Below are 72089 nucleotides of genomic sequence, written 5' to 3'. Positions count from 1 at the left end.
CCCTGTTTTAGATGCTACTACTACTTTTGAATTAAAATCTGGACTAATACATCTCTTGCCCACTTTTCGTGGCCTTACAGGTGAAGACCCTCACAAGCATTTAAAGGAGCTTCATGTGGTTTGCACGAGTATGAAACCTACGGGGGTGACTGAAGAGCAAATTAAATTAAGAGCCTTCCCGTTTTCTTTGAAGGAGTCAGCTAAGGATTGACTCTATTATCTACCCTCCGAGAGTATTACCACATAGAACGAGATGAAGAGGTTGTTTTTGGAGAAATATTTTCCAGCTTCGAGGGTGGGCAACATTCGAAAAGAAATTTGTGATATAAGGCATCAAAACGGAGAGTCCCTACATGAATATTGGGAACATTTTAAGAAATTATGTGTAAGCTACCCCCGTCATCAAATTAGTGAGCAACTACTTATCCAGTACTTCTATGAGGGCCTTCTATACACTGATAGGAGCATGATTGATGTTGCTAGTGGAGGAGCTTTAGTAGATAAAACTCCCAAGGCTGCGAGAAACTTGATTACAAATATGGCGGCCAATTCTCAACAATTTGGCACTAGGCTTGACCTTCCATCTAGGCGTGATAATGAGGTAAATATTTCCTCCCTTGAACAATAAATCTCGAGTCTAACTTCTCTTGTTTGTCAAATGGCTGTAGGTAATATGCAAACGGTGAAGGCTTGTGGGATTTGTTCGGTAGTAGGGCATCCAACTGATATGTGACCAACTCTTCAAGAGGAGCCCATTGAGCAAGTGAATGCAGTAGGTGGTTTTCCTGGACAACCGCAAAGGAAGTATGATCCCTATTCGAGCACATATAACTCGGGATGGAAGGATCACCCAACCTTAGCTATGGGAATCCACAAGTGAATCATCCCGTGACTCAAAACCACCCAAGTTACCAGCAATATAAGCAGCCATACCCTAGACAACAACCGGGCCAAACTTTTAATTCTGGTATGTCTTTAGAAGATATTGTTAAGTCTCTTGCCACTAATACTTTTCAATTTCAATAGGAGACGTGGGCCAGTGTTCAAAGTTTGGAGAATCAGATGGGCCAGATGGCAACCGCAATAAGTTGGAGGCACAAAGTTCGGGGAAATTACCCTCTCAAACGGTGGTGAATCCAAGAGAAAATGTAAGTGCGATCGTCTTAAGGAGTGGTAAAGAGGTTGAGATTCCAATAAAGGCAGCCCCTGTATCGTCGAAGGAAGAAAATGAGAAAAATGTCATTGTAGACAAGAATGTTCCTAATGACGATGATGTTCCTAAGCGTAAGTTTCCACCTTTGTCCGATTATAAACCAATACCTCATTTTCCTCAAGCTTTAGCAGAATCTAGAAAAGATGAGCAAAACAGAGATTTATATGAGACTTTTCGTAGATGCGAGGTAAATATTCCACTTTTAGATGCTATTAAACAAATACATCGTTACACTAAATTCTTGAAAGAACTGTGCACAATTAAGAGGAAACATAAATTTAAAGGGTGTGAAAAGGTGAGAGTAGGAGAGAATGTTTCTGCAATTATTCAGAGAAAACTCCCAGTGAAGTGCAAAGATCCAGGTATGTTTACTATCCCTTGTACGATAGGTAACACTATGTTTGAGAAAGCCATGATAGATTTAGGAGCTTCTATTAATGTCATGCCATATTCTATATATGCTTCTTTGAAACTTGGACCTTTGAATAAAACTGGTGTTGTGATTCAATTAGCTGATAAATCTAATGCCTATCCTAAGGGTGTAGTTGAGGATATTCTGGTACAAGTTAATGACCTAGTTTTCCCTACTGATTTCTATGTGCTTGATATGGAAAATGGAGATCGATCTGCTTTTATTTTGTTAGGAAGACCTTTTTTAAAGTTATCCAAGACTAAGATAGATGTTCATAGTGGCATACTTACCATGGAATTTGATGGTGAAATTGTCAAGTTTAATATTTATGATGCCATTAATTATCCTGATGATGATGATGATAATCCTGTTTATTCTATTGATGTGATTGATTCTTTAGCACAGGAAGTTTTTGAACTTGATAGAAAAGATGGATTGGAAGTTGCCATTAGTAAGCATCTTAAGCAAGAGAATGGGGAGTTAGCCTTGAGTACTGATTTGCAAGAAACTGTTGCAGCATTGAATGATTCTCCAAAGTTACAGAAGTCAGGTAACATTCCTTATATTGAATTACCAATTTCTAACGAGAGGCCTTTACCCTCCGTTTTGCAGTCCCCCATTCCATATTTGAAGCCTCTCCCTAGTTACCTCAAGTACATGTTCCTTGGAGACAGAGGAACGTTACCAGTGATCATCTCCAGTAAACTCAATGCATCGCAAGAAGAAAAGCCTTGAGTCGAGCCAACAACAATAAACAAAGGCGCTACTTGGGAGGCAACCCAAGGGGAGTTTGTTTTCTTATTCTCGCATTTTAAATTTTGGTTATTTTTTCCTTTTCTTTGCATTTCATCTTACATTGGGGACAATGCAGTTTTAAGTGTGGGGGAGGAGATTTAGGTTGTGTTTTTATCTATTTAAAAAAAAAAATAGTTTTTTGTTTTTAGGAAGGTTTATGCTTTAAATCATGTCTTTGAACGTCTAGTGATGCATGAAATAGTAACTTGACTTTGTTATTGAGCATATTCCTTGACTTAGGATGTTAGCAATATTTCATAAAATAGAGTTAATCAGATTTGAATCTTTGTAATTTGAAACAATATGTCTTGATAAGTTGTGTGAACTTGGTGACGAAGCACGATTGAGGAGTGTATAACAACCCTTAAAAGAAGAAAAAAAAGAAAAAAACAAGAAAAATTGTTTCTCTTAAGCTAGTCCTAAATTTGGGTTTAAGCAAATAGGAAAAAAAAGAAAAACAAAAGGGTATGTGATGGGTCGAGATGGAGCATAAAACACACTCACTCATAAACACAACCATGAAATGAGATGGAGCATAAAATGCACTCATTCTTTTTCAAAACAGAAAAAAAAAAAAAAATATCCCTAGTTTGCTACCCAGTTTGTAGTAGTAAAGAGAAACATTGAGAGGTGAGTTGTACATGAATGGTTGTGATTAGTTTCCTTGTTTGCATTGACTGATTGAGAGTAATTGTGGAAAATGATGAAGAGAGATGAATGTCATTAACTCAACTTTATTTATTTTGTTGCTTCATGAGTTAGGTATGAATATGCATGGATCAAAATTGTGGCTTATGCATCATGATGGTGTTCTTGATATGACTTGATTGTAGTGTTTTGTTTGAATTAGTTTGCCCGAGGACAAGCAAAGTTAAGTGTGGGGGAATTTGATGAGAATGCAAAATGACATATTACCCCCCTTAATGTCTAGTATTTTATACTTATTTGTTGCCTAATGTACTCATTATTATTCTATTTTGATTTAGGATGCAAATGAGGTGTAAATGCAAAACGAAACTAATTAGGTGAATTCGGACAGTTTCGACATCGCTTCGTAATCTAGGCATAACTCTCTCATCCGAGCTCCGATTGAGATGATTCAAAATTTGTGGAACTCTAAGAAATACATCTAATTTTCAGGTTTTGAGTTTGGAGAATATGGCTTCATCAAGGTAGTACTCGGGCTTGAAATTGACGCACCTACACGCTGACGTTCTAGAACATTCCGCCTTGTCATGCAAGTCAATTGGCAGTTTATTATTGGAGTTTTAAAGACCTTTTGCACGCAAGTTACAACTGGAAACACCACTTTCTTATTTTATATTAGGACTTTATTTTATTTTCAATTAATCAAATTAGGATAAATGTTTTTTTAGGATATTAAAATTTTTAGGAGATTGAGTAAATTCAAAGACTTGAATTGGATATTTTAAAAGGGAGAGAGAGTCAGATTAGGGAGATTACACATGACTCTCCTTCTCTCTTCTGGAATTTTCTTTTTGAGTTTTGATTATGGCCATGAGCGGCTAAAATTTTTATAACTTGTCGAAGGAAACGGAGGCCGTAGAATCAATAAACTGTGAGATCTAATCTGTTTTTGTGTTCAATATATGCTTTAAGTATTAGATGTTCTTTTGTGCCTATTTTCATGATTGTTTCTTTAATTACTAGGAGACCTACTAGTTTATTATTTGTTGCAATCTATTGCTTAATTAGATATCAAATATGTAATTGTTTGATCCCTCTAATTTGTGAGTAAATAAGATTAAGAATTGTTGCGTCAGGAATTGTTAAATCTTAAGGGAACATTTGACTGAATTAAATACAACCGCTTGTGTTTGTGTTGTTCATCTTCATTGATCTCTCTAGTTCTTAAGGCTGCCACTAGATTAAACCTTTGGCGCTTTCTTGGGTTGTTGGTAGTAAGATTAATTAGATCACTTGTTTCCTATTAAGTACAACAAGGAGAGACAGGGAAATAGTTCCAACGGTGAATATTCAAAGTATGATTGATTTATTTTTGCATCGATATCATTGTAAAATTCGTGGATGTTGACTTAGACCAAGGTTTGTTATTCTGATTGATAATTTAATTTGAATTGTTTTTTTTTTTCCTGAAATGTTTCTATTTTACTCAACACCCCCCCCCCCCCCCCGGCCCAGCCTTGTTCACGTAACATAAAACTCGGTTAGACACTCTCCGTGGGAATGATCCCTACTCACACTACTATGTGTATTTTTAGGTTTTAATTCTGGGTGCGTACGACGGCACACCAAAGATCCTCCTCCAAAGGATGATCAGCCAGAGGCATACGTCCCTAAGGACCCAGCAGCTGATCAGATGGTCAGCAAGCATCCAGGGGATACAGAGGTCACGTCGGCAGAGCTTGGAGACGAGGACCAGTGATCGCTCTTTCTGCTTTTACACAACTTTTTATTTTAACTCTTTCTCTTTCTTTTTATTTATTTTTTCTGCTGTCCACTGTACTTATTCGGATCACATATATGTAAAAGAAGTATTTTCAGCCATTTGTGATAGCACTTCTATAGTTCGAGCACTTCACAAGACTAATGTTACATATCTGACTAGGAAACTTGTAAAATATCGTAACGAACAAGATCATACAAGACACAAATATTTGTTCAAGATAAAGTAGGACGATCTTAAAGGTTACAAGGAAAACTTTACAAGTAAAAGAAATGGAAAATTAAGAGCGAGTTTGGAATTACTAGTAATAAGGGCGAAGATGCTCAACATTCCAAGCTCGCGGTACTTCAGAACCGTTAAGCCTGTTGAGGTGATACATTCTAGGTCGTATTACCCTGGCGATGCGATATGGACCTTCCCAGTTAGATCCCGTACCCTCACTCTCGGTTCCCTTGTACCGAGAAAGACTTCTTTCAGATACAGGTCGCCCACCTGAAAGTCTCTCCTCCTGACCTTAGAGTCGAAGAACCTTTTCACATGCTGCTGGTAGGATGCTATTCTTAAATGAGCGTTGTCGTACTGTTCTTCAACTAGGTCCAAACTTGTACGTAGAAGTGCTTCATTGTCTGTTTCATTGAATAGATCTCTCCGGAGTGAACTAGTCCATACTTCCACTAGGATCATAGCCTCATAGTCATATGCTACTGAGAAGGGCGTTTCTGAAGTAGAGGTTCTCAGAATTGTTCTATATGCCCATAGAACTTCTAGGAGGTCATCGACCCAATTGCCCTTAGCAGCGCCAAGCTTGACTTTCATTGTGTGCTTGATGGTTTTGTTGACAGCTTCAACCTAACCATTGGCTTACGGTCTTGTGATTGAGGAAAACTTTTTATGGATCCCCAGCTCATTGCAAAATTGCTTGAATTCCTCATTGTCGAACTGCTTCCCGTTATTGGAGATGAGTGTACGAAGTCTTTGAGCTTTTTGGTAGTGATCGCGGCCAAAAGCCCAACCTTAGCCCATTTGGTGAAGTAATATACCAAGACCACAACATACTTGACGCCCCCCTTTCTGGTTGGCATGGGCCCAATAAGGTCAATTCCCCACATGGAGAATGGCTAAGGGCTCGTCATTGTCATCAACTGGTGGGAAAGAGCTCGCGGGATGTTCGTGAACCGCTGGCACTTGTCACACCTTTTCACAAAATTGAAAGTGTCTTCCTAAAGTAAAGGCTAATAGCACCCTTGGCGGACAATTTTATTGGCGAGGGATCGTGTGGTTGTGTGATTACCATAGATCCCTTCATGTATCACCCTCATAATACAGTATGTTTCTTCGTCAGTTACACATCGGAGGAGAGAGGCGCTAAACCCTCACTTGTATAACTGATCCCCGATGAGCGTATTACGAGCAGCTCTAGTGCGTAGGATTTTTTCCTTAGTCTTGTCATTGGACAGAGTTCCATCTCGGAGATACTGAATGATTGGAGTCATCCAGGAGATTAATCATGTTGCAACTACGGTCTGCTCGGATGAGTTGATATTAGGAATCTCTATGTGCCGAACTGGAATACCTTTTGGCATATCTGAGTCTAATGATGAAGCTATTCTTGCCAAGGCGTCTGCGATAGAGTTACTATCTCTCAAGATTTGCTTGATCGTGAAGTGCTTGAAAGGCTTGAGTGCGGCCTTAGGTTTTTTTAGATAGCTGATCATGTTTTCTTCCTTGGCTTGATATTCTCCCAAAATCTGATTAACAACCAACTGGCAATCGTTATGAATGCTGATCGCATCTGATCCTATTTCTCTCGCTAATCATAGACCAGTGAGCACCGCTTCATATTCGGCCTCATTGCTTGTAGCATGTAACCCAAGTCGAAGAATTCCATGGATGCGAGTCCCTTTGAGACTGAGGAGGAGGAGACCTGCCTCGGCTCTTTTCCTGTTCGAGGAACCATAGACATAGAGGCTCTAGGTCGATAAGTTCTAAACGATTTCCTAGATGACTTCGCTGGCTTACTGCTCGAATTCTCAATTTGGCTTATACGAGAATTCTGAAATGAAATCGGCAACATTTTGCCCTTTGATGGCTGCTTTCGCTCTGTAATACAGATCAAACTGACTCAATTCCATTGCCCATTTGAGTAACTTACCCTAAGCTTCCGATTTCTAAAGAACTTGCATGAGCGGGTAGTTGGTTAGAACATATATTGTGTGGGCATGGAAATAGGGTCGTAGCTTCAGCAGGGCATAAGCTAATCACTCCATTTCTGAATATCGCATCTTGGCGTCCAGCAATCGTTTGCTTGCGTAATACACTGGCCATTAAACTCTGCCCTCTTTTTGAATAAGAGATGCGCTGATCGCATATTGAGAGACAGACAGGTACAGGAGTAGAATTTCCTTGGGAAGAGGCTTGGACAAGAGAGGTGGCTTTCCAAGGTGTTCTTCTATACTTTGAAAAGCTTGCTTGCACTCTGGAGTCCACTCAAACTTCTTGTTTGTAATAGCCACTTTCTACTCAAATACTCATATGAAATACATATAACATAATATAAAGAAATTGGGCCCAAATTTTTCTTTTTATTAAATATATATATACATTCTTTACAAACATATATATTTTTACACAAAATTACACTATGTACAAAAGTCATCAAAAACATGGTAGACAGTGTAACTGCTTCCCCTCGAGCGCTGACGTCCATTTGACCGTGTCCTCACCTAGATCCTGCAAAACATAGGAAAAACAACGGGGTGAGCACTAAAATAATGCTCAGTAAGTAAATCCTCTACTCATCTATCCCCGTAGCTCTCTTTCTTTAATTCTTTCCTTACAACTCCTCATTCAATTTCTCTCTTTGGTACTTCTCTCTCTATTTCTCTTTCTTAGAACTCTTTTCTATTAACTCTCTTTAGTAAGTCACGGCCCCATCTTACCGGGGCATGGCCGGGACTCGCTCCCATGCTACGTGACCTCTACTCGTTCTAGCCGATCGGACTCGGTTATGCATGGATTCGGAACCCTTGGCCATGTGAGTGTATAATCTCTCTCTCGGGTACTCGGGTATAGCCCTCATCCGCATGTACTCTCACGGGCTACACCACTTCTCTTTCTTATACTCATGCCGCTCTCTCATGCGGCGTACATGCGGGAATACTCTACCCATTACTCACGGGTTCCCCATCGCACAACCTACTCTATTCTCTCTTTCTCTTAGCTCTTAAAGTAGCTTATACTCAAATTCTCTACTATGTCTCAAGCTACTTCTTAAGTGTATAAACAAATGTGTGTGGTTAGCTCATGCTCACTAATGCACTAATGAAATGCCAAATACAAGATTGCATCAAAACAGCCATTCTGCACAGGTCACACTAAAAAGGCCATAACTTGCGTTATACAACTTGGATTGCTACAGTTTTGGTCTCGCTTTAAAGCTTAGAAACAGGGCTATAACTTCTATGTTTTGGTCTCAGCCCAGTTCAATCCTTATGATGCTCAAAAATCACTTAGACAGTCACAGCAATGACAGGGCAGATTTCACCTAGGCATTTCATCAAGCAACTCATGTGCATATAAACACTCTACTAAAATTACTACTATACTTCATTCTCTAGCCATCCAAAATGGGAGAAAACTCCCTCATACAACCATAATCCCTGTCAAGAAAAGCACTTCCAAAATCTGTTTACACGACATCTCTCAAACTTCATCTCAAGTTTCATTTCTCAACACACATTAAAACACTTCTCATATCCAATATATTCAACAATCATACATAACTACAAATCTCATATCATCTCATCTCAACAAATATAGAACATACATATACATACTCAAACTCTACTCAACTAAATTCTCAAATCTCAATTTAGTTAGGATTTACTTACTTCGTGAAAAAGTGACTTCTCTAGCACTTTTCCTTTCCTTTGTTGTCTTGTCTCCTCTCTACAACTCAAAACAACAACAAGAACAATAACAACCAAATAAGACTTCACTATAACTATAAGCAAACTCACATCTAAAGCATGAATCCTTACCTTAGGATGCTTTAGATGAAATCTCTACCAAAAATTTCCCAAAAGCGCTCTAAACTCCTTAGAAATCTTGGAAGATTGGATGAAGAAATTGAGAGACATTAGGCAATGGAAGAGGCGGTGGAAATGGATGGAATAAAGGGTTTCTCTACACTTAACCCTTTTTAGCTCATATTATAAGCATCATTTCCCATTTTGCCCTTGCCCTTCCTTGGAAATTCCATCTATATCCTTTGATTCTTTACAAATACACCCCTATCCAAACACAATCTCTACTAAATTTTCTTACATTTTACTCCCCACTTTTCCTGCTAATTAGGGGTAAAAAGGTCATTGTGCCCCAAAAGAAGAATTCTCTAGAAAACTCAAGAAACTTTTTGTTAGGCTCTTCGCCGCGGCGAAGAACAATACGTCGCCCCGGCGAAACACGGCAGAGCCTACCCGTGGGTGCAGCTCCTCATCGCCGCGGCGAAGCTTCTTCTTTGCCCCGGTGAAGCTGGAATTTCAAAACTTCACCAAATTTCAACCAAAACCAAGGCAAACACCTAACCAATACAACATACCATTTTAAATTAAAGACTCACCAACCAACCAAGACAACAAACAACTCAATTGAAGCTACCTTTAAGTAATACAGACAATCTTAAGTACGTACCTCAAGTGGGGTGTTACATTGTTGGCCCTGATTATATTAAAAAATGGCAAGCAATGATCTATTGCTCTCGATATGAAGCGACTAAGAGCCGCTATTCTCACATTTAAGCTCTGAACCTGTTTTTGGTTGCTTGGGCTTTTCATATCAAGGAGAGCCTAAATCTTCTTGGGATTGATTTCGATTCCCCTCTGATTAACCATATACCCCAGAAACTTTCCTGAGGATACTTTGAATGAGCATTTAAGAGGATTGAGCTTCATCTTGTACCTTCCAAGTACGTCGAACACCTCAGCAAGATGAGCTATATGATCTGAAGTGACATGCGACTTGGCCAGCATGTCATCAACATAAACTTCCATTGACTTTTCGATCTGCTCGAAAAACATACGGTTAACTAGCCGCTGGTAAGTTGCCCTAGTGTTTTTTAGGTCGAAGGGCATGACCTTGTAACAATACAGTCCCCAATCTGTAACGAACGAGGTATGCTCTTCGTCTAGCACGTATATCGGGATCTGATTATATCCCAAGTAGGCGTCTATAAAACTCTGCAGCTCATGCCCGAAAGTTATATCAATGAGCTGGTTGATCCCTTGCAAGGGAAAATTGTCCTTTGGACAAGCTTTGTTGAGGTCGGTGAAGTCGACACAGGTTTGCCACTTGCCATTGGGCTTCTTTACCAAGACCGGATTAGTAACCTAGCTCAGGTAAAGCGTTTCTCAAATGGACTCATTCAAAAAGAGCTTATCTACCTAAGTTTTCAAGGCAGTATAGTGCTCAAGGTCTATGGCTCTTCTCTTCTAGCAAACCAGATTGACTACACTGTCAATGTTGAGCGCATGACATATGACATTTGGGCTGATCCCAATCATGTCAGCATGAGTCCATGCAAAAACATCAACATTCTCTCTAAGAAAGCTTGTCAAGTTTTTGGCGAGCAGGGGGTTGAGATTACTCCCGATTCTCAACACCTAGGTCAGTTCATTTTGATCGACTGACACCTTAGATAGGTCCTCAACTTGCCCACTGTGAGGGCACTCTTGGATGTGAGGATCCATGTTGTCCTCTACTAGGCTGGGTTGTGCCTCGATCCTACTAATTGCCATAGCCTGCTCGGGGATGCCTATTGGCCTTCCTTTTCCTTTGCAAGCCATCTGCACTGTTCTTATGTAGCAGTCATGAGATTCATGTTGAGATCTTTTTACTTCCCTAATCCCTGTCGGGGTGGGTGTAACGCCCCACATGAGGTACGTTGTTATTGTTTCCTCTTTCGCTCTTATTTGAGTTGGTTTTTGGTAATATTGTTTGATTGAATGTTGTGTTGAATGTTTGCCCTGAAATTGGTTGAAAATAGAAGAAGTTTAGTGTACCAAGCTTCGCCGCGGTGAATGATAATCTTCGCCGCGGTGAAGATGTGTTGAAACCATGGGGAAACTCTCTGGACAGTTTCGCCGCGGCGACAGAAGTTTCTTCGCTGCGGCGACAGGCCAATTAAAATGTTGGTTAAGTTTTAGATATTTTCTTCCCTAAGGGCAATTTGACCATTCTACCCCTAATTTGCAGGAAAAGTGGGGAGTTNTAGGGGTAAAAAGGTCATTGTGCCCCAAAAGAAGAATTCTCTAGAAACTCAAGAAACTTTTTGTTAGGCTCTTCGCCGCGGCGAAGAACAATACGTCGCCGCGGCGAAACATGGCAGAGCCTACCCATGGGTGCAGCTCTTCATCGCCGCGGCGAAGCTTCTTCTTCGCCCCGGCGAAGCTCGAATTTCCAAACTTCGTGAAGCTCGAATTTCCAAACTTCACCAAATTTCAACCAAAACCAAGGCAAACACTTAACCAATACAACATACCATTTTAAATTAAAGACTCACCAACCAACCAAGACAACAAACAACTCAATTGAAGTTGAACAGTGAATCCTTTAAGTAATACAGACAATCTTAAGTACGTACCTCAAGTGGCGTTTTACATTGTTGGCCCTGATTATATTAAAAAATGGCAAGCAATGATCTATTGCTCTTGATATGAAGCGACTAAGAGCCGCTATTCTCCCATTTAAGCTCTGAACCTGTTTTTGGTTGCTTGAGCTTTTCATATCAAGGAGAGCCTAAATCTTCTTGGGATTGATTTTGATTCCCCTCTGATTAACCATATACCCCAGAAACTTTCCTGAGGATACTTTGAATGAGCATTTAAGAGGATTAAGCTTCATCTTGTACCTTCAAAGTACGTCGAACATCTCAGCAAGATGAGCTATATGATCTGAAGTGACATGCGACTTGACCAGCATGTCATCAACATAAACTTCCATTGACTTTTCGATCTTCTTGGAAAACATACGGTTAACTAGCCGCTGGTAAGTTGCCCTAGTGTTTTTTAGGTCGAAGGGCATGACCTTGTAACAATATAGTCCCCAATCTGTAATGAACGAGGTATGCTCTTTGTCTAGCACGTATATCGGGATCTGATTATATCCCAAGTAGGCGTCTATAAAACTCTGTAGCTCATGCCCGGAAGTTATATCAACGAGCTAGTTGATCCCTTGCAAGGGAAAATTGTCCTTTGGACAAGCTTTGTTGAGGTCGGTGAAGTCAACACAGGTTTGCCACTTGCCATTGGGCTTCTTTACCAAGACCGGATTAGCAACCTAGCTCAGGTAAAGCGTTTCTCAAATGGACTCATTCAAAAATAGCTTATCTACCTAAGTTTTCAAGGCAGCATAGTGCTCAGGGTCTATGGCTCTTCTCTTCTAGCAAACTAGCTTGACTACACTGTCAATGTTGAGCGCATGACATATGACATTTGGGCTGATCCCGATCATGTCAGCATGAGTCCATGCAAAAACATCAACATTCTCTCTAAGAAAGCTCGTCAAGTTTTTGGCGAGCAGGGGGTTGAGATTACTCCCGATTCTCAACGCTTAGGTCAGTTCATTTTGATCGACTGACACCTTAGATAGGTCCTTAACTTGCCCACTGTGAAGGCACTCTTGGATGTCAGGATCCATATTGTCCTCTACTAGGCTGGGTTGTGCCTCGATCCTACTAATTGCCATAGCCTGCTTGGGGATGCCTATTGGCCTTCCTTTTCCTTTGCAAGTCATCTACACTGTTCTTATGTAGTAGTCATGAGATTCATGTTGAGATCTTTTTACTTCCCTAATCCCCGTCGGGGTGGGGAACTTCATTTTCAGATGGTAGATGGAGGTGACTACCTTGAAATTTCGCAATAGAGGTCGTCCCAGAATGCCTTTGAAGGCGGATAAACAGTCTACCACAAAAAACTCTGTCATTTTAGTCATTTTGTTGGTTTCACCCGATGTGACCGGGAGTGAGATCATTCCCCTAGGAATCAGATGATCCCTAGTAAAACCATAGAGAGAGATGGAGGCAGGCTTCAGATCTGTCTCGTCCAATTGCCTTTTTTCAAAAGTTCGTTGAAACAGGATGTTCATAGTGCTTCCATTGTCCACCAACATTCTGTAGACTTCGTACCAACCTATTTCAGACGTGATTACGAGTGTATCCTAATAGGGATGATGTAGTTGTATCGTGTCTTTCCTAGAAAGGGTGATCTCCTTTTCCCTACGAACCTTAGCGGGTCACGGTGCCCTGCTCATCACACTCACAGGGTCATGACAAGTTTCTCAAGCATACCTCTCCTGGGCATCTCGAGAGTTCCCTGCAATGTGTGGTCCTTAAAAAATGATCCCTACATAGCAGAGACCCTTGTGACCACGGCGCTTCTTCCCTAGTTTCTCTTGATCCTTTTCCCGAACGGGAGTCGACCATCTACATACTCTTTGAAATGCCCCTACTTAATGAGGTCTTTGATTACTTGCTTGAGAGCCCGACACTCATCAGTGTGATACCTATTATCTCGATGATAGCAACAACACTTTTTGCTGTTTTTGGCTAAGGGTGGATTCTTCAAGAGCTTTGGCTCTTCGAGTAGGCTGGCCTCTACTAACTTATCTAGAATAGTTGACAATGAGGCATTCAAAGAAGTGTATTGACTTTTGTCGCAATCGCGATGAGGAACAGGGGCATAAGATTTTTAAGGCTCAAATTGCTGCTTTTTCATTTCCGCTGATCGTCATTAGCCCATATGCGATTAGCCTTTCTACTATTCTCCCCCCGGTGGGGAGCACTAGTCGAGGGACCGGGGTCATGGCGATTAAGAGCGACCACATAATTTTTTATTCGAAGATATTTCTTAGTAAGGTTATAGAAGCAAATAAGGGAAACATCATCCTCGGATTGCAGTTCCTTCCACAAGTTGGTCTGCGAGCGAAACCCGTGATAATGAGAGTCCAAATGGACTCTTCGGGAGTATTAGCCACTTTGTGGAGTTCCCTGTAGAATCTGTCTATATAAGACTAGAAGGATTCATTCCTCTGCTGCCGTACGTTACTCAGATAGCTCAATAGTATTGAGAACTTCTTGTTCGCCTAGAAGTGTCTTAAGAATGATGAGCTCATTTGTTGCCATGAGCTGATTGATCCCGCGGGAAGCGATTTGAACTAGTGCTCGGCATAGGCAGTTAGGGTTACTGTTAAGCAGCGACATTTAGCCTCTGAATTCCCATCGAATGCCCGTATGTCAGGCATTCTGAATCTTGATGAGAGAGGAGCAGCTAAAACTACTAGTGAAAAGGGAGACGTCTTTGCGACCTTCCCACGCTTATTCTGTTGAGTCTTAAGCTAATCTAAAGCTTATTGTAGCTCCTCAATCTGAGGTAGTGGAGCTTCCTAGGGATCACTTTCCGTAATGTGGGTTGACCCTTATGGTCACGGTTGAGGAAAGATCGTAAATTGGGCTCTTCCTCAACTCGGCCAGAAGCTCCACGACTTGCTTCAGGCAGGAAACCAAAGGTTGTGATCCTGTTTGGGTCCGTGACTAGCTTTAAACTGGTCGTTTTGTTAACTGCCAGAAAAATAAGTAGCTCGTTAGCAAAAGACTAATAAATTCAATAAATTCGAAAGGAAAAGCACCTACTTTGCCACCGAAAGCGGCAAAGGCCATCGTGACGAAAGAAAAAGAACTTCGTCTCATACGGTCCTGCATTGCTTGGGTAACTATGTATCCCCGCTTCTATGGTAGGTTGTCTGGTCAAGTAATAAGAATCCTTGTCCTTACTCTTTTTTAGAATATATGAGCAACCGAGCTCTATCACGGTTAGCTCGCCCAGCCTGTTCTCACTTCACGCGATGTACATGGCAATGGCAATCATGTAAGTGTTCGGCGTGAGTTGCATTGGCGCGATCTTGAAATAATCCAAGACCGACCTGATAAAAGGGTGGAAAGGGATTAAACCCCCACCCTTGAAAATGTCCTCGAAGATCGCAGCCAACCCTCGTGGCGGATACCGAGCTGTTCGTGTCCTATCGCGAAAGACCTCTACGCAAATAGCATATTGGTCTATCACCCTTTCAAGCTCTTCCTCAGTAAGTACCGAGAAGATCTCTCTAGCGGGACCTGCAGGAGCATCATGCATGGGTGAACTGGTCCCTTCCTCAACCCTGGTCATTGAGGGGTCCATTCTCTTACAGTCTACAAAAGCGACAAGCAAGGAACCATTTAGTCCTCGTACACTATCTCGTACGATGATGTGGAGGAGAAAGTATTTCTTCCTTTAAACCCTAAACCCTAACAGGATACTTGAAGGGCCACCATCTGTTGACTTGACCCAACGGAGGATATTTCATCTCTGATGATATACCAACAGACAGTCGTTGCATGGCGACTGTCGAAAGTGAAATCAAACCAAAAATAGAAGGGAATCGTTTTTACCTCTTGAAATGAGAAAGACTGGCTCTTCTGCTCCGAATATCAAACGAACACCTATCTGGAAGGAAAAGAATCAAGGCTCACGAAAGTTTCTTGCTCTCTTTGAGAATGAAAGTATTATGACTTTGCCTGAAAAGAGTTTGGGGTTTTATAGTGAAGGAAGTGGCGCTTTGGTTTCCCAAGATCAAACGACGTTTGGGCGAAAAACGCATCCGATTGTTGATCGTGACCACATGTCACGAATCAACGAAAAAGAGTGACCGTCATGTCTCGAGAAATCATATCGTCATCCCCTTCCGTTGAAACACTCAAGCGATGACACGTTTTCCCTCCTCCACATTTAATGTGCCCACGTCCGCATTTAATGTGCTAATAGGGAATGTCATTTCAGCATGGCTAGCATTTAATGCGCATGACTGACACTTATTACGCTTAAGACATAAAGGTGATTCATTTAATGTATCTGCTACAAAAGTGCAACGGATAACATCTGAAAAGGTCGTTATGAAAAGTAATCTTTGTTTTGTAAGTCGCGAGGCGATGTAACCCTTCAATCTCATCTCACGTCAATTGCGAAGCGATGTGATTCTTCGACCTCGACAGATATCAGTCGCGAAACAGCGACCGCTTAGCCTCTTGAAGGCTGCTAAGTGTAAACAAGTCAAGGATTCCACCCAGGTCGGAATCATCATTATAGCACTGGATACCCAAATCCAGGTCACTGACTATAAGGACAAAGATCACCTTAGATCGCATGCAAGAAGATGTCCTCTCGACCTCCTTCACAATCAAGTCGCTTCGAACAGCAACTCTTCAAGCACATCAAATCAAGGCATTTGTAATTTCCAAGGTTCAATTCTCAAACCTTAAAAATTAGGGGACTTCTGTTATGCCTGGAAAAGTAGGGCTGATGTAGAGCTTAGTCAGCACAAGTGGTCAGGGTCTAGGCAGACCCTGCAGCCATTCAAGCATGACCACGTCGCGTGCTGGCGTGAGCAGCATGCTTCTACCAGTGCAGTGGGTGTGTGCCAGACTGAAGAAAGGCTGGAGGTCGTCCACGTGTCCAATCCCCATATAAAGCGAGGAAATCATGTGAGTAGATGAATAATGGGACGCAAGAAAGGATTTGCACGGTACCTGACCCTTTTTTACAGATTCAGCAATCATTACCCTAATGTATCCCACTATAAATTGAGAGCTTCTCTCCCATTTGGGGGATTCACTCATTTTTACTCTTGATTAGCTAATTTCGCTCTGTAATAGCTCTCTCTCTCTCTCTCTCATTTGTATTCTCAATATTTCATAGTCAGCTCGCTAAGCCGCGACCTGACCCTTCAAACATAAATGCAATATCAGTGGACGTAGGATTTGCTTGTTTAAGCATCCGAACCACTTTAAACATTGTCTTGCCATCATTTACATTCTCAATCCCCTATTCACGTGTGTCTTCTGGGCCAGCTCAGCATTTTACACGTGCATTTAGTTGGTATCAAAATCACGCATCAACAAAAACATACCTCTACTTGTTTATCAATCACAGCCAGAGATGTAAAATACTGTTGCCATAATCATCCTTAGAATTCACAAATTCATGATCATTAATTGTCTCCACCAAGAACTTCATTTCCTCCAACTGGTTATATCTCAGACAGAAATGTAACGTGGTCTTTCCACGTTCCATTAAGCTTCGACCTGCATGGGGTCTCACTTGAACCAACTCTCTCAAGGTAGTTATATGTCCCTTCATGGATGCAATATGTAAAGGGTTTCTCCCCTCTCCATCATAAACAAAACACATTTCAGGATTAGCTGACACAAACATTTTAACAATATCCAAGAACCCTTTTGCATTTGCCCAATGAAGTGGAGATAATTTTCAAGGATCAAGCTCTGATGCGAGCTTAGGCTTTCTACGTAGAATTTCTCGCACAAATTGAGTATGCCCGAGCACGGAAACTATGTGCAAAGGTGTCTCGGGATAGCTGCCCGCCGTAACTCTGTCGAGAATTATAGCATCCTCTAGGAGCAAGTTTAGGAAAGAAATCACATTCCCCTCTACTGCTTTTTCATACATTTTTTTTTCCATTTAATTATTTCTTTGATGATATTCAGAGTGAGTATGAGGAGGACCGAAAATTATTGTCAAGGTCAAGTAAGTCAATCATAGTATCACCTTCTCATAATTGGTCAGTTTTTTTTGTTTTTTTTTTTTTTTTTGGTGTTGACTTCCTGTGCCTTAACCTAATGTGTTAGAATATGTACATTATTGAAATGACCATTTGATCTCATCATTTATACATTAGGGTCAGTGGGGATGAAAACTTTGAAAATACTTCTTAAGATTCATGTAACACTATTTAATTTTGTCATACCACGAAAGTGTTATAAAAACATGGCAATAACGTGAAAGCTTAATATGGTTATACATATAGATTAGCCAGAGTCAGGAAATAAACAACCTCCTCCATGCCTATCACATATTAGGGTTAACATCATCATGTCATAACAATCTTCTTGGACATACATATGATATAATGTGTGTTCATTCATGGACAATGTTTGAAAAATCACAAGATGTTTAGAAAACAAAGAAATCTAAACCCCAAATGATTATATATTGAAAAAAAAAAATCCATTATACAATAAGCTAGGAGACAACATCAAACATACCATCCTTCAATACATTATTTATTGAGCAATACCACCGTAATACCATAGACTTCACAAAAGAAGAAGTTAGACATTCTTGGCATTAAACATACATTGCATCTCACTTTGTCTTTCAATCTTTCATCCTCTCTAAAATTGCACATACACATTTTCAAATATATTGCACATGCCCTTACCGATTAGTATTATGTTTTGAGCATCAGAGGCCAACAACGATGTAAACTACATTGGCTCTCTCTTGACTTCTCATTTTTTTTTGGATATTTGTCATCCTATTCGTTCAGTAATGAGCACACCCTCATTAAGAAAATCGCATTGAAAGTCAAGCCGTTGATTATGTTTATTTGGTTGTTTTATTTCCTTGTTAAAAGTCTATGTATAAACTAGTGTATCTTGATTTTAGGAGTTCTTTATTATTTTAGGAGTTTTTTATTTCTTAATTATTCTTTTCCTTTTACAAGAAGATTGAATTCCTAATTGTCAAATCTTCTTGATTTATTTTTATTTTTTTCTTTAAGAGAGATTCATTTCTGGAATTGTCTCAGCATTGTAACCTATTTATTTCTGTCTTCTTTATTCAATAAAAGACATCACAGAAGAAATTGAGTATGTCTTTCTTCATTCTTCAAGTCTTTATTTTCTTCATAATATCAAAGCAAGTTTAATCCTATCTTATCTTCATCATCAAGTTTTTCCTACTCGTTATCTTTGGGTCTTCCAAATCTTCATGCCCAAATACAGACCAACCTCTAGTATGGCTACAGAAAGTGATTTTGGCATTATCATTCCTTCATGTCCTTTTGTTCACAATATAGAAGCCACCTATGTTTCTATTACCTCTCATATATTGAATAGACACAATTATGTTCCATGGTCGTAATCCATTTTAATGTTCATTAGGGGGAAAGAAAAATACGACTACCTCATTAATGCTTCAGAAGCCCCATAACCCATGGCTCCTACTTACAAGTAGTGGTTGGCAAAAAACAACATGGCAATGTCATGGCTTGTCAATTGAATGAACATGGACATTGACGAGAATTTTCTAGCGTTCGAAACTACTAAGGAGATACAGCCAAGGAAACTTACTCTGACATTGAAAACACTTCAGAGGTGGTAGAGATTGAAGCGATTTTCCATGATCTGCGACAAGTTGATCTCACGGTAACTCAATATTTTAAAATACTTATACACAACTAGCGTCAACTTGATATGTATGAGGTTCATAACTGGTCATGTACTACTGATGGATCATTGTACAAAAAGATTGTAGAGAAAAAACATGTTTACAAATTTTTGCTAGATTTGAATAAAAATCTTGATGAGGTCTATGGAAGACTCATGGGAGCAAAGACATCACCTAGTCTCAGATAAGCTTTCTCTGAAGTTCGACAAAAAGAAAGGAAGAAGAAGGTCATGATGGGGTCACCTCAACATCTGAATGTAGCTGAAAACTCTGCTTTTTTCACTCAGGGAACTCAGCTTGCCCCTTCAGATAATTGCTAGAAAAATAAAAGAGGAAGCCTTAGTGTGATCATTGCAGAAAACCAAGACATTTGAGGAAAACATGCTGGAAATTACATGGGCAGCCATCTGATTGGAAGCTAACACTTTAGATGGAGAAAGAAGGTCGAGGAAATCACACCTCCACAGAAGAGCCACCATCACCTAAGGTAAGTCCTTTTAACAAGGAACAAATGGAGATGCTTCAAAAATTATTGTCTCCTCTTCTGTCTACTTAGTCATAAACTGGTTTGTCTTAAAGTCATGTTATTGGTTCAAGAAATCTAGCTCACAAAGGTAATTCTATGAGCGTTTTTTTCTAAGAATAATCTCAAACGATACCTAGCGTTAGTTCTTTTTTATTATTTCATAAAAATAATATGTTATGGCACTATCGCTTAGGTAATCCCAATTTTATGTACCTCAAACGTTTATTTCCTTCGTTATTTAATAAAAAACCAAAACCTCTTGAGTGTGAAATCTGTCAATTATCCAAGCATGTCTAGTCTCATTTTCCTATTCAACCCTATGAAGCATCTAGACCATTCTCTATGATTCACAGCAATATCTAGGGTCAATCAAAAATAAAAAATGTAATGGGTGTTAGGGGGTTTGTCTCGTTCATAGATGATCATACTAGATTAACCTAGGTGTTTTTTATGAGAGACAAATCAGAAACACGTTAAATCTTTACAAATTTCAAAAATATGATTCAGACCCAATTTCAGTCACAAACCCAAACCCTAAAGTCTAATAATGCTAGGGATTACTTCAACGCCGTAAGAAAAGAATTCCTATCAAAAGAAGGATACTTCACTTAAGTTCCTGTGTAGACACCCCATAACAAAATGGAGTCGTTAAAAGGAAAAATATATATTTGTTAAAGGTAGCTAGGTTGATAATGTTCTCCACAAATGTACCTAAATTCTTCTGGGGGGAAGCCATTCTTATAGTATCTTATCAATAGGATGCCGTCTAGGGTGCTAAAATTTCAAACACTATGTCAAACCCTTCTAAAATCTTTTCCAACTACTCACCTCATTTCCATTGTTCCACCTAAAATTTTTGGGTGCTCTGTTTTGTCCATGACCATCAACAACATAGAAGTAAACTTGATCCTAGGTCACTCAAGTGCATCTTTCTTGGGTATTCGATAAATCAAAAAGGATATAAGTGTTACTATCCTGTCACAAGAAAATTCTACAATTCAATAGACGTCACATTTTTTTAGAATCAGCCATACTACGTAACAGTTTTGGGACTTTGAGCATTCCCTAGAGTCACCCATCACCATAGAAAATCACAATCTTTTAGTGTCAGAAAATCACATTTCTAGTCATTTAGTCACCCTCTACCTATCAAAAACATCAAGTTCTTTGTTGACTTATGGGATATGGAGCACATTCAAGAGGAAACTGAGGAAAAAGCACTTCCTCAGCAAAACCATGAAGCTGATGTTAGAGTAGATGCCCTAAAGCCAATCCTATTTTGTAAATTGACTTTTGTAATCATGTTTTATTATCAATAAAGGCATCTATCTATATCATGTGATCTGATTATATGCGTATAAGAAAATGATATATGTCCTTAGGATGGTAGAACCGTGACGAGGGTATTGAGTGTTTGAAATCTCGATAGTGAGAACGCTATAAGCACATATGGTGGTCATTCTAAAAATGTCCATAGCCCAAATATTATCCTGACCTAGAGCATAGATAATACGATAAGACTATCATAGTGTTGGACAACCCTGTCAAAAGATGGTGGCAGATCTCACTTGTCAAGGTTGTTTGGTAACAACTTGGTGCAACATGTGGGTGCTTGTTGTACGTAAGTTCACCAGACCGGCCCACCAAAGGATTCCACATAGATGGTTACCCTAGTGTCTATGGAACAAATCCTCCAACGAATGGTGATTCATGTGATCCTTAGACTTGAGATCACCGAAGCGTTTTGTGCACCAATTGGTGTAGTTTGACATTAACCCAACGTAGTTCTACACAAGACTATCCAAACGGTAACGGTTGGCGACATTGAAAAGTGTATCGAGACTATTGTGGATCGATAGAGGATTCATCACTCCTAGGTACGGGAGAATTTATCTCACTAAGTAATTTAGTAGATGGCAACGATATTAAATCTGTGGCCACAATTGGATTGAGTTGTAGCTCAATCCAATCTATTCTGGTCGTTGGTCCAATAACCGAATATTGAGATATCAAGGGTATCCGAGGTTGACACTACTTCTATGCCTCGGCCTTGATAAGATAATAGATGATGAAATGATTGGATTGCACCGTAACCATATCATTGATAGGCAGTTTCATTGAATCTGAATCTATCGGGTGGCCATGATACCTGGCTAGAGGCCAATCTTGGTCTGTACCTGGTGGGATGATTGATTGATTGTCAATTGAGATACAATTCATTGCTGATATAATGAGGAGCCTTCGGGTCGCACACATAGAAGACGGATTAAGAATAAAATTAGTGAGAAGGGTATTTTCGTCATTTATGATGAAAGGGCATTTTCATCTTTGAGATGAAATGGCATTTTGGTAATCTCACAGTGTAATTAAATTTACTGAGGTTATTGCCTGAATTTAATTTCATGTGAAAATTAAATTAGTGAGATTATATATATTATCCAATAATAATATTTATTATTAATATTGATAATGTGAATTCAAATTTTGTNTTATTATTCTCTGCAGCAAATGCAAAATTCGGTGAAGGATCAAGGATGGCTTCAGTTTTCACCATTGGATTTGACTGGTTAGGGTTTTGTGTTGGGTTTTGAAGGTAATTAACATTCTGAAAAGGCTCAAGGTTTTCTTCAGAAATCTTGCTTGGTATGCCGCTGGAATGGCTGTGTGAAAAGATTGGAAGATAATAGTCATGAACAGGCTGTTCATTTTGATTGAATGAATTGTTCATAATCAGCTCGTTTGACAAAAGAAAATTGAGATCTTGTGCCTCCACCGGAGAGAAAAGGCGATCTCCGGTTGACGTTGGAGGAAGAAAGCGAGTTTTTACAACTTCATTGACTCCGGGCTGGTTCGGCACTTTCAGATTGCAGTCAATGACACTGTGAACATGAACACTTCTAGCAGCTGCAGATGATGATGGTGATGGTGATGGTGAATCAGCCATTCTTTGCCTTAGAGCAAGTTGGCCATGGCCACGGCGATATATAAGGTGAGGAGATTGTGAATTTGGGTCATTTAATTTAATTCTTGAGATTGAGAAAATATGAGCACATGAGAAATATATGGCAAGAATTAGTTACATAAGACCAAAACTCATTCAAGTCAGTTTCTATGATTATTAATTATATTTTACAATATCTCAATGGAGGGTTGAGATTCCTCGAAATAATTTAAAGTTTATAAATTAATGTTTTTTATATTTTTTGTGAGTCGTTCATTTTTATCAATTCAAGGATATTAATAAAGAAAATGGTCAAAAAATGGTCATTTAATTATATTCTTGAGGAAAAAAAAAATCTGAGCCATTTGAGATATACAAGGCAAGAATTAGCTTGCAAAAATAAAAGAGAAAATTTGTCACCTAAAATTAAAGTTCCCATTGAGGGTGGGCACAGAATTAATAGATATTTAATGTTGATATTACCTAATATAAATTAGAGTGTATCACTTTAATTAAATTAGAAAAACTGAAATTAAAATTCTTTCTGAAAAAGATAGAATTCTCCAATCAATATTGACAACTAAACTAAGACTTCCAATGAGTTTACAAAATCATGCAATATGGCTATTTTACTAAGTGTTGATACAAAAATCTGCATCAACCAGCGAGATCCAATCGACCTTGTTAGGATTGGAATGGATGTGTGCGTGATTATGGGTAATCAGCTGTGAGTAAACGAAAATGCTAGAAAATAAATGGCAAGGAGGACTTTTAAAGTGGTTTGACGAAGTTTAACAGCCTACGTCCACTGTGTTTTGCTTATTTGCTGTGAGAGCTTACAATATAACTTATAAACTAGAATTTGGTATCCCCCTCCTCATCGTTTTAGGGGATATATATACAAGATTTACATAAAGGAAAGAGCGAAAATAAAGGGATTACAATTGATTGGGATAGCAATTCTGATATTCTCACGATTGGGCGTTAAGATTGCGCAAAGATTGCTGTTAATCTGATTGTTCCTATAATATCTGGGATCTGAAGTTATCTGAGAATTGATTGAATGATCATTTGGGTTCTCCGCGACTAGCTTGTGCTGGGTCGAGCTATAGCTCGACGAGCTTATGCTGGGTCGATCAATCATAGTCACCAAGGTCATTCTGGGTCGAGCTATATCCTCGGGTCGACCCGAGCTTGGTGGAAAAACCATACACAACACTAACCAATACTTGTTTGGCTATTTTCTAATATGTTGTAACATACAATTGGTCACTAAATAATCAAATATTTAACAAAAATAAGAGATAAAATTTTAAAATCACCTTTAGAATTTATCCCTGTTGAAAGCCAAGCCATTGACTGTGTTTATTTGGTTGTTTTGTTTCCTTATTATGTATTAGCTAATATATCTTGCTTTTTAGGAGTTTTTTATTATTTTAGGAGTTTTTTAATTTCTTAATTATTTTTTTCCTTTTACAAAAAGATTTAATTCCTAATTGTCAAATCTTTTTGATTTATTTTTATTTTTTTTCCTTTAAGAGAGATTCCTTTTTGGAATTGTCTCACCCTTGTTACTTATTTATTTATGTCTTCTTTTTTTAATAAAATAACAAAAGAAGAAATAGAGTCTGTTTTTCCTCCTTCAAGTTTTTATTTTCTACATGGTATCAGAGCAGGTTTAATCCTATATCTTTCATCTTCATCATAGAGTTTTTCCTACTCGTTATTTTTTGGTCTTCCAAATCTTCATGCCCAAATACGGACCAGCCTCCAGTATGGTTACAGAAAGTAATTCTTCCTCAACTTCTTCGGGCATCATCGTTCCTTTATCTCCTTTTATTCACAATATGAAAGCCACCAATGTTCCTATTACCTCTCACAAATTAAATGGACAGAATTATGTCCCATTCAATCCCTCTTAATGTTCATTCGGGGGAAAGAGAAATATGACTACCTCACTGGTGATTTTGCAGCCCCAGAACCAACGGCCCCTACCTATAAGAAGTGGTTGGCAGAAAACAACATGGTTATGTCATGACTCGTTAACTCAATGAATATGGACATTGGCGAGAATTTTCTAGCGTTTGAAACTGCTAAGGAGATCTGGGATGTAGCCAAGGAGACTTACTCCGACGTCGAGAACACTTCTGAGGTGGCAGAGATTGAAGGGATTATCCATGATCTGCGACAAGGGGATCTTACTGTAACTCAATATTTTAATATTCTTACTCGCAACTGGCATCAACTTGATAGGTATGAGGTTCATAATTGGTCATGTACTACTAATGGATTATTGTACAAAAAGATTGTAGAGAAAAAACGTGTTTACAAGTTTTTGCTAGGTTTGAATAAAAATATTGATGAGGTCCGTGGGAGACTCATGGGAGCAAAGACATCACCTAGTCTCAGAGAAGCTTTCTCTGAAGTTCAACGAGAAGAAAGTAGAAAGAAAGTCATGATGGGATCACTTCAACATTCAAGTGTAGTCGAAAACTCTGCCCTTTTCACTAAGGGAACTCAGTTTGCCCTTTTAGATAATCGTCAGAAAATTAAAGGAGGAAGGCCTTGGTGTGATCATTGCAGAAAACCAGGACATTTTAGGGAAACATGCTGGAAATTACATGGGAAGCCATCTGATTGGAAGCCAGCATGTCAGATGGAGAAAGAAGGCCGAGGAAATCACACCTCCACAGAGGAGCCATCATCACCTGAAGTAAGTCCTTTTAATAAGGAACAAATGGAGATGCTTCAAAAATTATTGTCTCATCTTCTGTCTACTCAGTCACAAACAGATTCGTCTTCAAATCATGTCATTGGTTTTGGAACCCTGGCTCACAAAGGTAATTCTATGAGCATTTTTTCTGTGTATAAGAAACAAGACAAACCCTGGATTATGGACTCAAGAGCATCTGATCATATAACTGGGGATGCAAAGGTTTTTAATACATTTAACTCATGTCCAAATAATTTAACCGTTAGAATAGCAAATGGTTCACTATCAAAGGTTACTAGTACAGGTTCAGTTATGTTATCAAAGGATATTACACTCAATTCTGTTCTTCTTAATCCTAACTTGGACTACAATTTGTTGTCAATTAGTAAACTTACTAAGGAAATGAGGTGTGTTACTAATTTTTTCTCCACTCATTGTGAATTTCAGGATTTGGATTTGGGGAAGACGATTGGCTATGCCGAGGAGTGCTCTAGACTCTATATCTTTAAGGAGTGCCCACTTTCACAAGAACAACCTCAAACGGCAATTAACATTAGTTCTTTTTCAATATTTCGTCAAAATAATGATAGTACTACTATGTTATGGCACTATCATTTAGGTCATCCTAATTTTATGTACCTCAAACGTTTATTTCCTTCGTTATTTAATAAAAATCCAAAATCTATTGAGTGTGAAATCTGTCAATTATCCAAGTATGTCCGATCTCATTTTCCTATTCAACCCTATAAAGCATCTAGACCATTCTCTATGATTCACAACGATATCTGGGGTCCGTCAAAAATAAAAAATGTAACAGGTGCTAGGTGGTTTTTCCCATTCATAGATGATCATACTAGATTAACCTAGGTGTTTCTTATAAAAGACAAATAAGAAACAAGTCAAATCTTTAAAAATTTCAAAAATATGATTCAGACCCAATTCCAGTCACAAATCCAAATCCTAAAGTCTGACAATGCTAGAGATTACTTCAACGTCGTTCTAGGGGAATTCATATCAAAAGAAGGGATAGTTCACTTGAGTTCCTGTGTAGACACCCCACAACAAAACGGAGTCGCTGAAAGGAAAAATAAACATTTGTTAGAGGTAGCTAGGTCGCTAATTTTCTCCACAAATGTACCTAAATTCTTCTGGGGGGGAAGTCATTCTTACAGCAGCATATCTTATCAATAGGATGCCCTCTAGGGTGCTAAAATTTCAAACACCATGTCAAACCCTTCTAAAATCTTTTCCGACTACTTGTCTCATTTCCATTATTCCACCTAAAATTTTTGGATGCTCTGTTTTTGTCCATGTCCATCAACAATATAGAAGTAAACTTGATCCTATGTCACTCAAGTGCATCTTCCTTGGGTATTCAACAAATCAAAAGGGATATAAGTGTTACTCTCCTATCACAAGAAAATTCTGCAATTCAATGGACGTCACTTTTTTTTAGAATCAGCCATACTACCCCAAAACTGATAGTTAACTCAGCTCAGGAATATCAGTTTTGGGACTTTGAGTCATTCCTAGAGTCACCCCATCACCACAAAAAATCACATTCCTCTAGAATCATTTAGTCAGCCTCAACTTTTGAAAACACCGAGTTCATTGTTGATTTGCTAGATACGGAGCACATCCAAGAGGAAACAAAGGAAATAACACTTTCTCAACAAAACCATGAAGCTCAACCAAGTCCTAATCCTCCGAAATTTCAGGTAATAGTTCTGACTTAGATGGTTCTATTGATTTTGAGTTAGAAAATGAGATCTTAAATATGCCCATAGCTTGGAGAAAAAGGGTTCGGTCATGCACTCAACATCCTATTGGAAACTTTATTTCATATGATGGTTTGTCACCTTCTTTTCATGCCTTCACTAGTAGTCTTACAGAGATACAGGTTCCTCGTAATATTCATGAAGCCTTTGAGTGTCCTAAGTGGAAGGTTGTCGTTAATGAAGAGATTCAGGCACTAAGAAAGAATGGAACTTGGGAAACTACTGATCTTCCAAGAGGTAAGAAAACTGTTGGGTGTAAATGGATCTTCACAGTGAAATATAAGGCGGATGGTAGTGTGGATAGCCATAAAGATCGTTTGGTTGCCAAAGGATTCCCAATCCTATGGCATTGACTATTAGGAAACTTTTGCTCTAGTTACCAAGCTCAATATTGTTCGTGTACTTTTATCCTTGGTAGCTAACCTTAATTGGTATTTGCATCAACTAGATGTGAAGAATGTCTTCCTCAATGTTGATCTAGAGGAAGAAGTCTATATGGATATTCCTAATGGGCTTAAGACATCATCTAACTCCAACAAGGTTTGTAGACTTCAAAAATCCTTGTATGGACTCAAACAATCTCTACGGGCATGGTTTGAGAGATTTACTAAAGTAGTAAAAGGTTATGGATATTCCTAGTGTCAATCTGACCATACTCTGTTTGTGAAGCACTTCCCTGAAGGGAAGATGGCCATTATTATTGTTTACGTGGATGACATCATTCTAATAGGTGACCATGAGGAAGAAATTAGACTTCTCAAACAATTCTTGGATAAAGAATTTGAGATCAAGGACCTAGGGAATCTCAAGTACTTCTCGGGGATGGAAATTGGTAGGTCAAGGAAAGGCATCTCTATCTCCCAACTTAAGTATGTTCTGGATTTGTTGAGTGAAACAGGAATGCTTAGTTGTAAAACTGCCGAGACCCTCATGGATCCAACATTCAAGCTTGAAGTTAATGATAGGAGTACTCTTGTCGACAAGGGACGGTATCAACGCCTTGTGGGGAAACTCATCTATCTCTCCCATACTAGACCTGACATCGGTTTCTCCGTCAGTGTAGTCAGCCAGTTCATGAATTACCCGACTAAGAGACGTATGACTGTTGTATACAAAATTCTGAAATATCTCAAGATGACTCCGAGTAAGGGTCTATTCTTCTCAAGAACTTTTAAGAGAAATATCGAAGTTTATTCAGATGTAGATTGGGCAGGATCCATTAAAGATCGACGATCAACTTCTGGATATTATTCTTATGTGTGGGGAAACTTGGTGACTTGGAGAAGCAAGAAGCAATCAGTTGTAGCGCGTAGTAGCACGAAATCAGAATTTCGAGCTATGGCACGGGGAATTTATGAAGGAATTTGGTTACAAAGATTATTGTTAGAATTAAAGGTAACCTTGGAGCATCCTATGGAATTATACTATGATAATCAAGCCGCCATCAGTATAGCCAAGAATCTGGTTCATCGTGATCGAACTAAGCATGTGGAGATAGATCGACATTTTATCAAAGAAAAGATTGAAGAAGGAATTTTTAAGGTTAGCTACACTCCGACAACCGATCAAACTGCAGATATTCTCACAAAAGCTCTTGCTCGAGCCAACTTCGAAGACTTTGTAGAGAAACTTGGTATGATCAACATCTATACATCGGCTTGAGGGGGAGTGTTGAAAGTCAAGCCATTGACTGTGTTTATTTGGTTGTTTTGTTTCCTTGTTATGTATTAGCTAGTGTATCTTATTTTTTAGGAGTTTTTTATTTTCTTAATTATTCTTTTCCTTTTAATTGAATTCCTAATTGTCAAATCTTCTTAATTTATTTTTATTTTTTCCTTTAAAAGAGATTCTTTTCCGGAATTGTCTCACCCTTGTTACCTATTTATTTATGTCTTCTTTATTCAATAAAATAACACAAGAAGATATAGAGTATGTTTTTCCTCCTTCTTCGAGTCTTTATTTTCTACAATCCCATTATGAGTTGGATGATTACATGCCTACCATTTTTAACGCCTAAAGTTTAAATGTTCATTTACAATAGAGAATTTTTGGCTCCGTTTGGTTCATTATTCTGATACTTTTTAGAATAATTGTTTGAAAAAGGTAAAATTGGATGGGTATTACGATATAGGATTTAGAAATTAACAAAAATACCCCTTATGTTTGTTTATTTACTAAACACCTCTATAATAAAATATTAAAAATTAACAAAAACACCCCCAACCCACCCATTAAATACGAACAGTCGGCCACCACCGCCGGAGGGTGGCCGGAGTCGTCGTATCAGCACACGACAGGCTGGATCTGGCCGATTATGTGCCGATATGACCTTTTCCAACTAGATCCACGGTGGATCTAGCTATTGACGGCCAGATCTGGTCGCAAGATACGGCCATCGTTGATGGTCAACAACGGCCATATCTCTTGGCCGTTGTTAATGACTGGCTACGGCCAAAGATCTGGCTGCTGACAGCCAGATCTTTGGCCGTAGATCTGGCATTTTCCAGCCAGATCCACCGTGGATCTGGCCGAAAAAGGCTAGATCGACGCACTACCGGCTAGATTCAGCAGGTAGTGCACCATTATACCAGATTTCAGCCAGCTTCTGACGGTGGTGGCCGGAATTTGGTAAATGTGGTTTGTTGGGGTGTTTTTATCAATTTTTTAAATTTTTTTGGGGGTGTTTTGTTAAATTAACAAATTTAGGGGGTTTAAAATAAATTGAATAATATATAATAATATTTTGAGAATAAGAGAACCAAAGACCAATTTTCTGTTTAACTTTATTGGGAAAACCAGAATAGTATTTTAAAGAGTGTACCAAACAGAGCCTTTGTTATTTCTAAAGCCTTCAAAGAGATTATTGTGATTAATTCTTTAAATAATTATAAATTTATAGAAAAAAGGAGCACATAGAGTCTTACTGTGTTATTGTCTTTCTAATATTTATTTTAAAAACCTAAAGTTTAAATATTTATTAAAGATGGAAAAACTTTATTATTAATATTATTTTTTTTAGGTATTTGAGGTATCCAAGCCTATATTGGAGTATCCTCAAGTAGGGCTACAAACGAACCGAACAGTTCGCGAACAACTCAATATTCGTTAGATAACTGTTCGCGAACAGTTCGATGTTTGTTCGATAATATGTTCGATCGAGTTCGAACATGAGTTGTTCGTTTGATTATGTTCGCGAACATTATACATTCGATTGATCCATCCATTCACAAACAATCTGTTCGATTGTTCGTTCGTTTATGTTCGAAAAACATGGTATGCATTATTTTAATTTATATTTTTTTTTTCTTTTTTATATTATGTTTGCTTTAGTTTGGATGAATTTTTTTTTATGGTAATCAATAATAAAATAATATGATACTTTTGTTTTTCTTATATATATAATATGTTCGGATTTTTTTTTTCCAAATGTCATCAATAATTAAATATATAATTATATAGCATTTTAATTAAAAAGTAATAAATTATTATGATACATAGCATGAAAAATTTAATAACATAATAGATTGTATAATCAAGTGATATATAATATAGTAAATCCAATAACATAATAGCTTCATATTTTTCCAAATGTAGGTTCACATTATATACCATATAGTGACATGTTCACTTCTGTTGGAATCCTTTTAGTTGTGCAGTAATGTCTATACAAAATGCAAATTCCTTTTGTTTGTGTCATGTTTGATATGGAACCAAATTTGTTTTGAACAATTTATTGTTCTATTAAATTTATTTTGAAATTTTATTATTTATGATGTTTAGTTATTTAATTTACTGAGTTTTTAATTGATTGATTTAAATATAAATCTAGATAGAGTTGGTTTATTTTCAAATGTTGGATTAAATGGGTATGAATTATAAATTGTTGTATATTTGTTTTTTTAGGTATAATTCGAAGTTGGTGTATATTTTTTATTCGAACAGGTATTTACAAGTTTCTAACGAGTTATTCGAACAGGTATTTATGAGTTAGTCGATCGATCACGAACTAGTCGTTTTTAATCGAACGAACAGAACAGTCATCCCTGTGTTCGTTCGAGTTCGAACACGAAATCAACACTCCTTCATGCTTATCGAACGAGTTTCGAACGGGGTTGTTTTCTTGTTCGGTTCGATTGCAGTCTATCCTCAAGACCACGGACACCCTACAAACCCAATAGATCAATATAATTGCACAAATATGATAGGTACCTCTCTAGGTCCTAGCGACTCGGCACAAGACCTCTTAAATATAACTTATCTCATAGTGGTTAAAAAGTTTGCTATCGACCACAAGAGGAGAGGTGAACTTATGTTATTTCTGAAGCCTTAGAAATTCATTAGTTTTTTATAATTGTCCATTATAGAAAAAGGGACGAGAGAATATTATGAAGCAAATAATCCTAAATTCCAATGCTCTAAAAATTCCAATAAAAATTCACACAGCCTTAATTTTCAGTGGGCGGGAGGATTAGGCCTTTGAGATTTGATTATTATAATTTACCTTTTTAACATCCTAAAATGGCAATCTTAGTTCACATGTATTTTAAAATGTTTCTTGTGAGGCCGATTTCAAAATTTATTAGTATTATTATCAAATCCAAAATAAACTTTAAAAAGTTTTTACATTTATTATTATATATGATATTTTTGTTAAGAAAATCTATCTTGAATCAAAGGGAGATTCTAAATAAACGAATCATAATTATACAGCCTATAAAAATCTCACATTGGATTCACAAAATCTGGCTACTATACTTTAAATATATAATTAGAAAAATTTATTTGAAATGAAATTAATTAATTGTCATGTATATGGTGTTGAATCTCAATAATTTCAATTTCAATCCTCTGGTGAAATATATGAACAAATTACAGCCATTAATAATGGGTTTAAGTTTAATTATTTACCAAGATTAGTTCTTTGCATTAATCATATTAGAATTTTTTTTTTTTTTTTTTTTTTTTTTTTTTTTTTATGACCAACGTACGAGCTAATTGTGCACACATCAACAATCCTTATGGCCCATTGAACACCCTACCAAGGGTATGTTCCAAGCCCCAAGGCAGCCATAAATATGTGGTAAGTGGCCATAGATGGTTTGAACCTATGAAGTAAATGAAGGGAATAAATATTCTTGACCAATAGGCCAACCCCTTGGAGTTATATCTTTGTCTTTGTTTTTAATACTAGTAATTACTTCTTAAACAAAACTCAAGTGAAGTTTAAACTTATTAGAAATTTAAATATGATCGTCTTAAAATTTTATTCATATTTTCTCTAAATATAATAACGGTTGATAATCATAATCCTATACTTCAATAATGGAGAATATCTAAATTGCCCTTGAGGTTTCGATTTTATATTATTCGATGATAACTTATAAATAGACTCTCATATTTTGAATCGTAAATAATACCTGTTTAACTTTTGCCCTAACTCCGTTATTGTTATTAGGATTACAGGAGTAACTTACCCTATAGCCCATTTTGAAATAGCTTTTCTGCAACCATCCAGGGTTGAGTCTCAAAATTGACAATTTTGTAGAAAAATTTCCAAAACACTTTCTTGTAAGCCAAAGTTACTATTTGCTTCTCCAAAACTAACGGAAACTAACAGAGTTAGGGCAAAGGGGTATTATTGAAACAACTTACACTTTGAGGGTTCATTTGATAAAGTGCAAAAATTGTCATCCAAAATAATTTTGAAAACCTTAGGGTATTATATGATATTCCCCTCATTAATTACCTTTCTAATTATATATATTTGAAAATCTTTATTATTTATTCTATTTTTTCTTAGTCCTTAATTTGGAATAAATTTAAATGGAGACTTTCAATTAAATTTTATTTTTGGCAGACAAGCACAGCACTTTAAAAGTGATGAGTAAATTGGGTAATTCCATTCCATATAACAAAAAATGACCAAAAAATGAAAAATATTGTTATTTTGTATTGTATTAATTCATTTTAGAGTTGTATTGTACTAAAAATTCATATTATGCACTGATTTTACAACCAAAATTTTGGATAAATTGAATGATAACAAATGAATAACTAATTAATAATATTACCATGAATGAATATAGTTTTTATTCTTTTTGTGGAAAAATTTTGGCCAGTGTTTTGATTTCTGGAATTAAGCTACTATAACATTGTTTTGTTGTCATTTTTTAATTAATTAATGGTTTAAATTCATCTTTTCTTAATCTGAAACTGGCCGAGTACTAAATTACCTGCAAATTAAATGTTTTATGTGACCGCATAAATGTAATTTGAATAGGTTTGTTGTCACTTATTAAATTCAGTTAAACCTATTAAGTACCAATATTACCTAACTAATGTTTGAAATTTCTTGAATAAATCAATACAATTTTCAAAGGCATATGTGCTTCATATATAAAATTATTACTATACCATTTCATTATGTCAACCCTACTATATATAATGGGACAACCAATATGGGGATATCGTGTACAGCCTAAATCATTTTTATAGTTGATCCTTTTGGAATGATAATCTGATAAGATAATTCGCAAAAGTTCCTCAAGGCATCGTACTGAGTACAAACCAGATGAAGAATATTTTTTGATGTATTATTTACTTTAATTTGTTTAAATTATTTCTAATTTAAAATCATCCAATCGCACTAAAATACTCATTTATATGAGAGAGTTGTATAATGTATTTGTACATAAACTATTAATGTTTTTTTTTTTTTTTTTAAAAATGTCTTGTTTTTGGACAATTAAAAATAATAATCAAAACATAGTCCAAATTTAAAATTAAATAAAATAAATCAAGACATTCAATATCCCTTGGAGTTTGAATGACCTAATCTTGTTTCTATACATGAAAAATGATAACATTAAACTATGAATCAGCAATACAATTTAAATTAGTATATTTATGTACTATTTCTTAATTACTTTGTCTATATGTTCTACATTTAACACATTTTATATTGAAAAGGATTACATCATTCACATTTTTAACTAGAGTAATGCTACATGTACAAATTAATATACAAATTGATGTACACCTGCATGTTTTACATGACATTGATTTACTAATTTAATTAAAATTACCAATCACATTAAAACACACTAGTTTGTAAAAGTGATTTATATGAAAAGTTTGTATATAAGTTTCTCTTTAAAAAAATACCTTTTTGTATATTTATTTATTTTCTATTTAATCTATACATACATACATACCACCCATTTATACATTTGTCATCTGTCAATGATAACCCATGTAACTCCATGTCCAATATATATAAAAGAATATAGAATACGACAGAAGTATCACGTTCCCTACCACCCATCAATACATGTATACCATATATGAGTATTTCTTCTCTTCTCAGTTCTACCATTAAAAACTTAGGTAGGGACTCTTGTGGTATCATAAGTGTTCTAGTATATACTTAAACCCTTACCATTTATCATCCACCCTTAGCCCTTCTCTCTCAGCCATTTGCCATCTATTTTTTAACTACTTTATACAATCTCTAACCTCATGGATAACCAAAATAATATTGACTGTGATCCCAACATAGTATGAGATGATGGTTTGAGTTGCAGCCTGCATTCCTCTTGGCACGAATTCGAGCTTCCGAATTTTCAAACACTTTCACTCATTCCCCATAATGGAGCTCAAAGGGTCAATACACAAGTTTACCAGAAACCAATGATAAAAACACTACTTATCAGCCCAAGAACTTTATCTCATGCAATTCTACCCCCCTAAAAGATAGGAAATTGCAAAACAAAAGTTCAAGAACCAAAATTTGAGCCTGATGACATAGGAATGATTATACCCATTTGTGTCACCTCGATGATCCAAAAATGAGCAAAACCGAAGCTGAAATTGAAGTCGAAGATGAAGATGATTGTGACGATGAAGATGAAAAGAGAACAAAATCCTTTATGTGTAATGTGAAGTTTGCGAGTGAAACGGCTTGGGAGGGCACATGAGTGCGCATGCAAAGAAGAGAAGATGGAAGTGATGAGAAATGGTGCATGTCGATATTCAAAGCCGATGACCATTAATTTAAGGTTTGATTTATTACATAAAGTCAGGGTTTGAAAAACTTTCAATGAGCCCCCCATTGTGATTGATAAAGGATATCATTTAAAGAAGAAAAACATTTGATGGGTGTCAATTTGCAAGGAATAAAGAAGAGAAGAAATTAGTTTATTTAACTTCGAGTTGTGAAACAATCCTAATTAATTATCTATCAGTATTTTTCCAATATTTATCTTTCTCTTTGTACCAAAAATTATTTTAGTCAAATAAGAATTGAGAAATAATGGTTTTTACTCTAGTTAATCACCTATTTTTGAATAACGAAAGTTGAATTGAATTTTTTTCATTCTATTGTAAGTGAAATTATCAATACATAGTGTATACCAAGAACTCAGTGAAATCTATTCAAACATATTGGGAAAACAATATCTATATTATAGCAATAAATTATATTTTATAAATTATCTAAACATTAAAAAAAATAAAATTAAATTATGTGACTATATACAAAAGCAACAATCATTGTATATGGCTCAATTTTGGGATAACCATTATGTCAAATTAAAAATTACTAACTTAGGCAAGTACACAATTTTTTTTTTAATATTATTGCATTGCTGTATATATCACGTGGGATATTTAAGTTTCTTCTTATTATGAAATTATATTAGAGATTGGTAGTTGGACTAGTTTATCATGAAACCGAAATCAAACGTAGAAGTTTATTAGTTTTGCCCGTGACTAATACGTGGCAATGTTTTAATGGATATCCCACTGTATTAATATAATGAGGCGGGGAGACTGTAAAGATCACACTTACAAGTACACAACATAATAAAAGTTCTAAAACTTAACATTAGGTCCATTACAACTCTCAACAACAAATTTTAGCATACACCTAATACATAATTTTCTTCATCTTTTAGGCATTCCAAACAACCATGAAACCACTGGAAATATTGCTAAGAGTACAACTACCATATACACCTTCATACATTTAACCATCCATAGCCATTTAGATTTTATTACGATACCAGAAAACGCCTTTCGCTGGAGACCCTCGTCGGGCTCGACGTAAAGACACTCTTAGCCTCCCTCCACATTGCCTTGTAAAATGGGTGTGCCATCAAACTGGTAATACTCACCCAATATTGGCTGATTGCTTTGGTTGCCTCCATTGCATGGTAATGTGGCATGTGGAGAAAGATGTGGAGCTACATGTGTATCTGTAAGGTTATGGAAAACCTTATTCACACACCATAACTCTGTCTGCAGTCGCCAAGCCCCCCTGCCAGTCCCACTCCGAAGAGTCGTAGTGTGGCAGAGCCGGATGCGTGTGCTGCAAGTATGTGATCAAGACGAGGAAGCCGTTGACGATAAGCAATGGAACTCCGTAGATGCATACGAGCCAAGCTACTCCTTTAGCATCGCGACCCGGTAGAGAACGTATATCCGGTAAGATGCCAGAGTCGGAAATGTAAATTTGATCCTCTCGCGATCTGATTAGATGGGGCCAGGGGGACCGAAATGGCACGCGAAACGATCATAAGGCCTGCCTGACACATTGAGGTTAGGTACCAAAGGCCATCCAGAGTGAGTGTGACTAAAAGGGTAAGAGCTCTCCCTGGAGGTTGTTCAAGTATTTGGCAACCATGAGGTTTTGGACTTGTTTTTGGGACGAATACCGTCCGGCTCGAGAGACCGGTGTTCGAGTGGTGCGGCGTGACTGTACTTCCACGAGAAGTAAGGGACTAAAAGGGCTGGTGGAATCAGCCCAACAGTAACATCCACCACTGGTAGTCACTAAATGCATGGTGACCACACTCTTGGGCGATAAACCCAGACGCCAGTGAAACACAGCCTGGAAAATCCAGTAAACGGGCCACGCTAAGTAGGGAGGGGATAAAGGAGAGGGAAGTATTGGAGGCATGTAGTAGAAGAGGGACACCAAGATAAGGTCATAAACAACATAGGAGAACGACTGGACGAGGGAGCGTTGGAAGCAGTGAGGAGGAATGGCTTTCTTTTTTGGCTAAGATGAAGGGAGGCTCGTATAAGGTGCACGCTGGACAGGACTTTCTCTCCCTTCCTGCTTACCGTTGGTGGCTGTCATCCGGCCACCAGCTCCCATTGTTTCTTACCTAAAAATCAAATGTCGGTTTAAGTTATCAAGAATTTCTGTTAAATTTGCTGAAAACAACGCCAGTTGTAGTAAATTGAAAGCATAACAATCAAATACACAGAAGGAATGCAAACAATAAATGAATAATGGACCGAAGAAACTGGAAAAAAATAATTATGAATTTCACAATGTAAGGTAAAGGGTCCACTCTAAATTACTAATGCCCGCTATGGGGCTAGAAGATGTCAAGAAATATTAATGCAAATACTTCCATATCCAACTTCGGTCCACCCATATTTAATCACAGGCCAGAGGCCAACCATCTTTCATGCCATATCACAAAATGCCGCAGTACAAGAACACAATACGGTTTGTAATGTTTCGAATTCGACCAAAACAAAATAAAAAAGAAAGGTTTCCGCCGATGATGGGTGGTTATGAGTATTCAGAAAAATAGTGAACAAAATTGATTGACTATGAGTGTGAACACAATTTATGCACAGTATTTCCAAATTAAATTTCACCATGGGCTATGAAAATGAAACACAACTATATGGTACTGAAATCGAAATTAAGCCAAACACAGCTTGTGCCCACATCCAATTAGTTGTCTATCACTTTATCATTTACACGATCATATGAATTGTCAATGAAGGCATGATACTAATGGGAGGCTTAAAAGTAACCATATGATTAGTCCTCGACTTCTGACACGTTTTTAATTGAACACGATTCCATCAAAACCTAACTCAGGTTATTAGGCAACCCGCTTGAAATTCATTTTGACGAATTGGATATAATGGGAATAAATTTGAAATTAAGCAAGAAAAAAAAATATTACTTCTTTTAAAAATAAAAATCAAGTATGGATGGTGAATAAACAGTCATTCAGGTAATTATAAATTATATGCGTCCAGAGAAGATATAAATAAATAAATAACTTTAAAAAGAAAAAAAACAGTTAAATATAGTAATTAAAATAAGTTACAAAATAATAAAAACTAATAAAACAACGTTAAACCAGGAAAATGTTGGGAAAAGAATACATGGTAATAATGAATTATTTAAAGAAAAAACAGAAACTGCGATAATCAGGGAAATACTCATAACAACCTGAAATGACTTCTTCTCCAAATATCTCACCAGCAAACACTTCCTTATTGTAAGCAAAAACCACAAACCATCATCCTCTTCATCGTTTGATGATTTGACTTATTTAAAAAAAAAAAAAAAAAAGTAACCTTGAAAGGCCATTTTGGATATGAATCCATCAAAACACGAGTCAAGTTGTGTCACTCACGAGTGATTGTACATCGTTTTCATAATCATAAATTCTCGAATTCGTTTAGCGAACCCAATTTTAAACTCAAACCGTCAAACTCGAATTCGACGCGAGCTAAATTTATCTATAAAACTTATGGAAAATACATAATATTTATGAGTTTAATGGAAATTCTCATATGCGTATTTGAAAATACTTTTTGTCATAATTTTTAACCAAAAAAAAGAGAGAGAGGAGCACGCAAAGAGAAGAACACACATTGCACTACAAAGATCTAGACATGCATGATGAGAAGAGGAAGAAGTACCTGAAGGAAAAAAAGTGCTGTTTCTGGAAGCACTTCGGGGAGAGAAGAATCACTTCTCTCTTTCTTCCTTTTCTCCTTTCTTTGAGTTTTAATTTCTTCTCTCTTTTGAGTTGGCTGGTGCTCTTCACAAATGGCTTCTGTATTTAAGCACACAAGTGAAGATGGGTCGGTCGCATCTGCATGTGCGGATACGTGGAGGGTTTTCATTGGGCCGTTGACAGGTGAAGGATGAGGATTACCATCGATTGATCGGCAATTAAGTAACCTAGAGAACGGTCTTGATCTTGCTTGTGTAGGTGACGTTTGTAGGTGATGAAAAAAATTTTGGTCTTAATTACCAAATTGACCCTCTGGGTTATTCGTTTAATAAGTTAAAAATAATCCTAATTTAGACTGAAAAATCAAATAAAACGTAAGAAAATTAAAGACCGAATTGACTGAATTTGTAAATAACAAATTGGTGACTTTCATATAATTCTAACAAAACTTATTAATTTCATCAAAGTATAAAATTGTCAATGAACGGTGATTATCATGCTTGATCACAGAACGTGTACACGATAATATCTCTCAAATTACCAAAATAGCCTTGCAGGGATCTTGTTTGGCTCTGACACAAACAGAAAAGTTGGGTACACTCGTCAAAGACTCTTTCATGTAAATGGCAGCCGGCAGAGAGTGAATTAATGGAGAGGTCAGGTGACTGTCACGTGACTTGCCTTGGTTATCGTCTTCTCGACTCTCGAGGCCAGCAGCTTGGAATATCTCATCTTCATGGGAGGGAATATCTTCTATAATTAAGATTAAAAATATTTGTTTTGAAAAGTCTTTTTGTGTTTCGTTGGAGCCTTAAATGGAAGAGATTCATTGATATTATCGAACATTATTTAACCCATCGTAGTATCATAAAAAAATGTACTATAAAAATGTATTTTAAATTTTAATTAGGGGCTTACAAAAAGTTTGAAAGGAGACGTGACATACGGTAGCACCGATCAATTATAAATGAAAATAAATTGAAAAAAGAAACACCGATGTTTTGGACCAAAATTGTACACTGAATATTTTTATAGTACATTTTTTATGATACTACGATGGGTTAAGTCAACGAATAAATGTTCGATAATATCAATGCAACTATTCCATTTAAGGCTTCAACAAAATACAAAAAAACTATTTATTTTTTATTCGTAAAAATTCACGAATGAACGATCATCCATCAAATATGGACGATGTTCATCAATAACATATCTATTAAATCAGACGAGTCATATATCATGTTAACAAATATTTTACGAATAAACAGTCGTTCATCAAATATGGACGACTGTCCATTGTTATTGAATAGTTGTTCATTTGAAATAGACTCATGTCTATATTATATGGACGATCGTCCACCTAGAATGGACGTCCGTTCATAGTTTAAACTAAAAAAATTTGACCTAAATTATTTATAGACACCCGTCCTGGACGATTGTCCTCATAAGAGGATGGGCGTCTATCTTTTAATATTGAAAATTTTTAAATTTTAAATTTATTTAATGAATCCTAATTGAGTTATTAGTGCCTTATTCTTATGACACTTGTCCAATTATTTTGAATATAGACAAAAATTTAATGCCTTATTCTTATGGCACTTGTCCAATTACTTTGAATATGGACAAAAATTTAATGAAGATGGCGACATTTACTTCTTGGATTGAGACTTAAATGTTGTAAAAAAATTTAAATCAAACAATGGATAGGATGGACGCCTGTCCATTGAATTAATTTTTTTTTTATTTTAAATAATGGACGGGCGTCCATTCTAGGTGAACGCACATCCATAGTAAATGAACTCCCATCTATATTATATGAACGGGAGTCTATTATTATTTTCTCATGGACGGGCGTCCATTATAACTGAACGACCGTCCAATAATCACGGACGCCCATTATTTTGCTTTTAAAATCTTTTAGACGAGCGTCCATCTTATATGGATGAACGTCCATAGTAAATAGACACCTGTCCATATAAGATGGACGAGCGTCTATTATTTTTCTTTTAAAATTTTTTGGAAGGGTATCTATCTTATATGAACGTCTGTCCATATAATATGAACGGGAGTCCATTAAATATGAGCGGGTGTCCATAAATGTTAGACGACCGTTCATTCACGAAAGACTCTAGCGTGGTCGCATCTAACTGATTGCTATGTCATTCCGTACAAAATTTCGGTGTAAAATTTTGGTGTTCGTAGCATTACTCAAATAAATTTCACATTATAGGATGTGTTTATTTTAGTATTTTGAGTAGTATTTTTAAAATATTATTAGTAGGTAAAATTAGGTGATTATTACGAGGTAAAATTTAACAAAAAAACCTCGTAGATTTGCTCATTTAACTAAACACTCTAATATATAAAAATTTTGTAAAATGACAAAAACACCCCCATCCACCCACAGTTGTCAGATTCCTGTCACCACCGTCGGAATCTGGTCAAAATATGGCGTTAGGCGCACGATCGACCAGATTTGGCCAGTCGTGTGCCGATCTGGCTGTCGTTGACAGCTAGATCAACGCATTACAAGCTAGTTCTGACCAGTAGTGCGCTGTTGTGACAAATTCCGGCCACCACCGATGGTGGTTGCCGGAATTTGGCAACTATGGGTGGGTGGGGGTGTTTTTATAAATTTATAATTTTTTTGTTGGGGGTGTTTTTGTTAATTAACAAACCTAGGGGGTTTAAATAGTTTCTTAATTTAGGATATGATTTTGAAAATAGGAAAACGACCACGCATTTGTATTTGGAATAGGAACAAGATAGTGGTGAAATAACGAAACAAATGCAGCCATAATAATTTATAATTTTTTTAGTTCCCGTCTGAACTTGTCTCTGCATATTACATAGTAATAATTATCTGTATATTATAAAAAATATATATTATGTTATATTAAAGGTTTAAGATAAAATAAAATATTTATCTAAAGTTGTTTGGGATAATAATTTATACTTTAAAGTTGTTACCACATCTTTGAACAATTTATGCTTTAAAATTGTTTCCATATCTTTTAACTTACGAGTACGTAATAGTTCGTCAACATACACAACTTGTTACTCAATTGAATGATTGAGGAAGATATTAATATTCATTCAATTAGTGTATATTTTAACTTTATACCACTTGCACTAAGGATAACTAAGTCCAAGTAATAATTTTTGTAACTACAACTTTATAAAGTTATAACCTTTTTCTAGTAATAAAAGTAGTGTGATCCTACTATTATGACTATAAAAAGGTTATGTTTATTAGTTTGGTATATAAATTAATAATATATGTATGTTCAAATTATGGTGTTGATATAGAAATTTACACCAACGAGAGTATTTCAATTGACTCTGTCGGAACCGGAATAGATGTGCGCGTGATTTAATGAAAAACAGCAATTGAATAATTAAAGAAAAAAATACAAGTAATGCCAAGAGACAATTTTTAAAGTGGTTCAGCAAGTTTGAATCTTGAGCCTACGTCCACTGTTCTTGTATTTGCTGTGAGAGCTTACAATATGAGTTCTATGAGAATTTTCTAACCCATTTTTAATCATTTGAGGGGGGTTTATATATAATGTTTATATATAATGTTTATACAAAGGAAATAATGAAAATAAAGGGATTACAATTCATTTGAAATGCAACTATGATATTCTTGCGATTGAGCGCTGTGACTGCGTAAAGATTACTGTTAATCTGATTCCTCCTGAGATATCTGGGATCTGAAGTTATTTGGGAATTGGTTGAACAATCGCATGGATTGTGCGCAACTAGTTTGTGCCGGGTCGAGCTAGAGCTCGACGAGTTTACGCTGGGTTGGACAATCATTAGAGTCGAGCTGGTTCTGAATTGAGCTACATCCTCGCGGTAGCCCAAGCTTGGTGGAAAAATCACACACAACATATGGTAATTGTTTTACAGAAATTTGTCTTCTATGAATTGATTATAAAACCAACTGATCATAAGATGTAAAACAATATGGTCATTTAGTCTAAAGGAGGGTTGTAGATGTAGAGAGAATTTTGAGTTTAGGAAGAAGAGAAGTATTGAAAAGGAAGTAGAGGATTATTATTATTCACCGCCAAAATAAAAAATGACACCCCTTATAAATAGAGTCTCATCTATAAGCAATCCTTCTTACTTTAGGAAATAAAATCAAACATTCTATTTACGCCAATCACATAGGAAATTAAAAATAAATCATCCTCTAATTAGTCTTCGATCTTCCCTTTAATCGAACAATCTCTTGCTAGTTAATTATGTATATAACCATTGTCGGGAAACTCTAAATACACGTGTATCATAAATATTATCGGAAAGGTATACAAATAACGTGATGTGTTTGTTCTACTGAATTGTTTATCAAACTAGATATATCTATATATAGTATAAAACATCCAATATCAATTAGTTTTAGTTGTCAAATAATACTTCCAATTGGATACATTAACGAAACCTACAATTTATCTCCAACAAGAAATTTATTTTAGTTGATTGACAAGTACAAGCAACTATTAACGCAAAATAAAGAAAGAAAATTCTGAGATGAATTTAGAAATTTTAGAAATAATAGAGAAGAAGACAATGACAATTTTTATAGTAAAGACAAAGGCATACCCAGTTATAATTCAATTGGACATAGAAGGCAATGGAGAAAGGTATTTAAAAATAAAACTACTTAAACTGGGGTTTAAAGAGAGGCAAGTGATTAACAATTTCAAATTAACCACATATTTTGACTTTTCTAAATAGATACGATTAGGAGAAGATTAACAATTTCAAAAATTAAACTACTTAAATTGGGGTTTAAAGAGAAAGTTGACTTCTCTCTCTCTCTCCCGTCACTTTCTTCTCACTTTCCCCTTCTTACGAACTTTCTTTTCCTTCCTCTTTTCTTCGTCTCCTCTTCTCTTTCTTATTCCTTCTGCTCCCCCTACTTCACTTGACAGCAAGAAGTCTGTTGTCACAATCTGGCCAATGAGGTCAAATCAGACGGCCACTTCTCTTCCCCTCCCGCGTACTTCCTTCACTTTAACAAAGAATGAAACCAAATTAGAGAGCCGAAAACCATGGTCCAATGATGAAACTAAAATAGGGATTTAGAATTAGGTTTTACCATTGGGGAATAGTTACCAATTTTGTCCCAAAACCTGTTGGACCGGGTTGCTACAATGACACTGGTCCAATTGCGGGTCATGTCGGGTGAATTCATATCCCTGATTTTCACCTTGACCACCTGTCTCACCCAGTCGGTTCAATTTGTTCGACGGGTCAGGTTGGTTTTTAAAACATTGCCAAATACCATAATCTATTCTTATTGAACGACATTAAAAATTAACAGAATTAGAAATAATAACGGTTGTCAATTGACAATTTTATTAAAAATTTAGAATATTTCTATTAATTATAAGAATAAAAAGAATGGATTATAGGTATTTTAGCCTTTTGCAAAAATTTCTTCAAAGAAATATAACTGATAATGCACCTAATTTTACTTTCAGATTCCATTAGACTAAGATAGGTTAAATTTTAAGTAATTTTTGCCATTCTCGTTAATTAATTTCTGCTTATATCCCCTTAGTAGCCTACAAGGGCATAGACACCACGAATAAGTTAGGGGGTAAATATAATATTAAACATAGGGTGTTTTAATTACGCTAAAGGTCAAAGGAGACAGCAAAATTAGCCAAATAGTCAAAACCCCAAAAATCAAAACCTAGGGTTTTGTTTCGTTCTCTCCTCAGTCCCCCCTCTCTTATTCTTTTTCGTTTCTCTGGTCGTTTTCTTCAATTCAGTTTAATTTCGAATCGTATTTCATTGTCTTGTTTCGAATTCGATTGGTGGATCTTAATTGCATTGGCTGTGAGTTGTTTAGCTATCATCAAAATGGGCGCCAAGGCAAAGGTTCTTTTTTTTTTTTCTTTTAATTATTATTATGTTTTCATCTTCGTAATTTAGGATTGCTTTGTGAGTTTCTTGATGTTTTTATAGGTGCTGTGAATTCTGAATTCAATTATGTGTTTGGTGATCTCAGTGAGGAGCGTAGACTATGAAAGTGATGAAATGGAAGAAGAAGAATAGAGGAAGTGGAAGAAGAAGAAGACGAGGAAGAGGATTTGAAGATTAGAAGCAGAATATGATGATGGTGATGATGATGAAACAAGTGAACCGGTATTGAAATCTCGGAAAAAATCGCAAAGGAACATAAGGATCAATTACAAAGGCTTCAGGAGAAGGTTAGAATTTTTTTTTTTCTTTTTTTTAAACTCTTCAATTGTTTGTTTCTAATGGCAATTGATTATGAATTATTTGAAATGTTTTCTACTAATTGTTAAATGGTGGGTGGTACTTTTTTGAGCCATTTCTGAAGGACATCTTTGTTTTGTGTTCTGGATAGAGCATATTGTAATGGGGGATTGTAGGCTGCATAGTAGTTGAGAGTAAGGTTTAGGAACTGAATGCTGTTATGGGTCAATATATTGTGGTGTGCAGAATGATTTTTGTCTTGTTGTTGGTTGGATAGAGTCACTATCGTGTGGCAGTGGCTATTAGCTGTATTTTTGCTGGAAATGTTTCTCTTTAGCTACTGCAATATAGGAAAATTTTTGAAGTGGGGTTTAGGTTTTACGGTGGAGTCATTGTAGTTATGTTTTTTCAATAGCAAGATGGATTTAGTTTTACAAATCTGATAACTATGATGGATATGACTTTCTTATTTAATGCAATTAAATAAAAGCCAAAGCATTCAATTGTGAAAACTGAAGTAGGGAATTATTAGTTGAGTTTGTGGAATTTGACTGCATTTGGCTGCCATTGTAGGTTTACTGATCTTCTTGACAAATGTTTTCTGCAGGACCCAGAGTTCTTTAAGTTTCTACAACACGATAAGGAGCTTCTAGATTTGATGACGAGGATATTGAGTGAGTCTGTGGATTATGTTCAAGTTTCTAATAGATTTAGCATGTGCGAAATTGATGGATGCATGAAATTTGTTGCAATGCTCTGCAGGATGATGACATAGAAAATGCAGAAATGCAAGTAGATGAGGAAATTGATGGGCATGGTGTGGAAGAGAGAAGAGAGAAGAGAAACCATCTAAAAAAGTTATAACTACTGCAATGGTTGATTCTTGGTGTGTTTCAATTAAAGAAAATGGACAGTTAGGTGCTGTTCGTTCTCTTATGAGAGCTTTTAGGATTGCATGTCACTACGGTGATGATGCGGAGATGATTCATCCACGAAGTTTAGTATCATGTCTAGTAGTGTCTTTAATAAAATAATGTTATTGTACTGAGTGAAATGGATGGAATTCTTAGAAAGTTGTTGAAACTCCCCTCTTCTGGTGGAAAGAAAGAGACCATAACAGATCTGATGCACACACCACAATGGAAGAAACACAATTATTTAGTGAAGTCGTATCTTGGAATTCTCTACATGTTTTAAATCAAATGACTGACACAGAAATGATATCATTTACTTTACCGCGTCTCAAATATTCATCGTTATTCTTGGCTGCGTTTCAAGCCTTTTAAGGAAATATGTTAAGGTATGTAAAAGTTGTAAATTTTTATGTTTTCTTTGAGGTTCTTGTCTGTGCAGTTGTATGATTAATGTGAGATCTTTATATGCTGGTCTATTTCAATATTACAATTCTGCATGTGCAGCTTGCTTTAAAGGTTTGAAATTACCAATATATGGTCTACATGATCCACTAGATGACTTAAGTTTTTGGGTTGAATCTGTCAATATGGTATTTGAGCCTGTATGGTGTGTTGTGTGTGGTGTGACAAACTGAAAATCAGATGTATGACCCTCATAAGAGGGGCTATATGTTGTATAGTGGTTGTGGAATAATTTGACATGGCTAATTATTGAGTAATTGGGTTTCTTATCTCATAATGCCCTTTTTTTTGTCTTTAAATTTGTCAATGCATACGTTTATGTTTAGATTTGATTATGTTGGGCTAAGGTGAAGTCTTTTAGTTTGTGTGACAGAATTAGAGTATGCCTAAGTGGGCCATTATTGAAATGCACTTAATATGTACAGGTTTGCCTCACTGTTGTAGATTTTGGTCGATTACTTTTTTCATTCTTTTTTTTATTAGATTTTTCTTTCAATATAAGTGAGGGATAATATCTTATTCTGATTCTCTCCAGGTTGCACTTCATTTTTGGGGTACAGGAGGGGTGCACTCCCTGTGGTTTCTTTCTGTTTCTGAGAGATATATGCATTCGGTTGGGATCTGATTGTTTGGATGACTGCTTCAAGGGGATATACAAAGCTTATATACTGAACTGTCACTTCATAAATGCAGTAAAATTACAGCATCTCCAGTTTCTTAGTAATTGTGTTGTAGAACTTCTTGGGGTGGATCTTCCAACTGCATATCAGCATGCCTTTGTTTTCATCCGGCAGTTGGCAATGATTTACGGGATGCATTTAATGTTAAACGAAGGTATTATTTTTATTTTCTTTTGTTTCCTTTTTAAAAATTATTGCTTCACTATTTCCTTTGCACTTAAGTTGTTGATTAACCTAAATTATTTGGTATTATGGTATATTTTGTGCTTCTCATCTGTTCTGTGATGGTTGAAATATTTGCTATTTATTTTATCCCTTCAATTTGGCATATGTGATCTGCTAGGTCTCCAATCTTACTACCTTAGTCTATTGGTGATTGGAACAATTTTTCAAAATATGGCTAGATGCTGTACAATTTTGCACTGATTGACTAAGAATGGTGCATTGTGCATTACCTTGTTGCTGGCTGGCCAATTTCTTCACCTTCCTTAAAACTATTTTTTTCACTGGAGGCTCTCTCTGTGTAGGAAGCATTCCGAAAGTTTATGAGTGGAAATTCATGAACTGCCTTGAGCTCTGGACTGGAGCTATCTGTGCCTATACTCAGAAGAGATTTCAAGCCCTCGCTTATCCATTGACCCAAATAATTTCTGGGGTTGCTCGTTTAGTTCCAACCGCTCGATACTTTCCCCTTAGATTGAGGTGTGTTAAATGCTTAACCGCATTGCTGCTTCTACCGGTGCTTTTATACCTGTTTCCATGCTCTTTTGGATATGCTAGAGATGAAAGAACTGAATAGGACCCCCGCTGGAGGTATTGGCAAAGCTGTGGATTTGCGCACTGTACTCAAGGTATTTTAAGCATGGAATCTCACTGTGTAAATTTACCGTTGCAGCATAATTGTTTCTTTATATGACTGGAGGGTATCTATGGCAGGTAAGCAAGCCAATTGTGAAGACACGAGCATTTCAAGAGGCATCTGTTTTCTCTGTTGTTGAAGAGCTTGCTGAACATTTAGCCCAATGGAGCTATTCTGTTGCTTTCTTTGAGTTGTCATTTATTCCAGCTGTGCGGTTGCGTACTTTTGCAAAACTACCAAAGTTGAAAGATTCCGAAAAGAAATGAGGCAACTTATTCGTCAGGTATATTCTTTAGAGTAATGATCAAGACGTGCTTTGCAGAGCCTGAAATAATGAGTAATGATCCAGACGTGCTTTGCAGAGTAGAATGGATCGTGGAAATAATGTTAAAAGAAATAAAGAAAACTCATTCTGTTGAACTGTTTCAGGTTTCATGTATAAATAATCCATCTACGTGTACCAGAGCTTGTGTGGTGTTCTATTAATATTTTTGATCTTTCACTTTCCAGATTGAAGCTAATTCTGAGTTTACAAATGAAAGGCGTATGTCAATCACTTTTCAACCAAATGATCCAGCAGCTCTATCATTTCTTGAGGTTTGCTGATTCTTGGTTCTTTTTTTAGTTGTGTACTCATTTTATTTCAATATAGAATTATGGATAATATATTAGAGTAGCCATAATATAATATATTAGAGTAGCCATAATATGGGATGTATATCTTTGTGTATTATGTGGTCAATGAGTAGATGATATTAAGAAAGTGAACTCAGAAGCTAATTGATTAGTGCTTAGCCAGCTGCATATTGGCCTTGGGGCTGTGTACTTGATGTTAATGTTTCCGATCTATCTTCCCTATCTCACAAATGCTTCCATTTTGCTTCACTTTATATCACTGGGAGAAACTGATGGATTGCATTTTGTCATAGGATGAGAAAAAGTCAGGGTCTAGCCCACTGTCACAATATGTTGCAACTCTACGTCTGAGAACAAAACAAAGACATGATTCATTGCTGGAGTCCAGGTTTTCCATCGTCCTTGTTGTGTGCCTTTATATATATATACATTGCCATGTTAAGAATTGTCACCTTATAATGCTCTTATCATTTACAGTGTTCTAGTGGGTGAGAACTCTTCCGTCTTTGGTGGTAAGAAAATACCTGATAGTGATGAAGAAGAAGAAGAAGAAGATTATGCCAGGAATGGGAAGGGTGTTGCTGTTTTCAGTTCATCCTGGTTACCTGGAAGCGCTTCAAAGTATGTTTATCAGATTTTCACACTTCTTTGTCTCTATTTTCTTGCTTCCTGTAGTCCACTATGGGCGCTGTCTTTTTATTTTTATTTTTATTTTTTGCAGAGATAAGTCTCCTAAAGAGGAGAAGAAGAAGAAGAAAAAGATTCAGGAAGAGGTAGCAGTGGATGAAGATGTTGTCGAGGACTTGGTACTTAGTTCCGATGAAGACGAGTCTGTAAGTGATGCCCCATCCGATGAAGACAGATCCATGGGTGAAGACTCCCAGTCTGATGGTGAAGATGAAAACTCAAAACCTGTAGCAGCTCCAAGAGGACAGTCCAATAAGCAGAAACCTGCAAACTTGTCGAAGAAAAACAAGCGGAATCCTTCAAACATGTCGAAGAAAAATGTACAATCTCGCGGAAAGACGTTGAAAAAGAGAAAGAGATCAGGTTAGAAAATATCATATGGCCAATGTATTTAATTCTTCATTATATATGTAATTCTACTTCCCAGGAATTTTTGTTAAACATATTTAGAAGTTTGAGCTTCTTCAAATCAAATTTTGTGAAGCTGAGCACAAAAATGGCTGCCTAAAATTTTGTATGAGAAAATTTGAATTGGTTAGTATAGTGTGGAAAGATTAATTTTTAACTTTGCATATAAACCCAGTTGAGTTAAATGCATAATTAGTACAATAATAATAAAGTGAAATTATAGATAAATGGCTTGATAATTATATAATGATCTTATTGGTTTACATGATGAAAGTATTTGTCTAGATTGTTATTATAAATATATCTAGAATTTTCTGGGGCACAATTACAAAGCCTTTAATAATATACATGGGCTATTTAAGTGGGCCAAGGTTTATAGAGAAGGGTTTTGTCTCTAAATCATGGGTTTAAAGCTCTGAATGATCCTCATGGGTCATATAAGTGGCCCAAGGTTTGCAAGGAAGGGATTTTTAAATTTTTTTTTTTTTTGTAAATGAAAAATGACAAATTAATTATATTTACACTTCCTACTGTCAACTTTTGGTGATAAAGTTAATGGAGGGGCAAAATAGAACTTTGATGTTAAAATACAGAATTATAAATCAAATATTTCAGAATAATAAAGAAATTTGGAAAAAGTCTTAAAAAATAAAATATATTAAGATCTTGGTAACAATCATTCTTAGATCGTCTGAATCATTGATCTATTTTTTCATTTTTTATTTTTCAATTTACAATATATATATATATATATTAAGGTATATTTAAAAAAAAAAAAAATTCAGTTTTTATATTTTTATTTTACAAAATGTTTTAGTTTTTTATTTGGTATTTATTCATTTTTAGAAAAAAATAATTAAAAATTATGCTTCAATTTTTAAACTTTTTTAGTTTACAAATAATATGTTAAAAGTAAATAATTGTAATTTTTTTTTTTTTAAATAAATTGTTTTGAATGAAATACAAGTAAGTTAGTGGATGTAACACAAGTTTTTATATTTGAGGGGGTGTGAGGGAACTTTTCAATTAACGGAGCCCCTAATGGAACTTAATGAAGTGGTATGTCCTTAGAACAAAAATGCTATATCCACCGAACAATTGCACCGAAACACATAGAGGCCGTCACGTTGGACGATTGAATACTCACATAAATGGACGACCGTCCAACGGTTTCGGATGACCGTCCATACATCCTGGACGGTCGTTCATAGAGGAATGGACGACTGTCCATAAAAGTTGTTTTGTTTTAAAAAAAAAAAAAAAAAAGAATGGACTCCCTTCCAAAATCTATGGACGGGCGTCCAGTTAATATGGACGGCCGTCCATCCTATAGGGACGACCGTCCTGAAATGATGGACTGCCGTCCATTGTTTTTGAATTTTTTTTTTTTATATAAATAGTTTTAAAATATAACGGGGATGGCAGTCCATCTGTTGTGGACGGTCGTCCATCTTTTAGGGATGGCAGTCCACACTAGATGGACTGTAGTCCCCAGTTTGTGAAATTTACTTTTTTAAAAATTATTTTAAACAACAATGTACATATGGACGCCAGTCCATGTACTTTGGACGACCGTTTCTTGTGTATGGACGCTAGAGGTGGAACAAATGGGCCTGGTTAGGCGAGTCAACCCTAACCCGGTCCGTAATGAAGAGGGTTAAACCCGGACAGCCAATAAGGCGGGCCGGGTTGAACCTAACTCGGCAGCAACCCTCGGGTGGGCCGGGTTGCAAAATGACAACCCGCCGACCCGTGGGTTGCTGTTTTGTCCTTTCTAAAGAAAGGATCGCCAACCTGCGGGTTGGCTGTTGTCAACTCGGCGGGTTGGCTGTTACACACCAACGGCCAACCTGCCGGGTTGACCCGCGGGTTGGCCGAAAAAAAATAAAAATAAATTGAATTTTTTTTTTTGTTTTTTCAAATTACCCTTTTACCCTTGAAATATAGCCGTTTTATAGCCGTTGCAGGAGTCTTTTTCATCATTTTCTTTTCCCATTTTTTTTCTATAAATTGGCCGTAAACTCTCACATTTTTCTCACAACTCAAATTCTCTCATTCTCTCATATTCTCTAATTTTTAATCTCTCAAATCTCAATTATTCATTTATTCTCTTAATCTCTTTGTTATCAATTTGCTCGTATTTTAATTTTTATTAGTTTTTGCAATTCATATTTCCAATTTTCCAATTTTCCAAATTCCAAATTCCAATTCTCTTTCTTTAATTTTTATTTCTTCTACATCAATTTTTTTTTTTCAACTACAATGGATAGATATTTCTCTCCCATCAATTACAATGATGAAGAAAACTACTATCCTAGTCCTAGTTCGCTAATTTTGCTAACATAAATGCAGAAAAGGATTCAAATAGTCACGCTTTCCCATTCTCAGAATCCGATACACCTCAAAATATGCCCCGATTCTAATAGCTCCCGGTGGTTCTAGAAGTCGTCCTCGTCCAACTTTATCTCAAGCTGATGCGGGTTCATCAACTGCCATCGAAACCGAAGACAGACACACATCAGACGTTTGGGCGTATTTCAACAAGTTTTACGAGACAGAAAATGGCGTTCAAGTCAAGAACGCGAGATGCAAATACTGTGGAAATATTTATAAAGTTGATTCAGGTAATGGTACTAGTACTTTAAAAAGACATGCTAATAAACATATTAATCAACATGGAAATAAAGAAAGCAATCAAACTCAAATAACTAATATGGGTACTACTTGGCGTTATAATTCTGATGTATATAGAAAATAGTTAGCTTCATATATTGCTGTAACTAATTAACCTATTAATATGGCTGAAGATAAATATTTTGAAAGATTTGTTCAAAATTCATTTTTTCCAGGATTTAAAAGTTATTCTAAAACTGCAACTAGAAATGATTTAATAAAATTGTTTAGAAAAATGAAATTAGAATTAAAAAATAAAATACATACTTGTCATGTTAGTGTGGCTCTAACTGCCGATATTTGGAGTGGTAGAGCTAAACAAGATTATATTTGTGTGACTAGTCATTATTTTGATAATGAATGTAAATTAAATAAATCTTTATTAGGATTTAGATTAATGGATGTTGATCATAGTGGTGAACAAATTTATAATAAAATTGTTGAAGTTTTAGAAGATTATGATGTTGTTAGTAAAGTGATAAGTTTAACTTTAGATAATGCAAGTTCTAATAGTAAAGCTATAGATTATTTTCAAAGTAATTATCCTTTATATAACAATTTGAAGTTTTTTCACCAACGTTGTGCATGCCATGTTATTAATTTAATTGTGAAAAGTGGTATGAAAACAATTAAAGAAAATATTAATAGAATTAGAGATTGTTTAGCTTGGATTACTAGTAGTAATAAAAGAAATGCTGAATTTCAAGACGCTTGTATAAAATCAAATATGTCTCCTAGAACTTTTGCATTAGACATGCCTGTTAGATGGAATAGTACTTATTTAATGCTTGATTCATGTTTACCTTATGCTAATATAATTAGTTATTTTGTAGCAAATAATAGAGGTCCTCATTATTTGGTAGAAAATGATTGGCAAATAGCTAAAGTATTTCATTCTTTTCTTAAAATTTTTTACCAATCCACTTTACAACTTTCTGGTGTGTATTATCCTACTAGTCCATTGGTAATACATACAATTATAAAAATTTCCGAGTTATTTATAAAAAACAAAGACAATGAAATTTTAAAGGCACCAATAAAGGCAATGGAATTTTTTTTTTAAAAATATTGGGAACCCATTCCTTTTCTTTATTGTTTAGGTGCTATATTTGATCCTAGAATTAAATTAGCAAGTTTAGAAAATGGTTTTGACAATTTATGTGAAAATTTACAAACCGAAGTATATGCCAATCAAATAGGAGAGGTAAAAAATAGACTTTTCGAAGTATATTTCCAATATGAAAACAGGTATGGGAACCTGCAAAGAGACGAAACATCCAGGGAAGCTGCATTAGAAGAAACAAATGAAGACTTTTACTCTTGGGGTGCACTGAATAGGCCGAAGAGGACCCGAATCCGAAGCATAACCTCATCTTCAGAAGCTCCACCACCACCAACAATAACAACTAATGTACTGTCCTCCATGCAGTCGCAGAGTAATGAGCTTCAACAATATTTGGCAACCCCTGAAATGTTACCAGTAGATCCACAACAGAGAGCCAACATTGATCTCTTAGACTATTGGAGAGCCAGAAAATGTATTTTTTCGGTATTATCAAGACTTGCCTTGGATGTTTTCACTGTTCTTGTCTCAGCCGTCTCATCCGAACAAACATTTAGTGCAAGTGAAAGAATTTTAAATGAAAGGAGGACTAAACTTTCTCTAAAAATGATTACAGTCCTCACATGTCTTTGAGACTGGGAACGTTGCGCCATCAAGATCAATACAAGGTTGTCGACAATACTTTAATAGAATCATTTCAATTTTGTAATATAGATGATAAGAATGAGGGAGGTCCTAGTGAACCACCCCCAAATTAGTTGTTTTGTAAAATGTAATTTGTAAATTAATTGTCAATTATTGCACTCTTTTTTCTTTACCAAGTTTTTCTCCCATTGGGTTTTTCTTGGTGAGGTTTTTAACTAGGCAATAATTATTGTAATTTCTTATTTTATTTTTTGATAAATGAATAAGTCTAATTTTTCTGATATTACAATTTTATTGTATTAAAATTGAATTAATATTTGAAATGTTAACCAAAAAAAAATTAATTTAATTGAATTATTGATATTTGAAAAGTTAACTAAAAACAATTACATTTATAATTTATTCATTTATAATTGTTAATTATTAATTTGAAAAGTTAAATAAATAAAACAAAATAAAATAAAAAATAAAAAAAATAGGGCTAACCCAGCCAGGCCCGCCGCCTAACTCCGCGGGTTAGGGTTGGCGGGCCGGGCTGGGCCAGCCATTTTCTCCAAAATGGCGGGCCTAACCCGACCTGCCTTTGTTGGCGGGTGGGTTAGGACCGACCCGCCAAATTGTGTTCCACCTCTAATGGACGCTAGTCCATGAACTTTGGACGACCGTCCATACAAGATGGACGCCAGTCCATCTAGTGTGGATGACTGTCCAAAGTATATGGACGGCCGTTTGCGTTACATGGACTGGCGTCCATATTTGTTGAAAAAAATATTTTGTTTAATTAATATTAATGAATGGCTTGTCTAATACGCTTCATTTGTAAGTGCCAAATTTTTTTCTTCTCTTCTCTTCTCCTTCATCTCCGTCATTTGTTTTTCTTATGTTCTTCGTCTACGCCATTTGTTTTTCTTTGCTTCTCCTTCGCTTCTCCTTCATTGCGTGTTGTGATTCCTTGCTTCGACGCCGTTTGCTTCCTCAACAGCCAAGCACCAGCAGCAATACCTTGTTTTATAAAGATAACCGAGAAATGAAAATAAATATCAAACCTTTTAAAGCTCGGAATTTTTTGTTAAGGTAAAGAATTTTTGACTTATTTTATATATTCATTTAGTTTCATATTCTATTTTGGATTGAATATATGTTTGATAGATGATATTTGTTGGTGATGTTGTGAACTAGATTCGTGAACGTGAAAACTGGTATTAGTTGTGCATGAAATAACTGAATATGGAAGAGTCCAGTTTGCCTCGTTTCAATAATGTTGAGGTAAATTGTGTTTGAAACTTTTTTAAATGTGCTATATTGTATTGTTTATTATGATGTGTTGTATTAGCACATTCTAATTTTCTTTATTATAAAACCATTGAATCAGGAAAATGAATGTGATGAATTAGAAGATATGGGATGTGCAGAGGAAGAAGTGGAGCCTCATATTGGAATGGTGTTTGATTCAGTTGATAGTTTGGTAAAGTATTACAGAAGGTATGAGACTAAAATAGGTTTTGAAGCAATGATACGTACGTCAAAGAAATGAGATGATGGGGAGATGAGATACGTGACAGTGGCGTGTTCTTGTTCTGGGAAGGAGAGAAGTAGATGCAGAAATACTTTGAAAAAACAACCTGTTGCAAAAACAGATTGTAAGAGTCGGATTAGTGCAGCTTTGAATGGTGAATACAAATGGGAAATTAAATCAGTTGTATTTGAACATAACCATGATCTTACAAGTCCGACGAAAAGAAGATATTTCAAGGTAAACCGAACGATACAGCCTTTTGTGAAAAGGAGGCTTGAAGTTAATGATCAGGCTGGGATTAGACCGTGTAAAAATTTTCAGTAATGTTCAGTTGAGGCAGGAGGTGTAGAGAATTTGACATTTCTACAAAAAGATTGTAGGAATTACATTGAAAAAGTTAGAAGGCTACGACTTGGAGTTTGAGATGCTTCGGTAGTGCTAGAGTAATTTATGAAAATGCAAAAGGAGAATTCAAATTTATAGTACATGATTGATGTAGATGAAGAGAGTCGATTAAAGAATGTGTTATGGGTTGATGCTAGATGTAGGGCCGCATATAAAGATTTTGGTGATGTTGTGACCTTCGACACAACGTATCTGACGAACAAGTATGATATGTCATTTGCTGCTTTTGTGGGGGTTGATCATCATGGACATTCGACATTGTTAGGTTGTGGATTAATTTCACATGAGGACACAAAGACATTTGTATGGCTATTTCGTTCTTGGCTTGAATGCATGGATGTTGCTCCTAATGGAATTATCACTGATCAAGATAAGGCCATGCAAAATGCAATTGAGATTGTTTTCCCCGGTACAAGACATAAGTGGTGTTTGTGGCATATAATGAAGAAATTGTCTGAGAAGTTAAGAGGGTATAACGAATATGAAACTATAAAGTTTACGTTACAAAATATTGTGTATGATTCGTTGACACGTGAAGAGTTCGAAGAACAGTGGAACAAATTCATTGATGTGTATATCCTTCATGAGAATGAATGGTTATCTGGATTATATAAAGAAAGACTACATTGGGTGCCTGCATTTCTTAAAGATACTTTCTGGGCAGGTATGTCTACTATCCAACATAGTGAAAGTATGCATGCATTTTTCGATGGATATGTAAATTCCAAAACAACATTGAAACAATTTGTGGAACAATCTGATAATGCATTACGAGATAAAGTGTAACCCCCGCACCGCTTTGTGTTCACGTATTTTGTATATATTTATGCATTGGTATAACTCTTGCATATGTTCTCATTTTTTTTTTTTTTTTTGGACGAATGAAAAGATTTTGTTGGTTGGTTGTGATTTCCTGATTTAAGTTGAAAAAGTGAAATCCAGTTAATTTGGTGGGACTGGTTTGTTTGAGTGATAAATAGAAGTTTTTTGGTTAACTTGGAGTGTGAAATGGTTTGTGTAGAATGTTTAGTTTTGATTTGTCAATTCAATCACTTGAGTGATAAAATTTATGTTTGATGTATCTTGTGATAATTGGTGATTAGTTTGGAAAAAGATGACTTTTCCATGTTGGTAATTTGAGTTGAGTGAAATGTTGCTGGGAATGTGTAAAAAGGGGGGTGAACTGCAAGTTTTAGAACTTTTTTTTGGGTTCAAGTGAAAGGATTTAATACATTGGGACTATATTAAAATTCTACAGATTTTGGTGCCGCGGCATAGTGCCGAGACATTGTACATTCTGGAATTTGGACTAAATTGTAAGTTTTGAAAGTTTCTTTTTTATCTTGGGGGTGTAAGGGAAAATATTCAATATTTTGGGACCTTATGGAATATAGAGATAATATAGGGGTCCTTTGTAATAAAAATATTGTTGTGTTGGGGGGCTTTATGAAAATAGCGCAAAAATTTAGGGGGCAAATTGATATTTTTCACTCAACCGACTTAAACCCAGTTCAGTCGACTGGAAGGAAGAAAAAGGAGAAGAAAAGGAGGAGAAAAAAAAAAAAAAAAAAGGAGGAAGGAGAAGAAGAAAAGGGGGAAAAGGGTGGTCTTGACCCTATTTTTATTTTGTTGATGCGTGATTTTGACACCAACCAAACTTACGTGCGAAATGCTGAGCTAGCCCAGAAGACACACGTGGATGAGAGGGTGAGAGTAAAAGCAATGGAGAACAGTGTTTAAAGTGGTTCGGATGCTCAAGGAAACGAATCCTACATCCACTGATTTTGTATTAATAATAGTGACCAGGTCGCATTCAGCGAGCTGACTTACAAATGATTACATGAGAGAGAGAGAATACTATTTTTCTTTAGAGAGATAAGCTAATCCCCCAAATGAGAGAGGAGCTCTCAATTTATAGTGGGATGAGTTAAGGTTATGATTACTAAATCTGTGAGTTGGTGGGATTATCCGTGCAAATCCTTCTTTATGTCCCATTGCCCACCTTCTAGAGCGATTTACGCGATTTGGTGCAAGGATTAGACATGTGGAATCACTCTAGCTCCTGGCTGGTCTGACGCGCACCCACTGCCCTGACAGGAGCATGCTGTTCATGTCTTTGTGTGACGTGGCTGCCTCTGATTGGCTGCGGACCTACCTAAGCTCTGACTTTTTATCTTGACTAGGTTTTGTGTCAACCCTACTTTTTTAGGCATAACAGAAGTCCCCAGTTTTTAAGGTTTGAGGATCGAACCTTGGAAACTATAATTCATGCCGTGACAAGACGCCTTCGAGGAAATTCTGGTGATTCTGACCTGTTTGAAAAGAGGTCAAGACTGCGCCTTTTTGCGCGCGACCTGATACAGTCTTTGCTTAAGGATGAACGACCTGATCTTAGACCATACCAGTGCTTTGATTTCGATTTTCCGAAGTTCACGACCTGATTATACTTGGAATTCACCTCTGGACAAGGGATTGGCCTGTTTCAAAACTGAATACTCGTCGAGAGTCACGTCACTTTGCGACCAATGAGGTAGAATCGAGGAGTCACGTCGCTTCGTGACTAGCCATACGAAGAGTGTTCTACGTAACGATCTCTTCAGACGTTACATGTCTCATTTTCGTAATGGATACATTTCATGAAACGTCTTCTACTCTGACAGACGTGTCCTATGTGCAATAAATGCTAGCCATGTGCATTAAATGCGTGACATACTGAAACAATATCCCCTATCAGAGCATTAAATGTAGATTGGGGCGCATTTAATGTAGAAGGAGAATGTGCCGTAGCTTGAGTGTTTCAACAGAGAAGGACAACGATTTGGTTTTCTTGGAGCGTGATGGTCACCCTTCCCCGCGGATCTGCGACACGTGGTCATGATCAACGGTGAGACACATTTTTCTGCCCAAACGTCGTTTGATTTCAGGAAAACCAGGCGCCAATTCTTTGGCTATAAAACCCAGGTTCATTTTAGGCAATGTCACCATACTCATCTTTTCAGAGAGAGCAAGAGACTTTTGCAAACTTGGATTCTTTGCCTTCCAAACCAGCTCGTACCTGATATTCGAAGCAGAAGGATTCATCTTCATATTCCGAGGGGTAAGGATCGCTCTCTGTTTTTATTTCTTACTCCCAGTAGTTGATAAATGATCAATCTACTGGTAGTTGATCGGAGACGAAATGTTCTTGCTGGGTTCGAGCCATGAATGGCGGTTCGAAACATTCTGTTAGGGTTTTTCTGGGATTTAGGAAGGGAAGTGTTTGCTTTCCTCGACGTCATTGTACGAAATAGTGTACGACGGCTAAATGATTCCCTGCTTGTCGCTTTTGCAGACTGCAGTAGAATGGATCCCTCAACGATCAGATCCGAGAAAGGGACCAGTTCGTCTATGCAGGATGCTCCTGCGAGTCCCATTCGAGAGATCTTCTCGGTACTTACTGAGGATGAGCTCGACAGGGTGATAGACCAATACGCTATCAGCGTGGAGGTCTTCCGCGATAGGACACACACAGCTCGGTATCCGCCACGTGGGTTGGCTGCAATCTCCGAGGATATCTTCAAGGGTGGGGGGTTGATCCCTTTCCACCCTTTTGTCAGGTCGATCTTGGATCATTTCGGGATCGCGCCGATACAACTCACCCCGAACGTATACATGATTGACGTTGCCATGTACATCGCGTGTCTGAGAACGAGTTGGGCGAGCTAACTGTGGTAGAGCTCGGTTGGTCGTATATCCTAAAAAAGAGCAAGGACAAGGATTCCTACTACTTGTCCAGGCGACCTACTATAATAGCGGGGATACACAGTTACCCTAGTAACGCGAGGGCCTACGAGACGAAGTTTTTCTGCTTTTGTTACGACGGCCTTTGCCGCTTCCAGGACACGAGTAGGTTCTTTTCCCTTAACGAATTTATTGACTTTGTTTGTCTTTTGCTAAAGAGTTGTTTATTTTTCTGGCAGTTAACAAAACAACCAACTTAGATCTGCTAGTGGACCCAGATCGGATCACAACCTTCGGTTTCCTGTCCGAAGCGAGTCGCGACGCAAGGCTGCTCGTGACAACCGCGAATCTGCGGAGATACGGTTTCTTCAACGTAGATGCGACCGTAGAGCCCCCATCGAGTAAGTTGCATTAACTGGGTCTTTTTCGATTGTACAATGAACTAGTTTTACTAATGACGTCCACATGCAGCAACCATGCCTCTGAAGGTGCCAAGGTCGCCACGACAAAGGCAGTTTACTTTCCCTCGAGCGAGGACCGCTAGGACGACCGAAGCTGCTCCTAATGGTCCCTTGGCCGAAGGGGCAACATCGGGGGCTTCGGCTCGCCCTGCTGAGACTTCCCAACCTTCCGCGGGTGCCCTGGTCAGAACTACGGGCACTTCCTAGCCTTTTGCTACTCGCCTAAAGCAAAAGACAACGGCCCAGCAACCTAGGAAGAGGCGACAAATTTGGGTCGAAAAGTCAGAGTCTGAACCAGAGGATTGGGGCGTTCAGCCCAACAGATCGCAGCCAGGCATTCCCACTACTTTAGGAGCATCTCGAGCAGGGCAAAGCGAGGTCGCAGGTACTGGAAAGAGGTCAGGTAAGGAACCGGTGGGCCACACCTCTGCCGGGGGCACCGACAAGGGCACTCCAGTGCTGGACTCGATGGGACAACTGCCGGATCATTTGTAGCCGGTGGTCTTCACGCTGTTGGAGTGTGGACTCGCGAAAGTATTCGAAGAGTTCGTGGGTTCCAACCACGTGGACCTGATGTCCACATCAGTCCAGTACTTAAGCAAGGTAAAACGAGCTGTCCTTAGCGAGGACTTTGCCTTTTCATTCTTGGTAGGAAACTGACATTATTCTTCTTGTTCACAGGCTCTGTGGTGTGCTGTCGTAGGCAACCAAGATTAAAAACCTTCCTAACCTAACTACTGAACTGTAAATAGGGTAAGCAAGGGTCGATCCCACGAAGAGCGTCTAGCCGAATTTTCAATGATGTGAACAAGGCTGGGGTTTTTTTGAGTAAAACAGAAAACAGTCTTGGCAAAAATCAAAACAAAAACAATTTAAATCGAAATCAATTAACACAACGAAACTTGGTCTCTGTCAACATCCACCATCGGAATCTTACAACTGATCATTGATGCAAAATAAATCAATTCTTGCTTTAAATATTCACCGTTGAAACTATTTTCCTATCTCTCCTTAATTGTAATTAATTAGGAAACAAGCGATCTTAATTAATCTTACCATTAAAAAACCCTAGACAAGCGCTAAAGATTTAATCTAATGGCAACCTTAAGAATTAGAGAAATCGATGAAGCTAAACAACACAAACACAAGCAGTAGTATTTAATTTAGTTGAGTGTTCCTCTTAAGAATACTAATTCCTGACGCAGCAAATTATTAACCCTAATTGCTTCATAAGTTAGAGGGATCAAACAATTACGGATTTGATATCAAACTTAGCAGTAGATTGCAACAAATAATCCACTAGTAGGCCTCCTAGTAATTAAATGCATCAATCATGAAGATATGCACAGAATAACATTCAATACTCAAACACGAAAATTGAATGTTAAAATAAAATAGATTAGACCTCACAGTTGGTTGATTCCAAGGTTTCCGTTTCCTTCGACCAAGTTACAAAAGTTTAGCTGCTCATGGCCATAAACAAAAACTCAAAAAGAAAGAAAAATTGCAGAGAAGAGAAGAGAGAGGCGTGGTCCCCTTTTTCCTAAACCTAATCTGATTCCCTTAACAAAAATCCAGTTTAAGTATTTGAATCCCACTCAATCTCCTAAAAGAAATATTCTAATATCCTAAAATAACATTAATCCTAATTTAATTCTAATTAATTGATAATAAGATAAAGTCCTAAAATAAAATAGGAAAGTGGTGATTCTGAGCTGTAACTTGCGTGCCACATGTCTCTAATAATAAATTGCCCAATTGATTTGCATGCCAAGGCAGAATGTTCCAGGATGTCTAGTGCAGATGCGTCAACTTCAAGCTCGATTACAACTTTTATGCAGCGAGTGTCTCTCCAAACTCAAAACATGAAAGTTTTAGATCTCTTTCTTAGCGTTCCACATCATTTTTAATCATCTCAATCGGAGCTCGGATGAGAGAGTTATGCCTAGATTATGAAACAATGTCGAAACTGTCCGAATTCACTTAATTAGTTCCGTTTTGCAATTAATGCCTCATTTGCATCCTAAATCAAAATAGAATAATAATGAGTATATTTAGGCAGCAAATAAGTATAAAAGACTAGACATTAAGGGGGTAAATATGACATTTTGCATTCCCATCACTCTGCTCTCCATGCAATTATCCCTGCAACAGGTCCGGTTGGGAGCTGCTGCGGGAGAGGTCGCGTTGAAGGAAAGGAATGGAGGCTCAAGCGGGACCTAGAAGCCGTCGAAGCAGAAAATGAGTTATCCATTGAATCGACGAACCAGTACCTGAATGAAAGGAATGTGGCTCTTTGCATGGTGGATTTACCGAGCTCGAGAAGCACGGGGAGGAGATAAAGGAATTCCATAGGACTATAGCCAGGCTCTCCAGGGAGGTCAGCGAGAAAGACCAGGAGCTCAAAACGGCCTCTCAATAGGCCTTACGAGCATAGCAGGAGAGGGAGGCCTCCGAGAAGCAAAGACAGGCTCTCAAGGCCGAACTCCAAGCAAGTCAGGGAAGAGTTACTTCACTGACCGAAGAGATGCAGAGCCAAACAGCGGAGATCGAGGCAAAGGCTCCTGAATGGGTGATTGAGTCCATCTATGTCTTGCGGTCGCAAAAGTTCAGAGATTTATCTGTCCGACCTCCCAGGGGATTGGCAGGAAACTCTCATATCCATGGCGCGACTCGACGATGAGGAGGCAGCGGAGGCTGCCCGAGGATTTGATCAAGAGAGGCTTCGGGATACGCCCACAATCGACCAGGCAGATGGCGAGCAGCCCTGAGATGACGAGGTCGGGCCTCCAGGAGTTGGGGATCAAGGCCGATAATTGTAATTTATTTTTGGGATCTTGTTCGTTGTACTTATTAATGAAATGCATCTTTCTTAATCTCTTGAGCACTTACGATTTCTGTACCCCATGTTATATATGAGATCGCATTCTAACCGTTTATAACATTAGAACAAGTCTATGCGAACATGATTACAACATGTCTGTGCGAGCAAAATTACATGTGGAAAGATTATTACAACAGAATAATACACTTGTTATTTACAAAGATTGCGAGAAATAAAATCTTTACAAGGAAAGACTGAGTTCGGAATTACTGATAATATAGTCGGAGATGCTTAGCATTCCAAGCTCGGGGTACTTCGGAACCATTCAGCCTTTTGAGATGATAAGTCCCTGGTCTTATCACTTTGGCGATGTGGTATGGACCTTCCCAATTCAGTCCTAAAACTCTCGCACTTAGTTCTCTAGTACTAAGAATAACTTCCTTCAAAACAAGGTCGCCGACCTGGAAATCTCTTCTTCTGACCTTAGAGTTGAAGAACCTCTTCGCGCGCTACTAATAGGCTGTTATTCTTAGCTAAGTCTTGCTGCGATGTTCTTCAACTAGGTCCAGACTTGCAGGCATAAGCGTTTTATTGTCGGCTTTGTTGTACAGGTCCCTCCGAAGTGAACCGATTCCTACCTCCACAAGGATCATCGCTTCGCAGCCATATGCTAGCGAAAAAGGGGTTTCTGACGTAGAGGTTCTTGGAGTTGTCATGTATGCCCATAGGACTTCGGGGAGGTCGTCTGCCCAACTCCCCTTGGCTGCGCCAAGTTTTTCCTTCAGAATGTGCTTGATGGTTTTGTTGACAGCTTCAACTTGACCATTTGCTTGCGGCCTTGTGACTGAGGCAAATTTTTTATGAATACCCAACTCGTCGCAAAACTGCTTGAACTCCTCATTGTCGAATTGTTTACCATTGTCTAAGATAAGAGTATGAGGAATCCCATAGCAACACTGAATGTTCTTGAAGACGAAATCCTTGAGCTTTGTGGTCGTGATCGCGGCTAATGGTTTTGCTTCGACCGACTTAGTGAAGTAATCCACTGCGACCACGGCATACTTTACTCCCCCTTTACCAACTGGCATGGGACTGATGAGATCGATTCTCCACATGGAGAATGGCCAGGGGCTGGTCATGGTTATCAGCTAGTGGGAAGGAGCTCGCGGTATGTTCGCGAACCGCTGGCACTTGTCACACCTTTTGACAAAGTTGTAGGGATCTTCTTGGATTAGGGGCCAATAGTACCCTTGATGAACAACTTTGTTAGCGAGAGATCGTGCGGTGGTGTGATTACCGCAGATCCCTTCATGTATCTCCCTCATGATGTAATCTACTTCTTCGTCGATCACACATCGGAGGAGAGGGGCGCTAAACCCTCGCCTGTATAGCTAGTCTCCGATAAGGGTGTAACGAGCAGATCTTGCTTGGAGGGTTCTTGCCTCGACCTTGTCATCGGGTAAGGTCCCATCTCTGAGGAACTAAATGATAAGGGTCATCCAGGAATCTGATTCTGATACATTCACGGCCTGTTCGATCGGGCTGATATTGGGGGTCTCGATGAACCGAACGGGAATGCTCTCTAGTGCATCTAAATCCAACGACGAGGCTATCCTCGCTAAGGCATCTGCCACAGAGTTGCTATCTCTAAGAATCTATGTGATCGTGAAGTGCTTGAACAGCTCGAGTGTGGCCTTAGCTTTCTTCAGATAGCTGATCATGTTTTCTTCCTTAGCTTGGTACTCCCCCAAAATCTGGTTTACGACCAGCATGGAGTTGTTGTGAATGCTGATCGTAGTTGAACCCATTTCTTTGGCCAACCGTAGTCCAGCGAGCAGAGCTTCAGACTTGGCCCCATTATTGGTTGCCTAAAAACTGAACCGGAGAATGCCTTGAATACGAGCCCCTTCAGGACTCAAAAGGAGAAGACCTGCCCCGACCCTCTTTCTATTCAATGATCCATCGATGTAGAGGCTCTAGGTCGATAGATTTTGAGCAGTTTCCTGGATGACTTCGCTGGGCTATTGCTCCGACTCATTCGTCGGATGATATGAGAATTCTGATATAAAGTCGACAATTGCCTGCCCTTTGATAGTTGCTTTTGGTCTTTACTTTAGATCGAACTGACTTAATTCTATGGCCCATTTAAGCAATTTACCCGATGCCTCCGGTTTCTGGAGGACTTGCCTGAGCAGGTAATTGGTCATTACATGGATCGTATGAGCGTGGAAGTAAGGTCGCAACTTTCTGGAAGCGATTAGTAGGGCATAAGCTAATCGTTCCATTTCTGGATACCGCATCTCGGCATCTAACAGACGCTTGCTCGCGTAATACACTGACCATTGGACCCTGTTCTCTTCCCTAACTAAGGCTGCACTGATTGCGAACTGAGAAACGGACAGACACAGGAGGAGAATCTCTTGCGGGAGAGGATTGGACAGGAGATGTGGCTTTTCGAGGTGTTCTTTAATACTCTGGAATGCCTGTTCGCACTTGGGAGTCCACTCAAACTTTTTATTGGCCCTTATAACATTGAAGAATGCCAAGCAGCGATCTGTTGCCCTCGATATGAAGCGACTTAGTTCCGCTATTCGCCCATTGAGGCTCATGACCTGCTTTTTGTTGGTCGGGCTTTTCAGATCGAGGAAAGCTTGGATTTTCTCAGGTTTAATCTCTATTCCCCGTTGGTTAACTATGTATTCTAGGAATTTTTCTGAGGATACTCCGAATGAGCACTTGAGGGGGTTTAGCTTCATTCTGTATTACCGGGGGATGTCGAACATCTCAGCGAGATGCGCTATGTGGTCTGAAGCGACATGCGACTTGACCAGCATGTCATCTACATAAACCTCGATTGATTTCTGATCTGTTCAGAGAATATTCGGTTAACTAGCCGCTTGTAAGTTGCACCAGCATTCTTGAGGCCGAAGGGCATAACTTTGTAGCAGTACAACCCTAATCTGTAACAAAGGACATATACTCTTCGTCTAGCACGTACATCAAAATTTGATTGTATCCCGAGTACGTGTCCATAAAACTTAGTAGCTCGTGCCCGAAGGTGGCATCCACGAGCTGGTCGATTCTGGGCAGGGGAAAGCTATCTTTTGGGCATGCCTTATTAAGGTTGGTGAAGTCGACGCAGGTCCGCCATTTTCCATTGAGCTTCTTTACTAGAACTGGGTTGGCAACCTAGGTCGGATAGAGCGCTTCTTGGATGGATCCATTTCGAAGGAGATTATCTACCTTAAGTTTCAAGGCGACGTATCGTTCCGGATCCATCGGTCTTCTCTTTTTGTGAAGCGGCTTGGCTTCACTGTCGATGTTCAATGCATGGCAAATAATATCCGGGCTAATCCCGACCATATCTGCATGTGACCATGCGAACACATCGATATTCTCTCTGAGGAAGCTGGTCAGTTCGGTGGCGACCTGGGGGTTGAGATTGCTCCCAATCCTTAACACTCTGCTTGACTCGCTCTGGTCGACCGATACTTCAGACATATCCTCAACTAGCCCACTGGAAGGGCATTCCTGAATACGAGGATCCATATTATCCTCGGTTGGGCCAGGCTATGGCTCGATCCGATTGATCGTCATTGCCTATCGGGGAATGCCGCACGAGATATATTTCCCTTTGCACGTCATTTGCACTACTTTTACATAACAGTCGTGAGATACGTGCTGAGATCCGCTGACTTCCTCTATCCCCGTTGGGGTGGGGAACTTCATCTTCAGATGGTATATCGAAGTGACTGCCTTGAAGTTTCTCAGCAGAGGTCGCCCCAGGATACCATTAAAAACCAATGGGCAATCCACTACCAACAATTCAGTTACCTTGGTCAATTCGTCAAAGTCACCGAGCATGACTAGAAGCGAGATCGTTCATTTGGGGATCAGGTGGTCCCTTGTAAAACCATATAAAGGGATCGAGGTGGGCTTTAGGTCGGCCTCGTCCAAGTTCATTCTTTTGAAAGCTGTCTGGAACAGGATGTACATAGCACTTCCGTTGTCCACCAACATTCTGTGGACGTTATGGCATCCTATTAGGGGCGTGATCATAAGAGTGTCATCGTGGGGATGATGCAATCGAACTGCATCCTTTTCGGAGAAGGTAATTTCCTCCTCCCTGCGAACCTTTTGCGGTCGTCGCGTCGTGCTCATCACACTGATAGGGTCGTGATGGGCTGCACGAGCATATCTCTCTTGGGCACCTCGCGAGTTCCCCGCTAGGTGCAGTCCCTCGAAGATCATTTCGACGCTGCAAATACCTTTGCAATCACGACACTTCTTTCCTGGTTCCCCTTGATTTTTCTCCTGTGCGGGAGTGGAGTCATCGATATATTCCTTGAAATGCCCTTGCTTGATGAGGTCTTCGATTGCCTGTTTGAGAGCTCGACACTCATCGGTGTGATGCCCATTGTCCCGATGAAAGCAATAGTATTTTTTACTATTTCTGGCTGATAGGGGATTTTTCATGGGTTCAGGCTCTCCGAGCAGGCTGGCTTCTTCTGACTTATCAAGAATAGCCGATATAGATGCATTCAAAGGCGTATATTGATTTATGTCGCGATTGCGATGAGGAACGAGAGCATAAGACTTTTTGGGCTCATAGCGCGGTTTCTTTCCTCTTCGTTGATCGTTAGTAGCCCATCTACGATCAACTTTCCTACTTTCCCCCCGACCAGGCGCATTACCTGAAGCGCCGCCACAGAATTTTCAATACGGAGGTACTTCTCCATAAGGTTATAGAAGTGGGTGAGGGAAACATCATCCTGAGCCTATAACTCTTTCCACAAGTCGGTCTGTGGGCAAACTCTTGCTATGATAAGAGTCCGAATACTCTTTGGGAGTGTGAGCTACTTTATTAAGTTCTCTGTGGAATCGATCGATGTAAGACAAGAGGGATTCGTCCATTTCTTGCCTTATATTGCTGAGGTAGCTTAAAGACATTGAGAACTTTCGGTTTGCTTGGAAGTGCCTCAGGAACGTCATGCTCATTTGAGGCCACGAACTGATCGATCCTGCTAGAAGCGACCCGAACCACCGTTTGGCATGAGAGGTTAGGGTTACTGCCAAACAACGGCACTTCGCCAAATCTGAAACCTGGTGAAGTTCCATCAGGTCATTGAATTCATACAAGTAATCTTGCGGATCATAATTTCCATCGAACACCCGCATGTCGAGCATTCTAAATCTTGATGGGAGAGGGGTGGCTAATACTGCCAGGAAAAAGGGAGACACTGATACGACCTGCCCTTACTCATTTTGCTGAGCTTTCAGCTGATCTAGAGCTCGCTGTAGCTCCTCAATTTGAGGCAGCGGAGCTATTTGGGGATTGCTTTTCCCCATACGAGTTCGACCCTCGCGATTGCGATTGAGGAAAGTCCAAAGGTTGGATTCCTTTTCACCTCGGCCGACAGTTTCAGCTACTCTCGACACACGCTGGCTAGAGTTGTGTGATGGCGATGAATGGTGCGGGGAATTTTCACGACCTCTGCGGTGGTACAAACCGCCCCGCGAAGTGTAGGATCCTCCCACACGATGACGATCAGGATCGTTTTTCTGGCAGTGATAAGAATCGCCCCGCCCAGCACTTTTATGGGGGTGCGCATGAGACGTGGATTGGGACGGCTCGGGCTGTGACCTTTCACCGAGTCTTAACGCCATAGGTATTCTACTCGGGATTTGGTTGGTGTTCGTCGGCCCTTTTAAGCCCTTAGACCCGTTTTTCACTACTTGCTTACCCTTCCTTCGGTGCACTGCAGTGCTCGCGGCACGGGCTATCACCCTTTGTCGTGCTTTCGCGTGACTTGCAGGCGTTTTGGGTGGTTGTACCGCCCTAGCTGATTCTGGTGGCATGCCCTGGTCCAAACGGTCCAACCTTTGTTTGATCGTTTGGAGAGTGTTGTTGAACCTCTCCAGGTAGCTCATGATGACAAGGTCAAGTTGTGCACTTGAAGGGATATCCCCCGCGACATTTTGCGAAACCGAAGATACCTCAGGAGAGGTGTCCTCCTATACTTGGAGGATCTCCTCAGCACCCTGATTGGTTCGCTCAGGTTCAAGTCGGCGAGCCATTTGCTGTTATAGGACTAGTAAGTTAGAGATTCTCCGGATGAAGGACGAACACCAAATCAGGCCAACCTTCTAGCACCAAACTGTTGATGCGTGATTTTGACACCAACCAAACGCACGTGCGAAATGCTGAGCTAGCCTAGAAGACACACATGGATGAGAGAGTAAGAGTAAAAGCAATGGAGAACGGTGTTTAAAGTGGTTCAGATGCTCAAAAAGCGAATCCTACGTCAACTAATTTTGTATTAATAATAGTGACCAGGTCGCGTTCAGCGAGCTAACTTACACATGATTACACGAGAGAGAGAGAATACTATTTTTCTTTAGAGAGATTAGCTAATCCCCCAAATGAGAGAGGAGCTATCAATTTATAGTGGGATGGGTTAAGGTTATGATTACTAAATCTATGAGTTGGTGAAATTATCTGTGCAAATCCTTCTTTATGTCCCATTGCCCACCTTCTAGAGCGATTTACGTGATTTGGTGCAGGGATTAGACACATGGAATCACTCTAGCTCCTGGCTGGTCTGAAGCGCACCCACTACCTTGATAGGAGCATGTTGTTCATGTCATTGTGTGACGTGGCTGCGGACCTACCTAAGCTCTGACTTTTTATGCTGATTGGGTTTTGCGTCAGCCCTACTTTTTCAGGCATAACACATTTGGAAATCGATTTTTCGGTGTGCCTGATCTGTGGATAAGCTTTTATTTGGGTAAAATTTTATCTTTTTTCCTTTATTTTCTCCAAGTTTGTAGTTAAGCTAATTTCTTCAATGAATTGGTTCAAATAGGAGGAGGAGAACCAAGTTCTTTGAGGGTTTTCGTTATTTGGGACAAGCTTCACGAGTGTGAGTGGAAAATCTAAACCTTATCTTTTATTTTTAGCAAAATATGATATAAATGGTTTACTCTAGCCTTATTAATGTTTAAATTGCTTAAATCCTTTGATTTTTGCTATGGAAATGTGTTTAATACAAGATTATTGAATGATTGAATTTTCGATGAAAATTTGCTAAAATTGTTATTAAGACTTGTATTTCTTTTAGCCTCTTATTGTATAATGTGAATTAATATTATGTGATATGTTTCATTTTGAATAAAGGCATGAGATCTATGGAAAGTTGTAAATACAAAACATGTATATTGATTATAGTAGTTTCAAACCCCCATATATAGTACCCATCCCCCTCATGATATTGATTGGATCCTAGGCATGCGCATGGTTGGTCATTTTGCCGGTCCAAGTGGGTCGAAGGCCTGAGCGAGGCAGATATCGCTAGACATGATAGATTTAGCATTCAACTCGCGCGATGTTAGACCTTGCCGGGTTGGATGGGTTCACATTTGGGTACTAGTTATGGTGAGGAGTTTTACATGAAGTTGGGAAATGTTTTATATTGATATACATCGTTTATGGAAGTAAAATTTTTATAAATATAAATGTTTTGTCGTATATTAAAACGATTTCTCCCTTTTCCCCACTCACTGAGTATTTCTAGCTCACCCTTTTTTTTTTTATGTTTCCTTTTTCCCCCCCACCAGGTCAAGAAGGGAATCGTGCAGAAGAGTGATTTTCGCTCAAAGTTGGGCCACACGACTCCATTTGGGCAAGTGTACAATCGATAAATTTTTCTTTTGCATCGTAGAGACTTAGGTTTGGCTCTATTATCATGTGCCCTTTCATACTTTATTTTGGATTTGTAAATATATATCTATAAAACCTGATACCAAATATTCCTCTTATTTTTGTAAAAGAATTATTGATGAATCTATATAATGATGCAAAGAGGAAAACGTTTGTAAAGATATTCAGGAAAACAAATTTTCTTTTTTTATGGTTTTACAGATTTTAACATGGCACGTCTCGGTCACCTAAGTCTCATGGGTACGCCCGAAGCTCGTGGGATAGGGAGGGTCGGGACGGGTCATGTCAACTTGGTATCAGAGCTTAGGTTTCGAGTTTTAAATGAACATTTGCGTTATGATTTTCACAGGATAAAAGAAGTTTGTTTGCATGTATAAAGCATTGTTTTTGAGAAAAGAATTGTTACATTTTGTAGATTTCGACATGAGTCGAGGTGGCTAACATAGCACGAGACCTGTGGGGGACCTTGTAGCTCCTCAAGTTAGAAGGAGGGAGAGTAGATCTAGGGTTGAAGGTGTAGAGAAGTCGGTTACACGTGGACCACAGCCCTAGGGATCCCATGTAAATCCTATGGCAGAGCATCCTCATACAGAGGGAGAGCAGAATATTGAGCAAGAGGTAGGACCCTAAGATAATAGGCTTAACCTAGAGCAGACAATGAATAGATTGGCTCAGTTAGTCACCCAAGCTGTCCAAGATAGAATGACAAGACATCAAGGGAATGGAAACACTATTGAAAGAGCAAGGAAGTTAGGGGCAACGGATTTTGATGGGACTGGGGATCCTGCAGTGGTAGAGGCATGGATGAAACAAATTAAGCGGGTATTTGATATTATGGAACCGATGCTCAAAAACTTAGATTTGCCACATTCTTACTAGAGGGAGAAGCCTATAATTGGTGGGAGTCAGTCCAGCATAAGTATGGGGACCTGGCCACTATTACTTGGGCCAACTTTCGTTAGGAATTTTTTTACTATTATTATCCTCGGGTTTACCAAGATGCTAAGAGAAGTGAGTTACTCAGAGCAGAGAAACATGTCAGTGGTGGAGTATACCAAAAAATTTATTGAGCTCTCCAAGTTCGCTCCTGTGATTGTCGCTGATGAGCGAGAGAAATGTAAGAAATATGAAGAGGGTCTCCGAGGGAGACTAAGTTCAACTGTAATTGTTAACTCCTACACTGAGTTCGGGAGTTTAGTAGAGGCGGCTATGAGGGTTGAGAGTAGCCAAGGGGAATTTGATAAAAGAGAGTCACGAAAG

At 37.9% G+C, this 72089-nt stretch overlaps 2 pseudogenes; one reads left to right on the top strand and one right to left on the bottom strand.

The window, feature by feature from the left end:
* Nucleotides 1-36182: 36182 nt before the first annotated feature.
* LOC116140895 lies at nucleotides 36183-37298 on the bottom strand (annotated as a pseudogene).
* Nucleotides 37299-44796: 7498 nt separating this feature from the next.
* LOC116140897 lies at nucleotides 44797-49959 on the top strand (annotated as a pseudogene).
* The last annotated feature ends 22130 nt before the right edge of the window (nucleotides 49960-72089 follow it).

This window comes from Pistacia vera, unplaced genomic scaffold, assembly GCF_008641045.1.
Source record: "Pistacia vera cultivar Batoury unplaced genomic scaffold, PisVer_v2 Contig385, whole genome shotgun sequence".
Classification (NCBI taxonomy): domain Eukaryota; kingdom Viridiplantae; phylum Streptophyta; class Magnoliopsida; order Sapindales; family Anacardiaceae; genus Pistacia; species Pistacia vera.
The sequence above is the reverse complement of the archived record's forward strand: the minus strand, read 5'-3'. Positions and strand labels throughout refer to the sequence as shown.